Genomic DNA, 72,089 nt, shown 5'->3' on the forward strand with positions numbered 1-72,089 from the left:
TGGTTTGATTACCAAACCCGTTTTCGGGGTGTTACAAGTCTACCCCCCTTAAAGAGGTTTCGTCCCCGATACCTTTCTCACGTAGTTCCTTGGATTTAACCCCATGGACTTTGTTCTGGTAATTACTTGAGGATTGCTCATACTTTAACACTTTGTTGATATTACCAGGAAAGTATGGTAATGTTTTTTTGGTTACAAAACATATGCGTCTTTCATGTGAAATAACGCAACTCAAAATAACGTGATTTCGGTATCTCAACCCGTTTGATATACTTAGCGAAATCCATCGCTTTTATACTATCGAACTCTTCATGAATCGTTAGTTTAACCCGTTTGGATGTTGTAGTATAATTCGTCACTTTTAACAACCAAATTCTTTTGTTTTCGAATTTATTCATTCGGTTCATTCTTATGGAATTCACCGCTTAAGAATAAGCCGAATTTCTTGTTTTTTGTCTTAGTTATTCAACACAATTCAATACGTAATTTTAACAGAATTCTTTAGAGCGTATAGCCACATACCTTATAGCTTTTCTTTCAGTCGTTCCTTTGTTCGATTTGACTTCCCAACACTTCACTTGTGTTGTCTTATGATCCCTTAGTATAGTTGATCATTACTCTCCGTTAGTAAGGCCTCATGGGCCGTCATTTTTGTTTTATACTCATTTACCTTTATTGTTTTACTTGACCGAGTCGCCATTAGGTCACCCGGTCATATGAAGTTATCATCATGCTTATCCCACGCTAATCCTATAATGAAAAGCGCATTGGACAAGAAATTGACCTTATCAGGTCTTGCCGGTTAGACTTACCAGTCACCTGTTACTTTATACCCCACTGCTCAGGTATACTAACATTGCCTTTCCTTGAGGCTTACAAGCATTTATGACCCCTAATCCTGTAGCTCGTGCTACAATGGGGTCATGCTTTATGTTATGTTTAAGTTCACAACAATCTTTTTGTTTTCGAAACTTTCCTTTCGAATTTATCGTCTTACACCTATTGGTGTCAAGACCTGTTTCTTTTAATGTTAATCGTTTTCCAATCCATCTCATACTATGTATGTTTGATAAAACATTGTTTAGACTAAAACTAAATTTTAGTTTAACGTTTTATCTTTAATTTATGTCAAGCAATTTTGACGACTTGGCATTTATTATTTTACAGTTCTTGTTTTACGCGGGGATTCTCAACTGGTTCCCTTGCTTTGTCTAAGTAACCCGTAGGTTCTTTCATTTAGCCTCGTAGGCTATTTCTTTAGGCTTTCACCTCTTTAAGGCGAGGCTTCTGTAGTTCATTTCTTTTTATTCGTGACCTGAGGGTCGTTTTGGTCCCGTAGACCTTTACACTGTTTATAACCCGAAGGCTATGATGATCCCGTAGATCATTCTTTTTACTCATGTCATTCTTAAAAATATATGTTTTGTATCAAGGATCTCTTTTTATGTTTGAAAATCGTTTGTTTTCACGTTTGAAATCCGTTAACTTTGACTGTAGTCCATGACTGCAATCGTTTTCTTTCGGACCATTCTTCCAACTCTATGACTTCTCACGTCATTTACGCGTCGGTTTGTCTCACACTTACCGTTATCCGGTTTACGACTATATTCATATTGTCACACCCCGACCGCGTAATACAACAAACCGCGACGGAAACGTCGGAGAGTGGAGTAACAGAATCATTGTTTCACAACACATGGTATTTAAAGTTTTGTTTTATTAGAATAATTGTTTACAATGTCTTGGAATTTAACTGAAAACATAACGTAAATTAAATTGTCTTGCTTCATTTTAAGTCACTAAGGCCTAAGTCCTCCTAAGTGTAGCACGATCATCATCATACATTAGTTCCTGAAACACATGTGAAAATAGGTACGTCAGCATAAAAATGCCTGTGAGTTACATAGGTTTTGTTAAAGCGGGATTCATGACTTGTAAGTTAAAAGAAGTATTTAACAAAAGGTAGTCATGAATCTTAATAAAATGTTTTCTTTTATAAAGTCATGTGAAAATCGATATGAAAATCAGATAATATAAAAGAATGATGTATGGTTAAATAAATAACCAAGTAAAATCGAGTTTGCGTAAAATATGTTATTTGTAAAACAGTGTCTTCTAAACAACATGTCGTGTCATCGTATAAAATGTATCATGTCTTTGTTTTTGTCAAAGTGGTTTAGATAATGCTACGATATGTAATATCATAAAAGCACTTATATATAGGAAGTACCAGCGGCGTATCCACCATACTTTTATCATATTACACACGCCTCGTTATTTAAATCACTTACCAAATAAACCACCAAAAATGTCTTGTCAAACCAATGTCAAATGTTATGCACAAACAATGTATAATGTCACAATGTTAGGGTTTTAATTATTATAGCCTCCTGGTATTAAGCTTGGGCTCCTAATAAAAACAAAATGCAACACGTGTCAGTGCATCAACCCAAATCATACTTTAATGATACATCACGAGATTAAAACCCCAACGTAGTTAACAAAGTATAGCCTCATTCAGACAGCACTTTGGCATCCGTTGCTGGGTTTCAGATTGATCGGACAGGGTATCAAATCAGTGATTAGGGTTAAAACACTTACAACGGGGCAGAGTTTCGCAGATTTAGGGGTATACTGCAAAGAAAACGGAGAACGAGAGAGAATGTTCGTCAAAATTATGTCAAACTGGTGCATCTGAACATCTCCCAGATTGGCCTTTATATACCCAAAATTGGATTCTCTCGCGCGTCGCGGAAGAATTCCTGACCTCTTCCGCATGTCGCCGGGAGGGTCGGCCTGGCATAGGTCTGCCACGTGTCCAGCATAGGTCTGACACGCGGCGCGACGTTGGACACGTGTCCCTGGCCGCCTTTCTTGTCCAATCGCGCGTTTTTCTCGATTATCGTGCTGATACTTATCGCGTATACTCGGGTCTTGATCCCAATTGGTTCGGTTTTTAATTGTGAGTCTAATAAGGGTACTTTTGTGCGGGTTGGTTCATCAACTGTCAAGTTTTCTTAACCGCTAAGTTGGGTATATAAGTTTCGTCGCGCGCACTTCTGGTTTTTATTACGGGTTATCATCGGGAATCTTTTTTTTGGGTTGTTACAATTTGTTTCTTGTTTATTTGACCTTATTTAGTAAAGTTTTTCGTGTTTGATAACTTTGTTTCTTTGTTTCCTCTTTTAATTTGTTGTTTCGTATAGTGGTTCTTGCGTTATTTCACAGTTATTTGAATTTGTTGGTCAAATAGTATACCTATCTGAAGTGGCTCACTGTTTCGTTGATGGACCAGATGATTGGAGATTGGAATATGTTAAGTGAAATGCAGGGAATTTGTTGGAACGTGTTATGTTATTTGACTGTTAAATTAATCATTTCGGTTAGATTCAATTAGTATAATTTCTTTTGAAACTTCAAAATCCTTGTAAAAATGTACTCTTGTTACTAATGTTGTTACTTTTTCACACAGTTAATACAGGTCTAGTCCTCGGTTATGGTTTTTTCATAATTTTCGGTTTCGGGTCGGTTTGGGTTTAATCCGGGTCAGGTCAAGTTAACTCATATGCTCAGCCCTTCATCAGTCGCTATGTCATGACATATTTTAGGTTAATTAAACTGTTTTATGTTTAAAAGGTATAATGATAAAATTGTTCCTTTCTTTTCTTTTCCTCCTCCCTTGGGTTCCTTTACTTTTTATTAAACTAGGGAACATGAAAAAAAAACACATCTTTTCCTACCTTTTCTCTTTAATTCATTTTCCTTCTTTTCCCCTATTAAATGAGACTCGGGAACATAGTGAAGCTTTTGTAAGGTCTAATGTAGTGGGGCGCCATCACAAGGAAAAAATGGGCATAGCGCCCCTGAACACCATTACAGGGGGTGCTATGGGGTCTCAAATTGTTGGGGGCGGTATGTTGATAACGGCATGATGGAGTTGAGTTTCAAAATTTGACCAATCAAAATTTTGAAAGTGTTTTTTAATTAATTAATAAAAATAAAAATTAATAATTAGGTAATGATGGGTAGGGACTTTATGACTACGCTCTCTAGTGATATAAGGCCCCATAAAGCCCCTGTATGACGTGGCGCGCCACTTGTCGCATAACGCCCCCCAAAGGGATTTTATGACTACACATGGGACTTTATGACTACACATGGCCTAATACTAATCAATTAGCCACAACGCAAACAACTCTAATCTAAATCGAATGGCGATTGATAATCTAACGACACCTTCTCAGAAGCCGCGATGGAGCGAACTGGAAGAAGAGGATGACGGAAGTGATTATGACTTCTTGTTGCCTCCAAAACAGGTGATTAGACCGGATGAGCACGCCTTGAAGAAGGTGATTGAGTATAAGTTTAATGACGAGGGTTAACATTACTACCACTACGCGTGTTCGTTCGTAAGCTTGCCAGTGCTCGCCTCAGTAAGCCCACTGTCGGGAGGCGCTCGTGGGCTAAGTTTGGTGATGCTGTTCATGAGGATGTTGGTGCTCGGTTGACTATGGTCTCTACTAAGGAAATTATCTTTGAGTGACCTAGGGCTCTAGGTAATTATTGTTGTAACTTGGTATGTTTTTGTTTCTATAACTTGTTGCTGTATATATGAAATCCATGTTAGTAATCTCTAAGTGTTGTTCTAGTGTATAAGGAGTATATCGATTATATTAGTTAAATATCGGTGTTGATAATATCGATACTAATATTCTGACCGATATTTGACATCGATATTTTAGTAGACTGATATATCACCGATATTAACTGTGACACCTCGGATCTTTCCGGATAACCTTTCGATGTAACAAACGTGTACGTAATCGACTAACAGTAAAAATGTATGAAAAACTATTTGTTATTATGTGTTATATGCCGATTTACTTATGTGTATGTATATATATATATATATAAGTGTTATATATATGTGAACCAAACCCGAGACCCGACTCGAGACCACGGTCTCGAGTGAACAGTAAAGCACTTGGGCCGGTTAAGGCCTTGTAGCCGAAAACCCAATCCGGAAACCCCTAGCCCAACTCGATACATTATATAAACCCAACCCCACCTCCCTTAATCATTTTACACACTCTCTTCTCACACTCTCCTCTCATCTTCTTCACTAAACCCTAAAACCCTAAATTTCTAGCAACCAAAATCATCTCCCCATTCCTTCATATCTCTCGGATCAAGTGAGCTATCAACAAGGAAGATCGGCCGAACCAAGAGACCACCCGAACACCCCTTTTCTCTCAACCCCGAGTAACCGGTTAGTGTCTTTTATGTTCATGATTGTTGATGATTGCTATGGTTTTATGCTTGTTGATGTGATTAGAGGTTTTAGTATGAATATTAGGCTTGTATGTTCATAAATATGCTAAGGAAGGTGGCTACTTGATGATGTTTGTTGTGAATGTTTATGATGTTTGTTGTTATGATATCCGGTTTGTGGTTTGTTATGGTTTTGGTTAAATGTTTCGGACCATGATAGGAAGTGTTATATTGTTTAAGATGGGTTTTGCTATCCGATGATGTTAAAAGATTTATGCTTGATTGTTAGTTAACGTTCATGATTGTGGCTATTAAAATGCATGTTTGGGTTTAATCTTGTTTATGATTTTGTCCGAAAAATAAGTAGGAGTTTTAAACAGGATTTTGGGTTGTTTATGAATGAAATTTGATTATGGCTGATGAATATATGATGAACAGCTTGAATGTTGCTAAAAAGTTTTGAATCTGCTGATTTTGATCTAAAATGTGCACAAAACCGACCAAGAAACATGTTTAGTGGCATAGTACAACATTTTCATGAAATAGCAATTCCATTGGGTCGTACACTGCAGGTTCTAGAAGGGATTGCCATGCACGTTATCACGGTTGCGAGTCGCAACCTTTGGTTGCTACTCGAAACAACACATGACCAGTCGAAACCTCCCAGTTGCGAGTCGCAATCAGCACGCATCAAACCTGGTTGCGAGTCGCAACCACACCTGCTAAGTCGCAATCTCCGGTTACGAGTCGTAACCAAAACGTGACGGACCGAGACCGCAGTTACAAGTCGCAACCTCGGTTGCGAGTCGCAACCACCTTAGTTTCGACTGGGCTGTTTTATGTTATTGGGCCTTGACTTTTTGTCTTGTTGTTTTGGGCTTCAACTGTTGGGCCTCCTATTGACTGGACTTCATTTTGATCTGCTACTGTATGTATACATGTTAGTTAACTGTTTGTATACGTGTATGCTATACGTGTTTACTTGTACCCGACTTGACCCATACTTGGTAACCATGCTAGGACGTGGTGACCAACATACTTAACCAAGTAACGTATCATACCGAGCAACCCAAGGTGACTTCTGGCTTCGGGAAGTCCATTTCCTTGGCCATGTAGTTAATAAGGACGGAATTCATGTCGACCCAGCTAAGATCGAATCGATAAAGAACTGGCCTACACCTAAGACCCCCACTGAAGTTCGTCAATTCTTGGGTTTGGCGGGCTACTACCGCAGATTCATTCAGGGATTCTCGAAGATTGCACAACCTCTCACAACACTCACTCAGAAAGGCGTCGCCTACAAGTGGAATGCAGCACATGAATCTGCTTTTCAGAGGCTTAAGGATAACCTCTGTAGCGCTCCTATTCTCTCGCTACCTGAAGGCACTGATGACTTTGTGGTTTACTGCGATGCGTCTATTCATGGGCTCGGTTGCGCGCTAATGCAACGCGAGAAAGTTATTGCCTACGCCTCACGACAACTTAAGACGCACGAAAGGAACTACACGACGCATGACTTGGAACTGGGAGCAGTGATCTTTGCTCTTAAGATATGGAGACATTACCTGTACGGTACCAAGTGCACTATTTACACCGATCACAGGAGTCTCGAGCATATCTTTAGGCAAAAGGAATTGAACATGCGACAACGTCGATGGGTCGAACTCTTGAATGACTACGAATGCGCCATCAAGTACCATCCGGGAAAAGCCAATGTCGTGGCAGACGCCCTCAGCCGAAAGGACACTATACCAAAGCGCGTGCGAGCACTACAACTTACCATCCAGTCTAACCTCCCTACCCAGATTCGAAATGCTCAAGTCGAAGCATTGAAGCCGGAAAACATCAGGGCTGAGTCTCTGCGAGGGTCGGGACAGCAACTAGAACAGAAAGAAGATGGTGCTTACTATGTAACAGGGCGCATTTGGGTTCCATTCTATGGAGATTTACGTGAACTCGTGATGGACGAAGCCCACAAGTCCCGCTACTCGGTACATCCTGGTTCGGACAAGATGTACCACGACTTGAAGACTACGTATTGGTGGCCTGGTATGAAGGCCCACATAGCAACATACGTCAGCAAATGCTTGACTTGCGCGAGAGTCAAGACAGAATACCAGAAGCCGGCAGGCCTACTCCAACAACCAGAAATCCCGAAATGGAAATGGGAGCAAATTTCCATGGATTTTGTTACAGGATTACCTAGATCTCAACGCGGAAACAATACTATTTGGGTAATCGTAGATCGACTGACCAAGTCCGCGCACTTTCTGCTATTAAGGAAACAGACAAGTTTTCCACCCTGGCGGAGATTTACTTAAAGGAAATAGTTTCGAGGCACGGAGTGCCAACCTCAATTATTTCCGACCGAGACGCTCGATTTACTTCAGAACTGTGGCAAGCTATGCACAAATGCTTTGGCTCACGTTTGGATATGAGCACTGCTTATCACCCGCAAACGGATGGACAGTCCGAACGTACCATCCAAACTCTAGAAGACATGCTTAGAGCGTGTGCGATCGATTTTGGCAAGAACTGGGAGAAGCATCTACCGTTAGTAGAGTTCTCATACAACAACAGCTACCACACTAGTATTCAGGCAGCACCTTTTGAGGCATTGTACGGTCGTAAATGCCGGTCACCTCTCTGCTGGGCAGAAATCGGTGATAGTCAAATCACGGGCCCAGAGATGGTGGTGGATACAACGGAAAAGATTGCCCAGATCAGACAACGCATGGCGGCAGCTCGTGACCGTCAGAAGAGTTACGCTGATAAGCGTAGGAAGCCATTGGAATTCCAGGTCGGTGACCGGGTCCACTTAAAGTCTCACCCTGGAAGGGTGTGGTTCGCTTTGGTAAACGGGGCAAGCTTAATCCGCGATATATCGGACCATTCGAAATTACCGAGAAGATCGGTAAGGTTGCTTATAGATTGAGTCTGCCTGAAGAACTGAGTGCGGTACACAACGTTTTTCACGTATCCAACCTGAAGAAGTGTTTGTCGGATGAAACACTTGTGATTCCTTTTAAGGAACTAACGATTGACGAACAGCTACACTTTACTGAGGAACCGATTGAGATCACTGATCGAGAGATCAAAATCCTCAAACGTAGCCAGATACCTCTTGTACGAGTTCGTTGGAACTCGTGACGTGGCCCAGAGTATACCTGGGAGCGGGAAGACCAGATGAAGCACAAATATCCCCAGCTGTTCCCTAACGAAAATCCCAGCACTGAAGCTACGAACGAATTTCGGGACGAAATTCCAAACTAACGGGGGGATGATGTGACACCCCGTTGAAACGCTTTCACTTACACTAGCTTGACAGTGGCTGCCTTAACTTTCGGGACGAAAGTTCCTAAAACTTGGGGATAATGTGACACCTCGGATCTTTCCGGATAACCTTTCGATGTAACAAACGTGTACGTAATCGACTAACAGTAAAAATGTATGAAAAACTATTTGTTATTATGTGTTATATGCCGATTTACTTATGTGTATGTATATATATATATATAAGTGTTATATATATGTGAACCAAACCCGAGACCCGACTCGAGACCACGGTCTCGAGTGAACAGTAAAGCACTTGGGCCGGTTAAGGCCTTGTAGCCGAAAACCCAATCCGGAAACCCCTAGCCCAACTCGATACATTATATAAACCCAACCCCACCTCCCTTAATCATTTTACACACTCTCTTCTCACACTCTCCTCTCATCTTCTTCACTAAACCCTAAAACCCTAAATTTCTAGCAACCAAAATCATCTCCCCATTCCTTCATATCTCTCGGATCAAGTGAGCTATCAACAAGGAAGATCGGCCGAACCAAGAGACCACCCGAACACCCCTTTTCTCTCAACCCCGAGTAACCGGTTAGTGTCTTTTATGTTCATGATTGTTGATGATTGCTATGGTTTTATGCTTGTTGATGTGATTAGAGGTTTTAGTATGAATATTAGGCTTGTATGTTCATAAATATGCTAAGGAAGGTGGCTACTTGATGATGTTTGTTGTGAATGTTTATGATGTTTGTTGTTATGATATCCGGTTTGTGGTTTGTTATGGTTTTGGTTAAATGTTTCGGACCATGATAGGAAGTGTTATATTGTTTAAGATGGGTTTTGCTATCCGATGATGTTAAAAGATTTATGCTTGATTGTTAGTTAACGTTCATGATTGTGGCTATTAAAATGCATGTTTGGGTTTAATCTTGTTTATGATTTTGTCCGAAAAATAAGTAGGAGTTTTAAACAGGATTTTGGGTTGTTTATGAATGAAATTTGATTATGGCTGATGAATATATGATGAACAGCTTGAATGTTGCTAAAAAGTTTTGAATCTGCTGATTTTGATCTAAAATGTGCACAAAACCGACCAAGAAACATGTTTAGTGGCATAGTACAACATTTTCATGAAATAGCAATTCCATTGGGTCGTACACTGCAGGTTCTAGAAGGGATTGCCATGCACGTTATCACGGTTGCGAGTCGCAACCTTTGGTTGCTACTCGAAACAACACATGACCAGTCGAAACCTCCCAGTTGCGAGTCGCAATCAGCACGCATCAAACCTGGTTGCGAGTCGCAACCACACCTGCTAAGTCGCAATCTCCGGTTACGAGTCGTAACCAAAACGTGACGGACCGAGACCGCAGTTACAAGTCGCAACCTCGGTTGCGAGTCGCAACCACCTTAGTTTCGACTGGGCTGTTTTATGTTATTGGGCCTTGACTTTTTGTCTTGTTGTTTTGGGCTTCAACTGTTGGGCCTCCTATTGACTGGACTTCATTTTGATCTGCTACTGTATGTATACATGTTAGTTAACTGTTTGTATACGTGTATGCTATACGTGTTTACTTGTACCCGACTTGACCCATACTTGGTAACCATGCTAGGACGTGGTGACCAACATACTTAACCAAGTAACGTATCATACCGAGCAACCCAAGGTGAGTTCACAACTTAAAAGCATGCGTCCCGGTGGTTTGGGACACGAGACTAAAACAACCCTATCCCCTTGTAAAGGGGATACCGTCTACATTCCTTCCCTAGTTATTGGGAACAAACTTACTTTATCTTCCCTTGTATTGGGAAACCTTTTAGTTAATTACTGTTTATACGGAATGCAATCAACGGCACTAAACGCAACTCTATCACTCAAGTCCCTACTACATAATACCGATTAGTCGCCGGTGCCAGGCGAACGGGTTATTAGTTGATAGCGCTATTTAGGTCTTACCAGCCTCACACCGTGCCATGGTATGGGATCGGTCGTGAACTAATGTACTCAGGCATCCGTCAATGATGATAGAACATTGACATCGGGGCATCCTGCGGAAACGCAAACGGTTACCTAGTGTTCGGTATTGGAAAAACAGTTTAGTCGCTAACTTTTGGGGTAGCTCCCCATGGCATGTATAAACGGATAAATTAACTGGTGAAACGAGTTTTTGGTAATTAAAACTGGACAACTAGTGAACTCACTCAGCATTATTGTTGACCCCTTTACTGCATGCTTTGCAGGTGGCCAGTGACTGGAGCAGCTGCTTGGGATGTGTAGTGGTCGTCTGCCCGTGTGTTGGGCATTTATCATGTTTACCTTATGAACAATGTTTAAAACTGTTAATTATGCTTCCGCTACATATTACTCTGAACTTAAGACTTTGGACTCTAAACTTAATACTTGCTAATCGTATGGTTAATAAGTATTGCTTTTGTTATCTATTTAGTTATTCAGTATAATTGGTGGCTGGATCCTGGTCAGTCACGCCCTCGAAGCGGGTGTTATCCGCGGGTGGAAATTTGGGGGTGTGACAGATTGGTATCAGAGCCATTGGTTATAGTGAACTTGGTTTTAAAAAGGGGAAAAATCTTTTTGAGAAAAACCAGACTATAACCCGTGACTCGTGACGACACTACACTCCAAGTACAAGGCTCGACTTATCTGACCTCATAGCTCGGACCCATAGTTACTTGCTTAATTGTCTTATGTTTTCTGCTTTACTATACGTACTAGTTGCCTGATTAGATAGATACATCTTCTCTCTTCTATCTTATTGTCGCTATCACGCACTCATACTATGTTTTCTGGTTATGAAGACAATGAGTGGACGCGGACGAGGAAACGTCAACATGACTCAGGCTCAGTTCACTAACCTGCTCAACACTGTGGCTGCAGCTTTCGCAGCTCACCCTATAGGTAAACTCGTTGTTTTAGGATGTTTAGATCCTACCGCCACATCCTCTTTTCGCCTCTAAACCTATTTCGCTTCACTCCTCACAACAGGTCAGCCTGCACCTGTGCAACCACGTGTTTGTACCTTCAAGACCTTCATGGATTGCAAGCCTCTTCCGTTCAGTGGCACTGAGGGTGCCATAGGACTCCTGCACTGGATCGAGAAGGTCGAAGCTGTCTTCGCTGTCTGCGAATGTCCCCCTGCTAATTGGGTGAAGTTTGCTACTGGTACTCTTGAGGGAAGCGCACTTTCATGGTGGAAGGCGCAAATTCAGATGCTTGGTTTGGAGACTGCAAACGCTACTGCGTGGGAAGATTTCAAGGATATGATCAAGGAAGAGTACTGTCACAGGGATGACATCCACAAGCTGGAAAATGAGTACTATGAACTCAAGATGGTTGGGTCAGAGATTGAGACCTACACCAAGCTGTCCAACGACTATGCTGCTCTTTGTCCAAACATGTCTCGACCTATGTATCGAAGGATCGAACTGTACATCAAGGGTCTGGCTCCAGAGATTCGAAGCCATGTAACTTCAGCTAACCACACTACCATTCAGCCGATCGTTCGACTTGCTCACAAACTCACTGATCAGGCTGTGGAAGAGGGCAGGTTGCCCAAAAGGATCAGTGCTGCGGAAGGAACTTCTAGTGATGGCAAACGAAAGTGGGATGGGAATCAGGGCAAGGATGCTAACCCTACTCAAGCCCCAGCTCAGCAAAGGAAAACTGACAACAACAAAGGCACTCAGCAACAGGGTGGCTACCGGGGAAACTACCCTAAGTGCAACAAGTGTAACAGGCACCACAATGGGGCATGCAACAAGGGTCAGTGTCAGCGATGCCACAAGATGGGGCACGAAGCAAAGGATTGTAGAAGTCAGTTCCCGGCAAGGCAGAATCAGCAACAACCCCAACAGCAGCAGCAGCAGGGAAACAACAGAGCATGTTTTAAATGCGGGGCAACAGGGCACATGCGAAAGGATTGCCCTGAACTGAATCAGAATCGCAACAACAATCAGGGAGCTGGGAACAATGAGCAAAACAACAATGCTGGGAATGGTGCAAGGGGCAGAGCCTTCGTGATTGGAGCTGGCGAAGCAAGGAACGATCCCAACGTCGTGGCGGGTAAGTTCCTACTTGATGATCGTTATGTTTCTGTGTTATTTGATTCCGGTGCCGATGCCAGTTATGTATCCCTTCGCATTAGTAAGAAACTTAAGCACTCGCCTGCATTATTAAGTTCTAAGCATACCGTCGAGATAGCTAATGGTAAGAGTATTGAGGCCTCGCACATAATCCGCGACTGCACATTAGAATTGTCTGGTCACACGTTTAGTATCGATCTTTTCCCTGTTAAACTTGGGAGCTTCGACGTCGTCATTGGTATGGATTGGTTATCCAAACATCGCGCTGAGATCCTCTGTCAAGAGAAAGCAGTTCGTATACCTCGCCGTTCTGGTCAACCCCTCATCGTCAAAGGTAACAAAGGTGGAGAAGTTACAGGCGTTATCTCGCTCCTAAAAGCCCAGAAGTGTTTGCAAAAAGGGCACACCGCTATCCTAGCACTTGTCACCACCACCCACGAGAAGGAAAAGAGGATTGAAGATTTTCCTGTAGTACGCGATTATCCCGAGGTATTTCCTGAGGAACTACCTGGACTCCCTCCTCACCGTCAGGTCGAATTCCAAATCGAGCTAGCTCCCGGAGCAGCACCCATAGCTCGTGCGCCGTACCGCCTAGCCCCTGCAGAACTGAAAGAACTCGCTACGCAACTACAGGAGCTTTTGGATAAAGGATTTATCCGTCCTAGTTCATCACCCTGGGGAGCACCAGTACTCTTTGTCAAGAAGAAGGATGGCACATTCCGAATGTGCATTGACTATCGTGAGTTGAACAAGGTTACCATCAAGAATCGTTACCCTCTCCCGCGCATCGACGATTTGTTTGATCAACTGCAAGGATCGAGCTACTATTCTAAGATTGACCTGCGATCAGGCTACCATCAGTTGAGAGTACGTGACGAAGACATCTCTAAGACTGCGTTCAGGACCCGTTATGGTCACTATGAATTTCTCGTCATGCCTTTTGGAATGACTAACGCGCCGGCAGTGTTCATGGATCTTATGAACCGCGTATGTAAGCCTTACCTCGACAAATTCGTGATTGTGTTTATCGACGACATTCTGATTTATTCGAAAAGTTAAGAAGAGCATGAACAGCACCTACGCCTTATCCTCGAACTCCTTCGCAACGAGCAACTGTACGCCAAATTCTCTAAATGTGACTTCTGGCTTCGGGAAGTCCATTTCCTTGGCCATGTAGTTAATAAGGACGGAATTCATGTCGACCCAGCTAAGATCGAATCGATAAAGAACTGGCCTACACCTAAGACCCCCACTGAAGTTCGTCAATTCTTGGGTTTGGCGGGCTACTACCGCAGATTCATTCAGGGATTCTCGAAGATTGCACAACCTCTCACAACACTCACTCAGAAAGGCGTCGCCTACAAGTGGAATGCAGCACAGGAATCTGCTTTTCAGAGGCTTAAGGATAACCTCTGTAGCGCTCCTATTCTCTCGCTACCTGAAGGCACTGATGACTTTGTGGTTTACTGCGATGCGTCTATTCATGGGCTCGGTTGCGCGCTAATGCAACGCGAGAAAGTTATTGCCTACGCCTCACGACAACTTAAGACGCACGAAAGGAACTACACGACGCATGACTTGGAACTGGGAGCAGTGATCTTTGCTCTTAAGATATGGAGACATTACCTGTACGGTACCAAGTGCACTATTTACACCGATCACAGGAGTCTCGAGCATATCTTTAGGCAAAAGGAATTGAACATGCGACAACGTCGATGGGTCGAACTCTTGAATGACTACGAATGCGCCATCAAGTACCATCCGGGAAAAGCCAATGTCGTGGCAGACGCCCTCAGCCGAAAGGACACTATACCAAAGCGCGTGCGAGCACTACAACTTACCATCCAGTCTAACCTCCCTACCCAGATTCGAAATGCTCAAGTCGAAGCATTGAAGCCGGAAAACATCAGGGCTGAGTCTCTGCGAGGGTCGGGACAGCAACTAGAACAGAAAGAAGATGGTGCTTACTATGTAACAGGGCGCATTTGGGTTCCATTCTATGGAGATTTACGTGAACTCGTGATGGACGAAGCCCACAAGTCCCGCTACTCGGTACATCCTGGTTCGGACAAGATGTACCACGACTTGAAGACTACGTATTGGTGGCCTGGTATGAAGGCCCACATAGCAACATACGTCAGCAAATGCTTGACTTGCGCGAGAGTCAAGACAGAATACCAGAAGCCGGCAGGCCTACTCCAACAACCAGAAATCCCGAAATGGAAATGGGAGCAAATTTCCATGGATTTTGTTACAGGATTACCTAGATCTCAACGCGGAAACAATACTATTTGGGTAATCGTAGATCGACTGACCAAGTCCGCGCACTTTCTGGCTATTAAGGAAACAGACAAGTTTTCCACCCTGGCGGAGATTTACTTAAAGGAAATAGTTTCGAGGCACGGAGTGCCAACCTCAATTATTTCCGACCGAGACGCTCGATTTACTTCAGAACTGTGGCAAGCTATGCACAAATGCTTTGGCTCACGTTTGGATATGAGCACTGCTTATCACCCGCAAACGGATGGACAGTCCGAACGTACCATCCAAACTCTAGAAGACATGCTTAGAGCGTGTGCGATCGATTTTGGCAAGAACTGGGAGAAGCATCTACCGTTAGTAGAGTTCTCATACAACAACAGCTACCACACTAGTATTCAGGCAGCACCTTTTGAGGCATTGTACGGTCGTCAATGCCGGTCACCTCTCTGCTGGGCAGAAATCGGTGATAGTCAAATCACGGGCCCAGAGATGGTGGTGGATACAACGGAAAAGATTGCCCAGATCAGACAACGCATGGCGGCAGCTCGTGACCGTCAGAAGAGTTACGCTGATAAGCGTAGGAAGCCATTGGAATTCCAGGTCGGTGACCGGGTCCACTTAAAGTCTCACCCTGGAAGGGTGTGGTTCGCTTTGGTAAACGGGGCAAGCTTAATCCGCGATATATCGGACCATTCGAAATTACCGAGAAGATCGGTAAGGTTGCTTATAGATTGAGTCTGCCTGAAGAACTGAGTGCGGTACACAACGTTTTTCACGTATCCAACCTGAAGAAGTGTTTGTCGGATGAAACACTTGTGATTCCTTTTAAGGAACTAACGATTGACGAACAGCTACACTTTACTGAGGAACCGATTGAGATCACTGATCGAGAGATCAAAATCCTCAAACGTAGCCAGATACCTCTTGTACGAGTTCGTTGGAACTCGTGACGTGGCCCAGAGTATACCTGGGAGCGGGAAGACCAGATGAAGCACAAATATCCCCAGCTATTCCCTAACGAAAATCCCAGCACTGAAGCTACGAACGAATTTCGGGACGAAATTCCAAACTAACGGGGGGATGATGTGACACCCCGTTGAAACGCTTTCACTTACACTAGCTTGACAGTGGCTGCCTTAACTTTCGGGACGAAAGTTCCTAAAACTTGGGGATAATGTGACACCTCGGATCTTTCCGGATAACCTTTCGATGTAACAAACGTGTACGTAATCGACTAACAGTAAAAATGTATGAAAAACTATTTGTTATTATGTGTTATATGCCGATTTACTTATGTGTATGTATATATATATATAAGTGTTATATATATGTGAACCAAACCCGAGACCCGACTCGAGACCACGGTCTCGAGTGAACAGTAAAGCACTTGGGCCGGTTAAGGCCTTGTAGCCGAAAACCCAATCCGGAAACCCCTAGCCCAACTCGATACATTATATAAACCCAACCCCACCTCCCTTAATCATTTTACACACTCTCTTCTCACACTCTCCTCTCATCTTCTTCACTAAACCCTAAAACCCTAAATTTCTAGCAACCAAAATCATCTCCCCATTCCTTCATATCTCTCGGATCAAGTGAGCTATCAACAAGGAAGATCGGCCGAACCAAGAGACCACCCGAACACCCCTTTTCTCTCAACCCCGAGTAACCGGTTAGTGTCTTTTATGTTCATGATTGTTGATGATTGCTATGGTTTTATGCTTGTTGATGTGATTAGAGGTTTTAGTATGAATATTAGGCTTGTATGTTCATAAATATGCTAAGGAAGGTGGCTACTTGATGATGTTTGTTGTGAATGTTTATGATGTTTGTTGTTATGATATCCGGTTTGTGGTTTGTTATGGTTTTGGTTAAATGTTTCGGACCATGATAGGAAGTGTTATATTGTTTAAGATGGGTTTTGCTATCCGATGATGTTAAAAGATTTATGCTTGATTGTTAGTTAACGTTCATGATTGTGGCTATTAAAATGCATGTTTGGGTTTAATCTTGTTTATGATTTTGTCCGAAAAATAAGTAGGAGTTTTAAACAGGATTTTGGGTTGTTTATGAATGAAATTTGATTATGGCTGATGAATATATGATGAACAGCTTGAATGTTGCTAAAAAGTTTTGAATCTGCTGATTTTGATCTAAAATGTGCACAAAACCGACCAAGAAACATGTTTAGTGGCATAGTACAACATTTTCATGAAATAGCAATTCCATTGGGTCGTACACTGCAGGTTCTAGAAGGGATTGCCATGCACGTTATCACGGTTGCGAGTCGCAACCTTTGGTTGCTACTCGAAACAACACATGACCAGTCGAAACCTCCCAGTTGCGAGTCGCAATCAGCACGCATCAAACCTGGTTGCGAGTCGCAACCACACCTGCTAAGTCGCAATCTCCGGTTACGAGTCGTAACCAAAACGTGACGGACCGAGACCGCAGTTACAAGTCGCAACCTCGGTTGCGAGTCGCAACCACCTTAGTTTCGACTGGGCTGTTTTATGTTATTGGGCCTTGACTTTTTGTCTTGTTGTTTTGGGCTTCAACTGTTGGGCCTCCTATTGACTGGACTTCATTTTGATCTGCTACTGTATGTATACATGTTAGTTAACTGTTTGTATACGTGTATGCTATACGTGTTTACTTGTACCCGACTTGACCCATACTTGGTAACCATGCTAGGACGTGGTGACCAACATACTTAACCAAGTAACGTATCATACCGAGCAACCCAAGGTGAGTTCACAACTTAAAAGCATGCGTCCCGGTGGTTTGGGACACGAGACTAAAACAACCCTATCCCCTTGTAAAGGGGATACCGTCTACATTCCTTCCCTAGTTATTGGGAACAAACTTACTTTATCTTCCCTTGTATTGGGAAACCTTTTAGTTAATTACTGTTTATACGGAATGCAATCAACGGCACTAAACGCAACTCTATCACTCAAGTCCCTACTACATAATACCGATTAGTCGCCGGTGCCAGGCGAACGGGTTATTAGTTGATAGCGCTATTTAGGTCTTACCAGCCTCACACCGTGCCATGGTATAGGATCGGTCGTGAACTAATGTACTCAGGCATCCGTCAATGATGATAGAACATTGACATCGGGGCATCCTGCGGAAACGCAAACGGTTACCTAGTGTTCGGTATTGGAAAAACAGTTTAGTCGCTAACTTTTGGGGTAGCTCCCCATGGCATGTATAAACGGATAAATTAACTGGTGAAACGAGTTTTTGGTAATTAAAACTGGACAACTAGTGAACTCACTCAGCATTATTGTTGACCCCTTTACTGCATGCTTTGCAGGTGGCCAGTGACTGGAGCAGCTGCTTGGGATGTGTAGTGGTCGTCTGCCCGTGTGTTGGGCATTTATCATGTTTACCTTATGAACAATGTTTAAAACTGTTAATTATGCTTCCGCTACATATTACTCTGAACTTAAGACTTTGGACTCTAAACTTAATACTTGCTAATCGTATGGTTAATAAGTATTGCTTTTGTTATCTATTTAGTTATTCAGTATAATTGGTGGCTGGATCCTGGTCAGTCACGCCCTCGAAGCGGGTGTTATCCGCGGGTGGAAATTTGGGGGTGTGACATTAACTGCATAGCTTCGTAGTCATATTATGGGAGTTGGGAAGTACTTCATGATGATAGGGCGTTATAATGAAATTTATAATATTTTAAGGGATGTGTATGATAGTCTTGATGTCTGAGGTGCTGTTTGGCAACTTCTGAATGGTTAAGTGCTGAACCAGTAAGAGGTCTGAACCACTAACACTACAAGAAAACGAAGCATTAGCGGCGACTTTTGTCGTCGCTAAAGGCTCTAGCGGCGACTTGTCGCCGCTAAAAGGTCGCCGCTATAGATCCGTCGCTAAAAGCCCTTGGTCGCCGCTAAAGATGTCGTCGCTAATAATTGTTCACTTTTAGCGGCGACATTTTGAAACCTGAAATACACAGCAACCTAATACACTTGACACCAACCTAACCCAAACTGATTTCATAAGGTTAAGTTTTACAAACCACCAACACGGGTTGAACCCTAACCCGGTTTCATAATCAACCTGGTTTGACTTTTCTAGGCTTCACTCCAAACCAGTTTGAACCCGGTTCGGGTTCAAACCCTAACCCGATTGTGCACCTCTAACTTCAACTACTCTCTAAACCTAATTATCAAAAAAATGCAGCAATTAACCTTTAATTGAAGTCAAGAACAACACAACAACAACACAATAACCTGCTATACTACATTTAACTACAGAAATTTGACATTTTAACTCAAGAAATTTGTGTAGATAACACAAATTAGAGACAATAAAACACAACAAGGATACCTGGTGGTCCGACAACGCCGAAGAGGTTGTTCGGAGAGATGATGCAGCGTCGCAGATGAGGTGGTCTGGCGTGGTGTGGTGTGCGGCATTAGACAGCCTAGGGTTTGGGGGAGGGAGTGGTGTGATTTGGGAGGGATTGAGTGAGGTCTGAGCCCGCCAAAGGTTTTTGATACACTTTTTAGCGGCGAAAAGTTTTAATAAAACATGAACCATCAGATGATGTTGTCATCGAACGGCTGTGGATGGATTTTGAACATTGGACACGGATAAGAACCTTTAGCGATGACTTTTCTGAAGTCGTCGCTAAAAATGTCGCCACTATTGCCAATATTTCTTGTAGTGTAAGTGCTGAATAAGAGGTCTAAACCATTAAGAGCTTGTATAATGCTTAACCGTTCAGAGGCAAATGTCTTGACCAATTTAGATTAGAGGTCTTAACCATTCAGACTCGGTATAATGTCTTGACCAAATGTCTGAACCATTCAGACATCTGCTTGCGAAACAAATAGTCTGAACCATTAATTACTAAACCAGTAAGAGGCCTGAACCATTAAGAGCTAAACAAACAGTCTCTTATTGTCATGTGTGACTGTTAAAATTATAATTTATTCAATTTAAATGTTTTCCATTTTGGTCTTTATTTGTTTCCTATTATAATTTTATAACCGTTGCCTTTTGTCTTTCCTTTGAGGTTTACCCGGTTGGGCTTGGATGTCTTTGATGGGCTGCTTAAGTTTGTGGGCTTGGATGTTCTGTGCTATAAAAGGAGGGCTCTTGTCACACCCCGATTTCCATGTGTATCACCGGTGGGCCCGGTGGGGGGATTATCATGACGTAGTTGGCAACAATATAGTCAAACCACAATATATAAATGCACAGCGGAAGCATAAAGATAAATATTATCCAACCATTTACTGTAATATCAAATGTATCACAAGTAGTTGAATAGTATCCACAGGAGGGATCAAAATAAATAAAAATGTTGTTCATCAGATAAGACATCAAAGCTTGCGAGACTTCTTAAGATGCTAAGGAGCTATTGTCAGCCGATTACGTGTAGTACCTGCACTTAATCTTTTTGGGAAAATACGTCAGTTTTCACTGGTAAATACATTCAACCGACACTTTTGAAAAATGTTTATTAAAATTGATTTGAATGCACGAGGCACAAATTCTTTTATAACTTGGGAGAATTATTTAAAGTTATAATCTTGTGAACGAATTACATGTTCCTTCTTTGCGTTCAGTAGCCCGGATCTAGTCCGTGTTAAAGATCAATAGACACACCACATTGCGTAAAACCGAGGCTGGTAAACCATCGGCTACGTCTTTTAATAATATAGACATAATACCGGGTGTACGCCTACACCCGACTGTCAAGGTCGTGGCCATTTCTTCGAATGATGCCAAGGATATCCGGGACATGGTCATTAACCCCCCAAAGGCTTTTAAGTAACAAGACTGTTTAAATGAGCCGATCAAATTATTCAATTAACCACCTAAGCGATGGAAGATTTGATGCTCAATCAAGCGGTATTTTATATACCGTAACCCAAGCCCGTATAAGGGAAAATAAGTTAAAAGTATTTACCTTTGCAAGTATTGTCCTTAATCGGTTAAATCACAGATATCTTTTACTGGGGCTCCTATTCTGGAACGAAGGTTTTAAAATAACCTATTAGAATCCTAACGGGTCTTTATATTAGCCGTAGCCTAGACCGGTTAGTTTCGAGGGATAGATACGGTTTAATCGCGTGAAAGGCGAAAACCGAGAATGGAATGTGATTCTGACCCAACAAGTTCGGAGACTTGTTTTAAACGGGTTTAATAATCACATTCTGAATCTTGGGGTCAAAATGATATGGTTTGACCCGTATCGGCTAATTTATGTAGACTAGTTACATAAGCCGAACCGTGCGCGCAATAGGCGCAACGGGTATTCGTGGGAGTCCTACACTGATTCCCTAAGTTAATATACTTTAAAGAGGTTGTGGTATCAGTAGGATACCTTCCATAATGCCCGTAACGAGTTTTAGTTTATTATACGCCCCGTAGGGGTTTTCCGGTCATTTTAAAGACTTTAAAAGGGCTTTCTGAGTTCTACAGGAAACCTGAGTTTCCCGATTAGTTTAATAAGTCTAAAATACTTTATTTATTAATTAAAATCAGTAGCAACTGGAATCGGGTCAAAAGACCTTCTAGATCTCAAGTTTTGGCCGAAAAGGGCATATTCGGTATTTACCGAACCGTAGCCATAACCGCAGGTTATGAGCATGTTAAAATTAATTAAAAATCTTTAAAAATCCCAAAATATTATTTTACTACAGTGAGTAAAAGTTTTGGTGACGAAATCTTGGTTTAGGTAGGCGTTATGCTAATTGCGCCGTTTATTACAAAAGTTTCTTATAAATGCGCTATTTAGCATAACTCCCATTCTAGACCTCGGATTGGCGTGAAACTTTAGGGACATGCTTAGAATTTAGTAAGCAAGGTTATGGTCCCTTCACGTGTCCGAAATACTTGTTTTAGTTTAAAAAAGGCGTTACGGTCAACTTTTAAGTAATTAACGGAAATGCGTAAAAGACTCGGACAAACCACGAACCGGTCACAGAGGGTGAAACCATCACGTGACCTGGTCCTAAGAGAGTCCTAAGGCATATCTACATTGCACTAAAACGGGTCAGAATTGAAGTCAAAGCAAAAGTCAAACCTTTGCGACATTCGGCTCCGAACCGGGTCAATATGGCAAATGGCCAAATCAAACGAGTTTAGACAAGTTTATATACTTAATATCATGTTTTATGAGTATTCAAACAGGTTTCATATCATTTATATTACAGCTTATGCAAGAATCGCAAAAATAGCTTTCTGTTGACTTTTTAAGTATACGTTTGACTCGACATTTGAACTAGTTAGAGTGGTGATCAGTGGGAACCCTTTTAGGGGTTTATTACCCACATAAATACCAACACATAGCTACTTTTGATTCGAGCTAGGACTGAGCCATTGAGAACTCATCTCGAAGTTAAACCGTGGTTACGACGGTTTGATTTTTAGCTATTTAACTAAGCAAAACTAAACCATAAATGTTCTAAACAACTTACAGAAGCTTGAGCACGATTTGGAATGCTAGAAGAAGACTTGGGAGCTTCAGAAATGATCAAGAGAATGTGTTTTGAAGTGTGATGAACTTATGCATATCATAAGCCTATTTATAGTGCAAGAATGGCTTTAAGATCTTTACAACTCAGCCTACAAGTGAGTATGGATGATGGGCAGGTGGCCTAAGGTTCTATGGGTTGAGTAGGGGGCACCCATGCTTCATTGATTGTTCCCAATATCGTTTTGAAGCCAAATCATTGAATCTGCCCATACATTCTGCATCTGTGTGTCCCACGCGGCCCGCGTTAAGGTTTCATGTATCTTGGTCGCGGGTCGCCTGAGTTCTAATATCAGGACGCGTATAAACAGATGGCTCGCGGCCGCGTTAACTTAACCATATCTCTTATGCGGCCCGCGTTAGGTTAAATTTTCAAGATTTCTAAATCTTTTATAATCATTGCGAAATCTTTGCAATTAATAATGAAATCTTTGGTAATTAATAACCTGACCTTTCGGGTTTGAAGGGGTAACTTTGCGATTTGGCCCTTGATTATTTACAACTAAGGGCCTCTGTTATTTACCCGCATTACGAATTTGATCATATCTTTCTCGTTTTAAAACGGAACTTCGCGGAATTTATATAGTACATTCTAGTGAGCGTATTTTACTGTTACAAAGCCTCGGGTACGTCAAAGGGTCACTCAGAGGTATAATTAAACATGTTGACACAGTTAACCCCCGCAGCTTGAAATCTCTCACTTTCTTCCGCGTTTCGCTTCCGTACGATCCATGATTTATTCGTTTGAAGGTACAAGCATCGTTTAGGGTTACTATACAGTATACTTACCCTTGTTTGACATTTATAACCCTCGAATTTACATACTTTCAAGGTTTGTCAATTTTAGTCCTTTATTTAATATTAATTGCCACGTGTCAACTCAAGACACGTGTCAATACATTATTGGACACAAAATTTCGAGGTGTTACATCCTCACCCCCTTAAAATAAATCTCGACGCAAGATTTACTCAAACAAATAGGGATATTTCTCCTTCATCGTGGATTCAACTTCCCACGTGAATTCGGGACCTCTCCGGGCATCCCATTTAACCTTAACTATCGGCACATGTTTTCTTCGGAGCTTTTTCACCTGTCGGTCTTCAATCGACAAAGGCTTCTCCACAAACTTCAAGCTCTCATCTATATGCACATCTGTGTGTGGGATCACTAATGATTCATCAGCGAAGCACTTCTTTAGATTGAAGATGTGGAACACATTATGAATTCCATTGAGCTCTTCTAGTAAGTTCAACTTATAGGCAATTGACCCGACACGTTCGATAACCTCAAAAGGTCCTATGTATCGCGGGCTCAGTTTACCCTTCTTACCGAAGCGCATCACCCCCTTCCAGGGTGATACTTTTAGTAACACTGTTTCACCTACCTCGAAGTGAAAATCCTTACGCTTTGGATCAGCGTAGCTTTTCTGCCTATCACGGGCAGCTTTGAGACGTTCCCGAATCTGGACAATCTTGTCCGTTGTCTCGAAAACTATCTCTGGTCCTGATAATTGGACCTCTCCCACTTCCGCCCAACAAACAGGCGATCTACACTTCCTACCGTATAATGCCTCGAAAGGCGCAGCCTTTATGCTGGTATGGTAGCTATTGTTGTAGGAGAATTCGATTAGGGGTAGGTTCTTATCCCAACTACCACCTAAATCGATAGCACATGCTCGCAGCATGTCTTCTAACGTTTTAATAGTACGCTCACTCTGGCCGTCTGTCTGAGGATGGTAAGCCGTACTAAAGTTCAAACGTGTGCCCAAAGATTGTTGGAAACTCTTCCAGAAATGAGACGTGTATCTAGTATCTCGATCAGAGATAATAGACACAGGTATACCATGTAAGGCTACAATCTTATCAACATATAACTGGGCCAATGTATCGGAGCTATAAGTCTCCTTGATGGGTAAGAAATGGGCTGACTTAGTCAGTCGATCGACTATAACCCATATTGTGTCGTTTCCTTTGCTTGTTTTTGGTAACTTGGTGATAAAATCCATAGTTACACACTCCCATTTCCATTCAGGAAGTTCAGGCTGTTGTAGCAAGCCAGATGGCTTTTGATGCTCAGCCTTGACTTGCGCACAAGTCAAGCATTTGGCTACATAAGCGGCTACAGACTTTTTCAAGCCTATCCACCAATAGTTTGCCTTTAAATCCTCATACATTTTGTCTGCTCCAGGATGGACAGAATATTTGGAACTATGGGCTTCCTGGAGGATAACATCTCGTAATCCTCCATAGATTGGAACGCATATTCGTCCATTTAATCGCAAGATTCCATCCTTGCTAAGAGTTAACTGCTCCTCAATTACTCCTAACCTTTCCTTAGGATAATTAGCTTCCAACACAGCCTCTCGCTGTGCAGCTAATATCTTTTCAATCAAGTTATTCTTGACTTCAATGCTCTTGGCATTGATGCGGATGGGTTTCATCCTTTCTTTCCGGCTCAGGGCATCAGCGACTACATTCGCCTTGCCGGGATGGTACTTGATCTCACAATCATAATCGTTCAAGGTCTCCATCCAACGGCGTTGCCTCATGTTTAGCTCCTTCTGATTAAACAAATGTTGAAGGCTTTTGTGATCTGAATAGATCACAAACTTGATTCCGTATAGATAATGCCTCCACAGTTTTAGCGCGAATACAACGGCATCCAGCTCCAAGTCATGGGTGGTGTAATTCTTTTCGTGCACCTTTAACTGTCTTGAAGCATAGGCAATCACTTTGCCTTTCTGCATGAGCACACACCCCATGCCAGTGTGTGACGCGTCGCAGTAAACTACGAACTCTTCAGTACCTTCCGGTAGCGTCAACACAGGAGCGTTGCTCAGCCTTTGTTTCAAAATATCAAAGGATTCTTGCTGCTTAGGGCCCCAAATAAACTTTTCCTTCTTCTTGGTTAGAGAAGTTAAGGGCGCAGCAATCCTTGAGAAATTCTCAATGAATCTCCTGTAGTATCCTGCCAATCCCAGGAAACTACGGATCTCTGTGGGCGTCTTTGGCTCTTGCCAATTCATGACCGCCTCTACCTTAGCGGGATCCACCTGGATACCACGCTCGCTTACGACATGTCCAAGAAATTGGACTTCTCGTAGCCAGAATTCGCATTTAGAGAATTTGGCATAGAGTTGCTCGCGATGCAGCAATTTGAGAATACATCGTAGGTGTTTCTCATGGTCAGCTTTATTCTTTGAATAGATAAGAATGTCGTCGATGAATACGATGACGAATTTGTCCAAGTACGGCTTACAGACGCGATTCATGAGATCCATGAACGCAGCCGGTGCATTTGTGAGCCCAAAAGGCATCACTAGGAACTCGTAGTGACCGTAGCGAGTCCTAAATGCTGTTTTATGCACGTCTTCATCTCTGACCTTCAGCTGATGGTAGCCCGACCACAAGTCAATCTTTGAGAAATAGCTAGCCCCTTGCAATTGATCAAACAAATCGTCGATCCTTGGCAATGGGTATCTATTCTTTATCGTGACCTTATTAAGTTCATGATAATCGTTGCACAGACGCATCGATCCGTCCTTCTTTTTAACAAACAGGACAGGTGCTCCCCAAGGAGATGAACTCGGTTTAATGAAACCTTTTGCTAACAGTTCATCTAGCTGGGTCCTCAGTTCCTTCATTTCAGTCGGTGCTAGCCGGTAGGGTGCTCTAGTAATAGGAGCTGCTCCAGGGATGATATCTATTCTGAATTCCACTTGCCTATCTGGTGGCAACCCAGGTAGATCTTCGGGGAAAACTTCTGGATACTCCGAAATGACAGGAATGTCCTCTATCCTTGGTTTGGGCTCTTCGATAATCACTTGTGCCATGTAGATGACACAGCCTCTTTTTAAGCATCTTGAAGCTTTGAGCATAGTTACGTTCTCGGGCAATCCATACTGTGTATCCCCTCGAATGGTGAGCGATTCACCATTCGGGGTCTTTAGCACAATTTGTTTTCTATTGCAAACGATCTGGGCCTGGTTGTGGGACAACCAGTCCATACCCAGAACGATGTCAAAACCAGCTAGATTAAAAGGAAGTAGAGATAGAGGAAAAGAATGGTTCTTAATGGATATCATACATCCCTCTAATATAGTGGAGACGGTTTCTACAGTGCCGTCTGCTAGCTCTACCTCGTATTTCACATTTAGGGCTTTGATAGGCATGTTCAGCAATTTGCAAAATTTTTGGTCTACAAAGGATTTATCAGCGCCTGAATCGAAAAGTACTCCTGCAAATATATTATTCACGAGGAAAGTACCTGTGATTACGTTGTCGTCCTGCAACGCTTCCTTCACATCCATTTTGAAGACTCTAGCGTTATTCTTTTTGGTTTCCTCGGTCTTCTTGGCGAGCTTGGGGCAGTTGCTCCTGATGTGCCCCTTCTCACTACAGTTGTAGCAGGTCGCGTCTTTAATCTTCTTACAGTCCACAGTCTTGTGGTCTTTGGACTTGCACAGTCCACAAGCATGCGTCTTTGACTGGGACTGTGAGTTCGGCCCAAACCTGCATTTCCCAAAGTGGAATTTTTGGCAGTTTTTGCACTTGGGCTTCTCTCCGGGTTGTTGCCCATCTTTTCTCGACTCTGTTCCTCTCTTGCCATCACCGTTCCCACGGTGCTTCTTTCCCGACCTTCGCGAGGTATCATCCTCACGCTTCCTCTTTTCGGCCTCTTTGTTCCTCTACGATCTCAGTCGGACCGCGTCCATCGTGAGGGACAAAGAGAGGTCAGTCACAGACCTGAAGGTCGTTGGCCGAGAGGCCTTCACACTAGCCTTTATCGCGGGTTCTAACCCCCCGATAAAACGAGCAATCCTCCTTGGTTCCGGGGTGACTAGATATGGAACCAATCGAGACATCGTGTTGAAGCTCGTTAAGTAGGCCTGGCAGTCCAGATTTGTCATCACCAATGACACAAAATCGGACTCTATCTTCTCCACCTCATGCTGAGGGCAGTAATTTTCTTTGATGAGAGAAACGAATTCCTCCCACGTCATGCTGTAAAGCACAGCTTTTCCCGAGGCCTGAACCAGCGCCCTCCACCAAGCTAGGGCCTCGCCCTGAAACGACTGCGACACAAACTTCACTACATCCCTTTCCGCACAGCCACTGATGTCCACCACAGTGTCCATCTCATCCAGCCATGTCATACATTCGACGGCACCCTTCTCCCCTGTGAAGTCTCGGGGTTTACAAGACACGAAGTACTTGTAGGTGCAGCCCCTGGCACCGGACGCATCAGTGTATTCCCTTTCCCGACGAACACTGTTTTCATTTGACGAGTGATGGTCGTCGTCCTTTTTGGGCTCGGACGAGTGGTTATCGTCGTCCTTCTTGGGTTTGGATAGTGGTTTGCTGTGGGTTTTTGAGTGTGTCTTTGGCTTTGATGGTGGTTTGGAAACTGTTCTGCTTCGAGATTCTGTATATTGTCGATCTAGAGCTGCTTGCACAGCGTTGTCGACAAGAGCCTTGAGTTGTGCGCCCGTTAAATTTACTTGGGCATTATCATACTCATCTTCACTTGTGTGACTATTTTCTCCATTTGGATTCGCCATAGCAGCTTGTATCTGCTGCAGAAGATAATGAAAAATTTTTATTTAGGGGTTTGTTATTGAATTGTCTTTTATGGCAATTCCTTAACCATGGTAATGAAGACCATATTCGGTTAATTTGTTACTCACTTTTTATTTAGGATTTGAGCATACTTATCCTAATCACAATTAATATTGCTAGTGGCATAAAAGCCTAGTCTCTAGGACGTTATTATCATATTAGCCGAGATTACAGAGAATCAAGGTATGAAGGTTTGAACCGTAGTTCTTTTACCCTCTTCTGACAGGGAGTCATAAACCACCACTGTCTTTTGTCTTGTTATGACAGCAATTATGGCCCGTAGGCACTACATCACTAACGGATGTTTGATAGTTCGGCCCTTAGGCACTACATCGCTTGACGGATGTTTAACAAGTGATCATCTTTATTGATGATTTAACCCATGATTTATCATGTCATTAATTTGGGCTTTGGAATCCTTTAAAGGATTCTTGTGTAAGAATGGCGTGTGTAATTTTAACGAATCACATCTGCCATGATTGTTAACATGCTTACAGAGGTTAACAGGGGATCTGAATCTTTTAATTAGGTCTTACCATCTTGGCCGGATCTTAAAAGACACCTGGCTAGGTTTCACTCTGAAGATTCTTTATTTAGGCAGATCAAACTAAAAGGAATGATTTTGATTTATTTCATATATAGTAATAACAACATGAAATTCATAATATAACATTCCAAAATTTTAATACGATTACACACCGCCCTAAACGGGACTTTTAAATAGTACATACCTACATAGAGGTTTAAAATAAGTGACAAGTCCACGCAGGGACTAATACAAGATAAGTGTCCACGCAGGGACTAAAAGATAAGTCCACGTAGGGACTGAAATACGATAAACGTCCACGCAGGGACTTATTTAAAATAAACATTACATTAGAACATACATAAGGACTAATGGTCACGTTTCTTCTTCTTGCCCTTCAGTAGGTTTGCTAAGCCCTTGAGGAATCCTCGGTGGCTCTTACGTTCTTCCTCGAAGTCTCTTTCCACACGGCTCAAACGGTGGAGTATTTCTTCTTGTTCGAGAGGAGAGAAACGTGGTTGTGGCGCCTGTTGCGGAACTGGAGGTCTGGGAGGTGCTGGATACCCATGAGCTGAGTAGTCCGGTACTCCCATGTTTCCAAGAGCTCCGTCGGGATAGCGGGCATTATACCTAGCCGCTACCACATATGGGTCACGCTCATAGTTGTAGTTGTAATGTGCTTGTGATGACGGTTCGAACGGGTTGTAAGCCGATGGACCCATGTATGCAGGTATTGGGTGGTCATACCCAAATGGTGGCGAAGTTGGTGCAGCTGGTGCGGAGTTCGCCTCCTGTACAGGACTTGAAGGTCCTTCTTCTTGTAGTGGTGGATAGTGGCTACTACTAGAGTGTCGAGGGGTGCTGAAGTGAAATTCCCCTCCTCGGGTGGACATACGAGCATTTTTCCTCCTACGCCTTGGCGGGTCAGGCATTACTGGCTGTACCGGTGGCGGAGGTGGTGGCGTAACTGCCACGAAACGGGGATCCTCGGAGGGATCTTGCGGATGTTGCGGCTGTTGTGATGTCTGTGGCGTGTGGTACCACTCGTGTTGATTAAACAACGCCATGAAGCTATCTGGTCCCTGATAGGGTGTACCATGAAAGGATGACCCATCAGAGATTTCTATTGGATGCGTGGGCGTACCACGAGCAGGTTCTGTCGGATCAGTATCCTCGTCCATATGATCTTCGGAGAAGTGATCTTGTGGTCCTAACGGAACAAAGCCTGAAGGTTCCTGGATGTAGTCAGCTGGATTAAACTGACCTCTGAAGTATGGAGTAGGGTCGTCAAAATTTCGGTGTGATACCGAACGCTGTAGAGGTATGTAGGAGGGTTGCGGGTTGTTGGGATCATTTTCGGAATTTGGCCCGAATGAGTGCCGGTACGATGGCGTCGAGCTATGCGAGGTGGAATGCCTCGCAGGTTCATAAAGGTCTCTTCGCCTTTGCGGTTCTTCACTCCTTGTGGTCGAAGGAGCTTGCGTATTTGAAGGTCCAGCTTCGTGATCGTGGTGAGTAATGATCTTTCCTCTGCCTCTTCTTCCCCTTCCTCTTCCTCGGAAAATCACTGGCGGCATATTTCCTACTTTCAAAACTTTAAATAACAATAATAAAAGAAAAAGACAAACTTGGAATAACAATTCGAATTTGTCCTATGTTCTTGTCTAGACTCAAGTTTGTGCAATTGTGTCACTGAGATTAAACACATTAGGATAGTGTTTAATTCACTCAATGTTGGCTCTGATACCAACCTGTCACACCCCGATTTCCACGTGTATCACCGGTGGGCCCGGTAGGGGATTATCGTGACGTAGTTGGCAACAATATAGTCAAACCACAATATATAAATGCACAGCGGAAGCATAAAGATAAATGTTATCCAACCATTTACTGTAATATCAAATGTATCACAAGTAGTTGAATAGTTTCCACAGGAGGGATCAAAATAAATAAAAATGTTGTTCATCAGATAAGACATCAAAGCTTGCGACACTTCTTAAGATGCTAAGGAGCTATTGGCAGCCGATTACGTGTAGTACCTGCACTTAATCTTTTTGGGAAAATACGTCAGTTTACACTGGTAAATACAATCAACCGACACTTTTGAAAAATGTTTATTAAAATTGATTTGAATGCACGAGGCACAAATTCTTTTATAACTTGGGAGAATTATTTAAAGTTATAATCTTGTGAACGAATTACATGTTCCTTCTTTGCGTTCAGTAGCCCGGATCTAGTCCGGGTTAAAGATCAATAGACACACCACATTGCGTAAAACCGAGGTGGGTAAACCATCGGCTACGTCTTTTAATAATATAGACATAATACCGGGTGTACGCCTACACCCGACTGTCAAGGTCGTGGCCATTTCTTCGAATGATGCCAAGGATATCCGGGACATGGTCATTAACCCCCCAAAGGCTTTTAAGTAACAAGACTGTTTAAATGAGCCGATCAAATTATTCAATTAACCACCTAAGGGTTGGAAGATTTGATGCTCAATCAAGCGGTATTTTATATATCGTAACCCAAGCCCGTATAAGGGAAAATAAGTTAAAAGTATTTACCTTTGCAAGTATTGTCCTTAATCGGTTAAATCACAGATATCTTTTACTGGGGCTCCTATTCTGGAACGAAGGTTTTAAAATAACCTATTAGAATCCTAACGGGTCTTTATATTAGCCGTAGCCTAGACCGGTTAGTTTCGAGGGATAGATACGGTTTAATCGCGTGAAAGGCGAAAACCGAGAATGGAATGTGATTCTGACCCAACAAGTTCGGAGACTTGTTTTAAACGGGTTTAATAATCACATTCTGAATCTTGGGGTCAAAATGATATGGTTTGACCCGTATCGGCTAATTTATGTAGACTAGTTACATAAGCCGAACCGTGCGCGCAATAGGCGCAACGGGTATTCGTGGGAGTCCTACACTGATTCCCTAAGTTAATATACTTTAAAGAGGTTGTGGTATCAGTAGGATACCTTCCATAATGCCCGTAACGAGTTTTAGTTTATTATACGCCCCGTAGGGGTTTTCCGGTCATTTTAAAGACTTTAAAAGGGCTTTCTGAGTTCTACAGGAAACCTGAGTTTCCCGATCAGTTTAATAAGTCTAAAATACTTTGTTTATTAATTAAAATCAGTAGCAACTGGAATCGGGTCAAAAGACCTTGTAGATCTCAAGTTTTGGCCGAAAAGGGCATATTCGGTATTTACCGAACCGTAGCCATAACCGCAGGTTATGAGCAGGTTAAAATTAATTAAAAATCCCAAAATATTATTTTACTACAGTGAGTAAAAGTTTTGGTGACGAAATCTTGGTTTAGGTAGGCGTTATGCTAATTGCGCCGTTTATTACAAAAGTTTCTTATAAATGCGCTATTTAGCATAACTCCCATTCTAGACCTCGGATTGGCGTGAAACTTTAGGGACATGCTTAGAATTTAGTAAGCAAGGTTATGGTCCCTTCACGTGTCCGAAATACTCGTTTTATTTTAAAAAGGGCGTTACGGTCAACTTTTAAGTAATTAACGGAAATGCGTAAAAGACTCGGACAAACCACGAACCGGTCACAGAGGGTGAAACTATCACGTGACCTGGTCCTAAGAGAGTCCTAAGGCATATCTACATTGCACTAAAGCGGGTCAGAATTGAAGTCAAAGCAAAAGTCAAACCTTTGCGACATTCGGCTCCGAACCGGGTCAATATGGCAAATGGCCGAATCAAACGAGTTTAGACAAGTTTATATACTTAATATCATGTTTTATGAGTATTCAAACAGGTTTCATATCATTTATATTACAGCTTATGCAAGAATCGCAAAAATAGCTTTCTGTTGACTTTTTAAGTATACGTTTGACTCGACATTTGAACTAGTTAGAGTGGTGATCAGTGGGAACCCTTTTAGGGGTTTATTACCCACATAAATACCAACACATAGCTACTTTTGATTCGAGCTAGGACTGAGCCATTGAGAACTCATCTCGAAGTCAAACCGTGGTTACGACGGTTTGATTTTTAGCTATTTAACTAAGCAAAACTAAACCATAAATGTTCTAAACAACTTACAGAAGCTTGAGCACGATTTGGAATGCTAGAAGAAGACTTGGGAGCTTCAGAAATGATCAAGAGAATGTGTTTTGAAGTGTGATGAACTTATGCATATCATAGGCCTATTTATAGTGCAAGAATGGCTTTAAGATCTTTACAACTCAGCCTACAAGTGAGTATGGATGATGGGCAGGTGGCCTAAGGTTCTATGGGTCGAGTAGGGGGCACCCATGCTTCATTGATTGTTCACAATATCGTTTGAAGCCAAATCATTGAATCTGCCCATACATTCTGCATCTGTGTGTCCCACGCGGCCCGCGTTAAGGTTTCATGTATCTTGGTCGCGGGTCGCCTGAGTTCTAATATCAGGACGCGTATAAACAGATGGCTCGCGGCCCGCGTTAACTTAACCATATCTCTTACGCGGCCCGCGTTAGGTTAAATTTTCAAGATTTCTAAATCTTATATAATCATTGCGAAATCTTTGCAATTAATAATGAAATCTTTGGTAATTAATAACCTGACCTTTCGGGTTTGAAGGGGTAACTTTGCGATTTGGCCCTTGATTATTTACAACTAAGGGCCTCGTGTTATTTACCCGCATTGTTAAGTCCCCGGTTATCTTGTTAATTATTCGGAAAGCCTTGACTTTCATTGTTGACGCTTTTAACCCTTCTCGTACGAATTTGATCATATCTTTCTCGTTTTAAAACGGAACTTCGCGGAATTTATATAGTACATTCTAGTGAGCGTATTTTACTGTTACAAAGCCTCGGGTACGTCAAAGGGTCACTCAGAGGTATAATTAAACATGTTGACACAGTTAACCCCCGCAGCTTGAAATCTCTCACTTTCTTCCGCGTTTCGCTTCCGTACGATCCATGATTTATTCGTTTGAAGGTACAAGCATCGTTTAGGGTTACTATACAGTATACTTACCCTTGTTTGACATTTATAACCCTCGAATTTACATACTTTCAAGGTTTGTCAATTTTAGTCCTTTATTTAATATTAATTGCCACGTGTCAACTCAAGACACGTGTCAATACATTATTGGACACAAAATTTCGAGGTGTTACAGCTCTGCCTCGGGATCATGTGCACCGCCTCTCATTGCTTTCTCCTTCTCAAAACCCTAAACATCTACTTATCCTTCACACGTACATTCGTGAGGAATACTTTGTTCTTGTTTTAATCATTTGATTCATCTGTAAAGCCTGTTAATCTGTGATGACTGGCTAGTGTTCTTGTATTGATCATTCGGAGAAGTTCATTAATAAAGTTGCATTTTATCTTGTACTGTGGTTGAATCTTTGAAGTTCTGACATGGTATCAGAGCCCCAAGGTTAATTTGGTGCTCTGGTGATCTTCCGCTGCACTCTCCGTTTCCATGATCCTTTTTTGATCGTGGTTGCTGCGCTGCTGTTGGATATACGAAACCCTAATTTTTAGGGTTTTCTCATCGGATTGCTTGAAGAATTTCTTGTTGGTCCCTTTTAGGGCAAACCAACAGACCTGGTCTTCTGTCTTCTGATCAAGCTCTTATAACCCTAAGTGAAGGTTACAAGTCTTGATTCTCTGGACTTCACACGCACCCACTATGAGATCTTTCCTTTTTTGTTCTTTTTTTCTTTGCCTGCATCATTCTTACTGTTTGTGTCTAGGAATATTGATACCGGGTTTTTAGGTGAGACCGGTTTGATTTGGGATACAGAGAGGGTCCACTCTGTTGCATTTGTCCACGTCTTTAAGCTCCCTGAATACTGTCTACGGAGGCACCTTTTGAGTGATGAACCTCTGATCGGACCTCTGTTCAGGCTTCGCTTCGTCTCTGACCTTTTTTGTCTCTTGCCTCTGTTTGTTTCTTTTTTGCTGTGCTGCTACTGATTCAGTGTTTATTTATTTTCTGATTGTGACTGGTTCATTTGCTGTTACTGCTCTTGTGTTTATTTGCCTTATTGTGGTTGTGTGCTATCATGCCTGATACAGAAAAACAAGGTGAATCATCTGTCACCTTGGTTAGTATATTGGATGCTAGTGATCCGTTATATCTTCATGCTAGTGACTCTAGTAGCCTTTCTATTGTCAATATTAAACTTAAAGGAACTGAGAATTATGTGGTTTGGTCAAATGCTATGAAACTTGCTTTAACTGCTAAAAACAAGCTTGGGTTTATAAATGGCACTTGCACCAAGTCCACTAAAGATGATGTGTTAGCAAGTCAATGGGATAGGTGTAATTCTGTTGTCTTAACTTGGATTCTCAATTCTGTCTCTGAGGAATTATATGTTGGTCAAGTTTACTCTAGCCTTGCTAGTGAAGTCTGGAGTGACCTAAAAGACACCTATGATAGGGTTGATGGGTCGGTTGTGTTTGGGTTATACCAAAAGATTAATTGTGTTAGCCAAAATAGCATTAGTGTCTCTGAATATTATCATAGACTCAACACTATGTGGAAACAATTTGATGCCATGGTTCAATTGCCTTCCTGTACTTGTGATGCTTCATCTAAATACAATGAGTTCAGTCAATTGATCAAACTTATGCAGTTTCTAATGGGATTAGATAACATTTATCAACCTGTTAGAACAAACCTGTTAACTGGGGATCCTTTACCAACTGTTAAAACTGCTTTTTATGTCATCTCTAGAGAAGAATCTCACAGAGATTCAAATAAATCCTCAAAAACACCAAATGTTGGTTTTGTGGCCAAGGCAACACAATATAATGACAACAAAAAACATTTTAACAAAGGACCTAATCCCAACTTGAAATGCACTCACTGTAACAAGGTTGGTCATGTGATTAAAAAGTGTTTTGAACTTCATGGCTATCCATCAAATTATAGAAACAAATCAAATCAAAGCAACTCTCAATGGCCGAAAACCAACTTGTCTGCTAATAACTCTGTTGCCAATGCTATGAATGATCAACCTGTTAATTCCTCCTTGAATGCTTTAACTGCTGATCAGTTTTCTAAGTTGCTAGGCCTTCTAAATGAAAATAAGTTGGAAGACCCTCACAAATCTAATATGAGTGGTAAGTGCTATAATGCTTTCACTTCTCTAGGGTCATATAAAAACACCTATTGTTTTAACTCGAGTTTTTTCCATCTAAATAAGCTAAAATGGATCGTTAATTCGGGGGCTAATCAACACATGGTTGAAAAATGACAACATGTTTAATCTTGTTGATGTGTCTGAGTATGATATTACTATTAAACACCCAAATGGAACCAATGCTAAAGTTAAACAAATAGGATGTTTTAAACTGTCTGAAGATGTGATTTTGAAAGATGTCTTCGTTGTTCCTGAATATTGTGTGAATCTTATCTCTGTTCACAAACTTGCTAAAGATAACAAACTTAAAGTTGTTTTTGACGAACATAATTGTTATATTCAGGATGTATCCTTAAAGAAAAACCTGGTGATTGGTAGGCAAACTGATGGGCTCTATTTCTGTGGTAACTCTAGTATACCTGTTATTGCTTGTTTTAATAAGAGTGAAACAATAAAGCTTTGGCATTCCAGACTTGGTCATCCCTCAGACCAAGTCCTTCAGGTTCTAAATCTTAAAAATGAATCAGGTCAAATTGAACCATGTGACACTTGTCATAAGGCCAAACAGCATAGAATTCCTTTTCCTTTAAGTGACCATAAATCTAAAAGGGTAGGTGACCTTGTTCATCTTGATGTTTGGGGTCCATACAAATGACCTAGTCTTGATGGGTATAAATTTTTCCTAACTATTGTAGACGACTACTCCAGATCAGTCTGGGTCTACCTAATGAAATCCAAAACTGAAGTATTTGAAAATATTAAAAGTTTCTATGATCTGATTTTAACTGAGTTTGAAACAAAAGTCAAAGTTTTTAGAAGTGACAATGGGTCTGAATTTATTAACTCTCAAATGGAAAAGTTTGTTAAAATTCATGGGATTATCCATCAAACATCGTGTACTTACACTCCCCAACAAAATGGGATTGCTGAAAGAAAACATAGGCACCTTCTGAATGTTACAAGGGCTTTATTGATTCAATCTAGTATTCCTTTAAGGTTCTAGTCTGAATGTGTCCTCACTGCTGCTTATTTGATTAACAGGACTCCCTCCTCTGTCTTAGGTGGTAAAACCCCTTATGAATTACTTTATGGGTTTAAACCTTCTCTTGATCACTTGAAAGTCTTTGGATGTCTATGTTATTTTACTATTTTAACTAATATTGATAAACTTGAAGAGAGAGCTGAACGATGTGTCTTTATGGGTTACTCAAATCTAAAAAAGGGATACAAACTCTGGAGTTTGGATCAAAGGACATTCTCCTTCTCACGAGATGTCAGCTTTTATGAAACTGTTTTTCCTTTCAAAACCAAACTATTTTCTGAAGTTGACCTAGACAAAACAATTTTTTTGAATCATTCGAATTTTTGTTGACATCTATGAGTCCTCAAGTGATACAAATCCCAATGATGAAGAGAAGGAGTTGTCTGATTCTGTACCTAAGATACAACAACACAGTAGCTCAAATGAGTTAGTTGATGTTGCTGACGCTCAGCAGTCATTCACCTCTGATGACATGGCTAATGTTCAGCACCATAGTGAGTCTCAAAGTGAGTCTGTGAGGGTTGAGTCCAGTGGTACGCATGACGAATCAGTCCTTCCTAAGGGTAACCAATCTAACCTTAGAAAGTCCACTAGACATGTGTCTGCCCCTAAGAGGTTCAATGATTTCATTGTTGGAAATGCTAAATATAGTTATAATAAGGTTGTTAACTATGCAAATCTATCTAGTGAAAATATGTGCTTTGCGGCCAACTTAAATAAGACCTCGGAACCCATTAACTATAAATAAGCATGTAAAGATAAAAGGTGGATAGATGCAATGAATGATGAACTCTCTGCTTTATATAGTAATGATACTTGGGAAATTGTTGATCTTCCAAATGGGAAGAAACCCATTGGGAGTAAATGGGTTTACAAAGTCAAATACAAATCAAACGGTGAAATAGATAGGTTTAAAGCCAGGCTGGTGGCCAAAGGCTTTAGTCAAATTGAAGGCATAGACTTTGAGGAGACTTTTTCTCCTGTTGTCAAAATGGTCACAATTAGATGTATTATTAGTCTCTCTGTGCAAAATGATTGGCCCATTTATCAACTTGATGTCAACAATGCCTTCCTTTATGGTAACCTAAAGGAAGATTTCTATATGACCCCTCCCCTGATGGTTTAAACTTAAATAACAAAAATAAGGTCAGCAAATTAAAACGGTCCCTATATGGCCTAAAACAGGCTCCTCGCATGTGGAACGAAAAACTTGTTCAAGTTCTTGTTAAAATTGGCTTTATTCAGTCTAAGTGTAATCATTCTATGTTTGTTAAGTCTGATAACTCTGTGTTTACTGTTTTATTAGTCTATGTGGACGATATTTTGCTAACGGGAAACAACTCTGACGAAATTAACAAAGTCAAATCTTTCTTAAAAAAGGAATTTCAAATCAAAGATCTTGGTTTTTTGAAATAATTTCTTGGTATTGAAGTCATTAACAACAAAGATGGTATTTGTCTTACAAAAAGAAAATATTGTATGGATCTTTTAAATGAATATGGGATGAGCGGATGTAAACCGGTCAACTGTCCCATAGAACAAAATCATATTTTAACTAAAATGAGTAAAAATGAAGAGTTAAAGGAATTAAGTATCACTGAATATCAAAAACTTGTTGGGAAACTCATTTATCTTTCCCACACGCGTCCTGACATTGCCTATGCTGTTCACTATCTGTCCCAATACATGCATAAGCCAACCGAAGCTCACTCTCAGATTGCCTTTAGGCTGCTGAGATACCTAAAAAGTACACCTGGTTGTGGAATCATGTTTAAACAAAGTGATTCGTTTAGTTTATCTGCCTATGCTGATTCAGACTGGGCTAAGTGCATTGACAGTAGAAGATCTGTCACAGGGTTCTGTATTTTTCTTGGGAACTCTTTAATCTCTTGGAAGAGCAAAAAACAAAGTGTTGTCTCTCGTTCCTCGGCGGAAGCTGAGTACAGGTCTATGTGCAGTGCTTCATGTGAAATTCTGTGGCTATTAAATATCTTAAGGGAATTAAAGATCAAAGTTGACCTTCCGGTAACTCTCACGTGTGACAACACTGCAGCTTTATCTATAGCTGCTAATCCTGTATTTCATGATAAGACGAAACATTTCGAGATTGACCTATTTTTCCTAAGAGAAAAAATAGCTGCTGGTATTATCAAGACAACTGGTATAAAAACAGAGTTTCAACTTGCAGATATGTTTACAAAAGGTTTGCTGCCAAGCCATCATAACGAAATGTGTAAGTCCTTAGGGCTTACAAATCTGTTTTAAACATTTAAACTGAGGGGGGATGTTAAAATTATAATTTATTCAGTTTAAATGTTTTCCATTTTGGTCTTTATTTGTTTCCTATTATAATTTTATAACCGTTGCCTTTTGTCTTTCCTTTGAGGTTTACCCGGTTGGGTTTGGATGTCTTTGATGGGCTGCTTAAGTTTGTGGGCTTGGATGTTCTGTGCTATAAAAGGAGGGCTCTGCCTCGGGATCATTTGCACCGCCTCTCATTGCTTTCTCCTTCTCAAAACCCTAAACATCTACTTATCCCTCACACGTACATTCGTGAGGAATACTTTGTTCTTGTTTTAATCATTTGATTCATCTGTAAAGCCTGTTAATCTGTGATGACTGGCTAGTGTTCTTGTATTGATCATTCGGAGAAGTTCATTAATAAAGTTGCATTTTATCTTGTACTGTGGTTTAATCTTTGAAGTTCTGACAGTGACATCATCTTATTCTGTGAGTTTGCCAATCTTTTAGAATGTATGAATAGCTCTTGGTTACATTTTTAAGCACTAAAGTAGATGACTACGGAAGTAACAATGCAACTCATGTATAGTTTTTGAATATTATAATGTTAAACTTTATTATTTCAAGAGTTATATGCTACTTCTCTCTTTTGTATGTGCAAGTTTGAACCCAGTATAGTATAAGGCACTCTGACAACTGGTTTCAAAGCTTGGTTCATTCCCATTATTCATCGTTATTATCTTTAAAAGTATAACCAAGTTCATCAAGTATGGTTTATTTTGGTGATTTCTTTTCATTTCAAAGTGATATCATAGCATGCTTCAAGTCTTTGGAAAATAAAGTTTTGGTTTTGGTTCCACTCATGCATTTTCAGAAGTGATGGATTTTGCGATTTTGTAACGTTTGCTTAGATTATGACAACAGTTTTGTGTTTAAAGTCATCAAAGTGGAACATACAAGTTTGTGTAATGGGTCGTTCAAGTCACTATAGTTTGAAACTGATCATATGGGTCACTATACTGTAATGAATTAACAAGTGTAACAGACTTTATAAAAATGGTAATAACTTGCTTCAAGCTCAGAATGATCACCAAACTACATCTGGTCTTTCTTGTTTGCCAAAATAAATCTATATGAGTACATACTCAAGCTCAGAATGATCACCAAACTACATTTGGTCTTTCTTGTTTGCCAAAATAAATCTATATGAGTACATACATATTTACATACTTTTATCATTTTGGTAAACAAAAGAGGATTGGAACCAAGACTGTTGAATCATTTTCGTAAACAAAAGGATTTTGACAGTGTTCATAATAAGCGAGACAAGTTTCTGCCATTGTGGAAATGGCAACGTAATTATGTGTTGTATACTCTTGTTTTGTTGATAGTATATTGTTTAAAGGTTTTCTAAATTTGTTAGTATATTGGCCTGTATTGCATTGAAAAAAATACGATAGAGTCTAAGTTCTTGGAAACCGTCTTTAAAGTTTTTGGTTGAATGATATTGACTATTTGCGTACGGAAACTATGTGTCGCCTTTAATTAACAGGTTCAAAAGCTAAAGAGTCGAACGCATCTGGAGACCCACTGGCGCAAATGTCAAAAGGAGGTGCGGTTCTTATGGTATGTAGAACATGTGGCAAGAAATGGGACCATTGGACCTCTAAGTGCCCATACAAGGATCTGGCCTAGCCCAGCGAAACCTTCGTTGAGAACCCGAACCCTATAAGGTGGGGGTCATGATTCACACCATATAAGGTGGTGGATTAGGTTGATGGATGAGGGTGAGGTGACATGGTGCTGACGTGGAGGGCAGTGTTGATCATTTGGGTTATAACCACACCACATAGCTTTATAGTACAAATTGAATATGTTTAGACAAAATACACAATGGATATGTTTGGACAAATTATACAATATTAAAGAGGGATAATATTTGGTAGTTAATGGTCTTCTTGTCAGTTGTCGCAAAATTTTGTATTAATAAGCATGTACACATATAATGTTTGTGAGTGATTAAATATAGAGAATCTTTACATAGACACAAGGTTACTAAGCGCATGTGAATGATAATTTGTAATTGTGATGATAATTATACATTATACTATATAATTATACAACTATATAATTTGCAACAACTTTGAGCATCAGGTGTTTGTACCTACTGCTTAATTGATGTTTTATGCTTATGGGAGTAGTACTCATGTTGTACCATGTGTTTGCCTAACCAAGGCCACCATCGCTCATCCTAGCACAACCACCCCAAACCCTACAAAAATTTAAAAGGCCATGTACTAATTTCCTCTATGGAAGTGATGGTGGTTTGGATTCGATCTGATACGTCATCCAGCAGATTAGTGGCGTCTAGAGACGGTCAATGGCGGCGACTCAGTGGTCTCTGATGAAGAAAGACAGGTTCCAGCAAAATCTGACCGGTTCCAACAAGTAGGTGATGGTTTTGCTCAGAATCAGGTCACTATAGAACTCAGAACCGTCGGGTAAGGTAAATCTGACCGTTTCAAGCTTTGTTCTTTTAAGTTGTGTAATTAGTATCAACAACTAATGTTCAATTTTGTTGATGATTATGATCCATAAGGGTTGTATAAATGAAATTGGACAAGAGGTGAACATCGATGGTTAAGATGGGTTATGTTGGTGACCACCGGTTACGAATAAGTCGCCGGAACCGAAGCAGATGAGGTGAAGATAGACGGTGATGATTGGGTTTAGAAATAAAAAGGATGGGAGGGCTTTCGATTTGTTTCAAGTAACAGTCCATGGATGTCAACTGTTCCTAGCCCTTTTTCTATGATCTTATTGTTATTTTTTATTTTTAGAAAACCCTCCATATAATTTACACATCATTCTTACAGTTCTGTCAGCACAATTGACTCTGTTTCAGGTGATTCTTCAACTGACTCTGGTATCTCCAGCATATAAATAAGTCAATTAACACTTTCTTATGAAAAAAAACCATAAACCTATACATTTTTTGTTTGCAAACAAGAATAGCAAGCGTATATGTATGGATTTCAGTTTGTAATACAAACTAATGTTTCCCTTAAGATACAACTGGCCTGTCTTCTAAAAACACCCAACTCAAGTTTCGATTACAAGCTATATGGAACAACAAGCTCAATTAAGTGACGATAAGATTTTTAAAACTTTATTTGATTCTTAGTTTTTACCAATTGGATTTACCAAAATCATCTAAATATTTTATATTTACAACTCTAAACGAGGTAGTAAAGCAAGAACTAGAAAGACTGAGAACGGCGACCGGAGAAATAGCAAGTAGTTCAGATGGTTACAATTTGTAAAGATAGAAAGCTGATGCGCTTTATCTATCTATCCTAGGTTCATATTGCCAAAATATGTATTATTTGGAAAATATAGATATCATCTTTACGTGATTACACTTATGAATATCATATTTTCTTGTAGATGGTATATATTGGCTGACGTTTATGATAGCTACACTAGTTAATTTGTAATTTTCAACATAATATTCACAACTAAATTTAATAAATGAGATTATATATGATTTTCGCTCTTTTAAAAATGATTTTATCTCTTGCTTGAAACTTAAGGCAAGGATCAATGATCATATTGCCATCATGAATCAAAGGTAAATTACATCAGCCTGCAATTAATATACAAAGTTATGGTTATTTCATCATTTTATGTACACTTGAATGTTTCATAAATTGTTCCATGAAATATGCATGAAATGTGAATTATGATTTAATTTTCACTATAGGCTAATTGGAGTCTAATAACAATTATGCACCATGAGTAGTGGAGGTAGAAAGTGCGGTTCTAGGTCACCCGACATCAATCTTTTTCATGTATCATATAGAACGTCTAATAAGAAACTTTTGAACTACCCTAATGTTTTTCTATGATTAACCTCTGTAGGATCGTGTTCTGACCCGATTGAGTCATTCAGAGGTGTTCAACTTCGTTTCAGGTGCGGAATAACAAGAAACGGAGGTAGAAATAGCTGATTCTTCACTAAATATGCTGATTGTATTGATTTGACAATGTTTACAGCTCGATCTTCACACCGGCAGCACTTCGGTATGGAGTACAAGGCAACCCTCAATGATTTCGCTTAAGAGACCCCTATTTATAGTGTTGGTGATTTCGCTCATATGTACCTGTCCACGTAAGCGAAACCCTATCACTACCATATAAGCGAAACCCCCTGTCCCTATGAGCGAAATCAGCTCCTAAAATACATAAGTTCTTCTATTTTCTCGTAAAACGCGCCCTAATCTATACAATACAATGTAAGACTCGATACAAGACGAAGTCGACAGATGTAGTGCACCAACAGACTCCCCCTCAGATGTTGACGAGTCGACTATCGAGTCACGACAATGTTGTGTCTTCACATCTTCAGTCTTGATAAGTCTCTGGGCTTTTCTCTCTCTCTATCTTCATCGACAGACTCCCCTTTGACATTATCTGCTTGAATATCTTCAGACTTCCCCTCTCGATTTGCTGGCATTCCTTTGTTCTTCAGCAATATCTGCTTCAGGATCATTGTCTGGCTATACATGTTCCAGAATCGATACCTGTCTCAAGCTCTAACTGCAGAGTCTTTAATTTTCAGGATCGAAACTTGGCTTTCCTCAATCAAAGTTGTTGGACCCAGTATGGCCTTAACAACTTCTTTTTTTCGTAATATGGCAAGTGATTTCAGTATATGTGAAAAAGATGTGCGGCAAATGGAAATCAGACTTTCAAGAAACAAGACCTACAGAATTATCAAGTTTATATCACTTTGAAACAAATTAGTTTAACAAGGTGATTGTAAGATTATTATCTAATACAAATGAATCTTGATTTCTGTGGGTGAGAAGAGCAGTTGGAGTTTGAGTGTTTGTATGTGAATGCTAAGCTTCAAACTCAAGTATCTTCTGCCTCTCACAGAGAACTTTATCACAATTTTGACCATGATTTAGCAGAATGTACCTTAAGCCTTTATAGGCTACTTTCTTCAATGGTCAAATGTTCCTTTCATTTTCAAAAATTTACCATTTTACCCAGCTTTGAGACAAAGTTGCTGAGTAAGCTCCTATCTCCAGTCATATGCTTGGAGCTTCCTGAGTCGCAGTACCAGTTCTGTTGCACATGATGATTCTGAAATGAAATGATTAGAGGGTTTTAGGTACCCAGGCATGCTTGGGTACACTTTCTGATGATATTCTGGTTCTATTAATTCTTCTAGATGACCTTTCATCAGAATTTTTGTTGGATGCTGAGCCATTAACAGAATTTTTGTTTTTCTTTTGGAGATGGTGTTGAACAAGCTTCAGTATTTCAACACACATACAGGAATCATCAGAAATTTCTGATTTTCCTTCTTGTGATGGAATGTAGGGATAGTTTTGAAAAGATGAGTGAACTGCTTCTGGAGTTTTTACAAACTCTTGACTGCATTCACTTCTTTTTGGTTCAAAATTTGGCTTTTTAAAGGAGTATTCAGAACATGTTGATTTGCAAGTTTCAGAATCAGATTCTGATAAGTATTTATCAGAAGTCTGTTGAGTAGCTTTTACAAAGACAGTGGGTTTGTTATTGTTTGTTCTTACATAACCCAACCCTTCTCCTTTGTTCTTTGGAGTGGACTCTATGAAACTTATGAATTCTTTTGCTTCTTGAAAACCTCTTACATTAATTTCTTTATCATTGATTTTCTTGTAAAGATCTCTTCTTTCATTTTCATAGAACTCAATTTTAGCTCTTTGATCTAAACTTTGTTCTATCAGCAATTGGTTTTCAAGAATGATTTTATTCAAAGTCCTCTGCAACTCATTAGATTTTTTACCATCTGATTGATGTTTAACTTGCAAGTTTAAAAAATCTGACATGAGCTCATTTAGCTTGTGTTCAAGATCAAGATTGTCTAAACTTACCTGTTGTCCTGAAGTCTCTGGTATGTCATCAGAAAGTGCCATGAGACAGAAGTTGGCCATTTCTTCTTCTTCTTCTTCATCAGAAGAGTCATCAGATAGCCATGTATCTGTTCCAGCAATTAAGCTGACTTGCTGTTGTTGCTTCTTAGCTTCCTCAAGCTTCTTTTCATAGTAAGCAACATCTTTCGGCTTCTTGGTCTTACACTCAGATGCATAATGACCTTTTTGCTTGCACTTGTAACACACCATCTCAGCCTTTCCTTTATCCTTAGATCTAACATCATCTTTAGATCTATCATCCATCCTCTTTCTATCACTCCTCTGGTACCTCTGGCCTCCTCCCCTCAACCTTTGCTCAAATGTTTTGGTGAGCAGTGCTATTGCATCAGCAAAGGCTGAAAAATCTGATGATGAATCAGAAGTTTCAAAGGCCTGGCTGTTTGATGGTTGTGGATCATTGGAAGTTGTTTGTCTTTGTGAGTTAGAGATAAGAGCTAAAGATCCCCCTCTTTGAATGGTTTCTTCAAATATTTCTTCCTCTCTGGGGATCAAGATGCTATATAAGTCGTGAAGACTCATGTTTCCTAGTTCTAAGGTTGAGGACAAAGTCATTGTGAGACTTATCCATTCTCTAGGCAAAGCATCAAGAAATTTAATGTTTCTTTCATCATTTGATTTAGTTATTCCAAAATTCTTTAGCTCGTTTAAAAGTTTTGTGAACCTTTGATATGTATCATTTAACTTTTCATTAGGTAAACTTTTAAACCTTTCATAGGATGAGACGTTGTTTGTTCTCTTGTTTCTTTTCATCCTTTCTCCTCCTTCACAAAGATTTTCCACCATATTTCCTTGGCTGATGCACAAGCATCAACTTGTGAAAATATGTCATTAGGGATGGCCATTATTAAGAGTGATTTTGCTCTTTCATCCTTAACCACCAGATCCTTGTCTTCCGAGCTCCAGTTTATTTCACTTTTTGGAGCACGAGAGGCAGGGATTCCTGGTGTTTGGTCAGTTGCTGGAATTGCTGGTATTTCAGTCATTGGTATATGTGGACCCCTTTCAATGGATTGAAACAGAGCTCGGTCATGACCATTAAGGAAATTGACCATCCTGATTTTCCATCGGGGGTATTCCTCTCTGACCAGAGTCGGAGGTTTGGACATAGAACCAATGTTAAAAGCATTATTCCAGGTTTGAAAGCTGGCCATATTTAGAAAAAAGAAGAAGAGCGATTGATCGTTTGAAAATAATTTATTCAATCTGCTCTGATACCAATTGTTGGACCCAGTATGGCCTTAACAACTTCTTTTTTCGTAATATGGCAAGTGATTTCAGTATATGTGAAAAAGATGTGCGGAAATGGAAATCAGACTTTCAAGAAACAAGACCTACAGAATTATCAAGTTTATATCACTTTGAAACAAATTAGTTTAACAAGGTGATTGTAAGATTATTATCTAACACAAATGAATCTTGATTTCTGTGGGTGAGAAGAGCAGTTGGAGTTTGAGTGTTTGTATGTGAATGCTAAGCTTCAAACTCAAGTATCTTCTGCCTCTCGAGCCTTCTATTTATAGACAGTTGTGGGCATGAATAAACAATTGTTTATTCATGCAATAAGTCATGCATAAAGTAGCAATTTGACATATTCATTGAATCCATCGTTCAAGTTGTATTTGTAATCATGAAAACCAATAATGTCATGCTTCGGTCATGGGTGGCAGGATAGAGTTGTAATTTTAGACAAGTGGGTCTGTTATCAGAATTTCTGATAAGCCACTTCATCAGAAATTCTGGTGAACAAATCATCAGAAAGTTTGATGATCAGAATTTGTCAGAAACTGATGATATTTCATCAGAAATATCATCAGATCCATCAGAAACGACCTTCTCTGATAATCCAAATCAACTCTTTATCAACTTGAGATTCTTTGTAGTAGATACTTTGCTTTTCAGTTGTCCCAACTATTTTTCTTCATCTTGATGTGTTCTTCAGGACTGTTATCTTCTTCAGAGATCCAGTTGATTGAGATTTTCTTCAATACTTACAAATAAAGTTTCCTAACTGTTTCCCCCTAAGTATTGTAAGAAAATGAACTATCTCAGGAATATAAAATTTCCAAACAGTGGAAACTAAATACTTGCAAAATTTAAACCAGTTACTAAAGTTTTTGAAAAACAAATTACATAAAAGATAAAAATAAACAATTTCTAATTCAGCTTCACTCTCTTATGCATATCTCCTTTCTTTATCTTCTTTTTGTAGGAGATGTATTTGTTGCAGCTGTCATACATGTCTTTATACCATTCTCTTGCTTGAATCCATTCTTCAATCATTTGCTCAATTTCTTTCCTGCTTCCTTCCAAGTTCTTTTCTATCTTCTGAAGATGTTCCTGTCTTCTGTTCATGGTTCTTAAGATATACCTCAGGGTTTGATTTGAGTACTTACAGATGTCAACACTTCTGAACAGAGCTTTGTTATTTTCTTGATCTCTGAAGATTACACCATATTCTTGTTCTCCATCTTTGCTTGTCTGCATTATGATGTCTCCAGATCTTGCATCATCTAGTATTTCTGAGGGAACTTTTGTCTTAGGTGATCTAAAGTACACCTTTTTGTTGTGCACATGCTCATAATTGATGCATAGATCAAAGTATGAAAAAGCCATTCTTTTAAATAGCAATATTCCAGCTTTTGATATGCCATTTAATGCCCTTCTGACCTCTTGGTTATTTTTCTTTTCCTTTTCATAGTTATCCTTCATGAACAGAATGTCCACAGGATGCAACTGGTCAGCTAGTTCTTCATCAGTCACTTTCTGTTCATCCCCCTTTTCTCTTTGAAGTGTGTATCTGTTTTGTACAAACATTCCCCCTATATCATCAGTTGCTACTTTCACTTCTTCTACCTTTAGAATTCTCTTTACCGGACTTTCGTTGTGCTTATGAATGCTGTATGGCCCTCTTTTCATTCTTTCTTCTCTTAAGCCCAGTCTGGTAGGAGATAGTGATCTTGGTATTTCATCTTCTTTTGTCAAGTAGTAGCTTACCAGATTGTATTCAGGAAATATCATTACATCTCTGGCAATTTCTTTGACCATGATAGACTTGGATTCTGAGATTTTTCTCTTAACAAACTTTGACTTTGCTTCTGACTCTCCTTCTTCTTCCCATTCCTTCATTGTTTGTATATTCATATATTTGCTTATTGCTGAGTCATCATATATTGTTGGATTTGGAACAGCAGCCAGCATCTTCAAATTTGTAATGACATGAGGTTTTGCAGCTGCTAATCTTTTCAGCATTTCTTCTTTTGGAATATTTGGAGGTGGTCCCATCACTGTGGTATCAGCTTTGGTGATTGGTGTGGTTGTTGATTGTTGAGGAGTTGAACTTGGAGTCTTCTGATGTGAGCTTGAATCAGGAATTTGCTTCATGAGTTTTTGAGGATCCACTTTGGCTAAACTTGCAACATTGAATTGCATTCTCTCCATTAGTTGTTGTGTTTCTCTCACCAGTTTTGAGTTGTTGGTCATGTTCTTCTGAGCTTGGTTGAATTCATCTTGAGCTTTCTTCTGATTTTCAGCCCATTCCTTTGACAGCTTCTCAAGGGCATTTGTGATACTGTTGTTACTTGCCCTTAGAATGGCAATTTCTTCTTCCAAAACTTTATTTCTATTGCTTGACTGTCTTGACTCCATCACATTCACAACTTGTGTTTTGATCTTTTCTATTTCTGTGAGAATCGTTTGAATTTCTGATGCAGAAATGTTTAGTTCTGGTGCTTTTTCTTTCATCTTCTGAAGGGACTTTAATGCTTCAGTGTTATCATCAGTTTGTTTCTTTATTGCTTCCACTGATTCTGATAATATCTTCATTTCAGCCCTTTGACCTTGTATTTCTGACAGCAACATATCAAGTTTTTCTTCCACTGGGTTTCTTTTGCAGATTTTGTAAGCTTTTTCCAACATTGTTTCCAGATTTTCTTGATTCATGGGTTTTTCAGGGATATTGGGAACAAAAGATGTTCCTGCTAACATACCAGCTGCAAACACATTTGCTGCTGTTTTGGAAATGATAGGATCACTTTTTGCTTTATCAGAATTTGGTGCAGCTTTAAGTTTACCAGTATCATCTCCACCAGTGGTGAGTGACATACTCTCATCCTGGATTTCCTTATGTCCTTGAATCACATCAAGCTGTGATTCTCCATAAGTTTTTAAGGTAAACATATCACCTTTTTCCAGATTTCCTTGTTCAGTTTCCTGATCTCTATCTGTTGAGACCTCATACTCCTCCTCATTTTCTGATTCAGAGTTGAGATTATAAGCACTAGTAACCTCTTTATCAATTTCAGTTTCTTTATGTTCTTTATGTTCTAAGTTGTAAGAAACATTTACTGAACTTTCTGAATTAGTTTGTTTTGAGTAAGTGTCAACTAAAACAGTTCTTGAGAAAGATGTACCCGCGATATGAGATTCCTCATGATGTGTTACTTCCGTTGTTTCAATTTCAGTGCCACCAAATTGAACTTCTTCATGAATTCTTCCAGCAATTTGTGATTCTGCATGATGTTCTTGTGCTGTCTCTTGTAGTAAATCAAAATCTGGATGAATTCTTCCTTCATGAATTTGATCATTTTCAGCATCATTTGATGTGTTGGTAATCATCAGAATTCTCTCTCCTTCTGCTTCTTTTGATGATTTTGACTTTTGTTCTTCATCTCCTTCCAGTGATGAAGAGCATTTGAAAACTTCTCTGCTGGCTCTTTCTGATGTGGAGTCTGACTTGTTTAGAAGAGTCTCATGCTGTATTCTGAATTGTGAATCTTGTGAAATGAAACACAGCATGCTTTCTGGTAATATAGGAATATCTTTGTCAGATTCCCATCCATGATTAGAACTCCAGGCCTTCATTGTGTTTGATCTCCACGGATTTTCCAGAATTGGAATTTCCATTTCTCTTGCAGCAAATGTTTCAGAAATAAAAATAGAAATTAATCTCGGATATGGCAAATGTGAGATTTATTTTTCCATTTTTGGTGATGATTGACCTTTTGATCAGGTTAAAAATTTCTAATCCATAATCAATTTTGAACCCAGTTATGAGTCCATACATGATTGTTAGAATAGCTTGATTAATCTGATCAGTTCCTCCAATTTTTGAAGTGAGACGTTTGCTTAATACTTCCATCATCACTTGCCATATTGCTGGTAGTTCATTCCTTCTGATTGAACCAATTTTGTTGACTTTCTTGTTCTTGTAACCAAGCTCAATAATAAAGCTTAATAGTTCTTTCCTGCTTGGTGCTTCAACATAGTTATCAAGAATGGGTAGTTCAAGCCATTCTCTTACCCTTGCAGGAGTCAAGGTTATGGAAACATTTTCCCATACATGAGCAGAGAGTTGGTTTTCTTCGACTTCATCAAAGGTGTGAACAAATTGTTGCAGCAGTTTTTCTGGTACTTCTTTCTCTTTTGTTAGAGCTCCTGTAATTGGACAGTTCATGAGATATTCTATCAGAAGTTGGCATCTCACATTATATTCTGAGTGCTCTGTATTCATCAGCAAATTGTTTTCCTTCATTGGCAGAAATTCATCATCGTCAATGAAAGGTACATCATGTTGAACAATTGGGATGTTGAGGTTTACTTAGGCCATTTTGAATTAGGGTTTGAAATTTAGGGATTTTTGAGTGAGGAACAAAGTTTTGCTTTGGTTTGAAACTTGTGAGATAGGTATGATTCTTTTGAATTTTCTGCTAAGGGTTATATAGTGAAGATATTTAGCAGAGTGTTGTGGGTTTATGGAGTTGAGAGTATATGGATCGTGTCATTTAGTGGTGTTTAAAGGATCATTAATTGTCTTTTATACCGTTTGATCATGGTATGTCGGTTTTTGATTCATGATATAACCGTTAGATCATGGGTATCAAAACTTTAATGATGATTAATCGTGTAATCGTGGTTGTGCCCTTTCAACCTGTTCTTTTTGTAGTTTCATTGAAGTGCTTCATCTGAATTTGGAAAAAAACATTATCGGTTGTATGACACCTTTCCTTCTTTGTGGACCCTACTCTTTTGAGGAGGTCCAATTAGCTTTCTTCATCTTCATTTTCTTTTTAAGTCGAAATTCCATTTCTTTGATCGTCTTCCTCTCTTTCGATCAAATAAAGTCAACAGAAGTCAACAAAATTTGATGTATTTTCCCCCTCAATTTGTCACCCTTTTTTTTCAAACAATTTTCTGATGATTTGTATCAAAAATTTTCAGTTCTATCTGGTGAACTTGAATCAAATTCTGATAATTTGAGGAAGTTTCTGATAAATTTTATCAGATTCTGATGATTTATTAAATCCTGTCAGATTTTATTTGATTCTTACCAGATTTTCCTTAAAAAAATTTCTTATGTAGCAAGATTTAAAGCGAAACATGTAGCATTTTTTGATACCATATAAACATATCTACTACATACCATCTACACACATAAGACCTACTTATGAAGGGTTTTAATCAATATCTATTCCATCTCCATATTCAATCTCAAGTAGTACCCATTGCTCGGTTACTAAACCAAAATTTTTATTTGTTGGTCTAAGTAAAGCTATGCTTGTATTTTGCTGAAAGCTCTGCTCTTTGATAACCGGCAGGAATTCCACCAAAGTCCAGCTGACTTGTGATTATCTTCATTAGAAAGCGTGGATACATCAAAAATGGCCTGCTTGACCACATGTTCCTTGCAAAGTCTCTCATTAGATAATAAGAGAAGTTGTAAGGAACTTTCAATGTGACAGCTCGGCAAATTTCTAACAACTTGTTAGATGCTTCATGATGATTTATGGTTTTCCTTGAGAAGCATGCACCCAGTTGAGTGATTAGAAACTGCCATGGTTTGATGAAGCCATTTTTGTTGATTGCTCTGGGATCATTTTCAGGATTGTACCCCATGTGCTCCAAAGTTTCTTCAATCTCATCTTCTGAGAACATCAGAACATTGTTGTCATCATTGAGTTGAAGAGCTGTTCTGATGGTCTTTTTAGTTATTCTGATCGTTTGATTGAGAACTTTACTTTCAACATATATCCACCCTCTATCTTGACTTTCTGACAATTTTGCGTTTTGCCAGAATGTTTGAAGAATTTCAGGGAATATTGTTATGTTGGCAGTTAGAGCATTTCCTAAGTTACTTGCCATAAGCATGTTTACCACAGCTTGGCATCCATCCCAGAGAGGACCCTCAAAACTGGTTCTGAGTCTGAGGTTGTGGTATGGATGTAAAAGAAGTGGGAAACGATCAGCTTGTATGGTAAGCATTTTTTTTAAGTGAAGATTTTTATCTGTGAAGAAGGAAATGAAGAGATTTTTCTGAATGAAGGTGATTGTCTTTGCTTAATGTGGTAGACATATATAGTAAATTTTAAGAACTGTCATTAATGTTATCTACCCACTGAATCTTGTCTACCAGAATCTTAGTTATTTTATTGTTTTATCAGGTGATCTTAAAAATAACCCAGATTGAACCCTTCTTCATTAAATGATTTAGGCGGCTATTCTTCAGTTTTCTATCATGATTGCCTACTGTTGTCACTTTAGTGTATTTAATGAAGAAAGAAAGAGAAAAAAAATCTCTACACCTATTGATAATATTCAGAAAATCTTCTGTCATGTGACGTTTGCCAAAGAGAATAAAATAAAACAAAACAAACAACAAAAAAATAACAGAAAAAAAATTATGAATTTGCCAATTTTGAGTTATGACTAAAGGTGATGAAATGTATGAACTTGTTCAAATAATCATTCGACAGTTTTTTAAGAAGCTTTTTGATTTGTTACCAGAAATTCTGATAATTTGTTAGATTTTTCTGATGATGCATTAGATTCTTTTAAATTTTATCAGATTTTCTGATATTTTATCAGAAATGTAAAAAAAAAAATTGATTCTTTTTATTCAAACAGGTTACAAATCACAGAGAACTTTATCACAATTTTGACCATGATTTAGCAGAATGTACCTTAAGCCTTTATAGGCTACTTTCTTCAATGGTCAAATGTTCCTTTCATTTTCAAAAATTTACCATTTTACCCAGCTTTGAGACAAAGTTGCTGAGTAAGCTCCTATCTCCAGTCATATGCTTGGAGCTTCCTGAGTCGCAGTACCAGTTCTGCTGCACATGATGATTCTGAAATGAAATGATTAGAGGGTTTTAGGTACCCAGGCATGCTTGGGTACACTTTCTGATGATATTCTGGTTCTATTAATTCTTCTAGATGACCTTTCATCAGAATTTTTGTTGGATGCTGAGCCATTAACAGAATTTTTGTTTTTCTTTTGGAGATGGTGTTGAACAAGCTTCAGTATTTCAACACACGTATAGGAATCATCAGAAATTTCTGATTTTCCTTCTTGTGATGGAATGTAGGGATAGTTTTGAAAAGATGAGTGAACTGCTTCTGGAGTTTTTACAAACTCTTGACTGCATTCACTTCTTTTTGGTTCAAAATTTGGCTTTTTAAAGGAGTATTCAGAACATGTTGATTTGCAAGTTTCAGAATCAGATTCTGATAAGTATTTATCAGAAGTCTGTTAAGTAGCTTTTACAAAGACAGTGGGTTTGTTATTGTTTGTTCTTACATAACCCAACCCTTTTCCTTTGTTCTTTGGAGTGGACTCTATGAAACTTATGAATTCTTTTGCTTCTTGAAAACCTCTTACATTAATTTCTTTATCATTGATTTTCTTGTAAAGATCTCTTCTTTCATTTTCATAGAACTCAATTTTAGCTCTTTGATCTAAACTTTGTTCTATCAGTAATTGGTTTTCAAGAATGATTTTATTCAAAGTCCTCTGCAACTCATCAGATTTTTTACCATCTGATTGATGTTTAACTTGCAAGTTTAAAAAATCTGACATGAGCTCATTTAGCTTGTGTTCAAGATCAAGATTGTCTAAACTTACCTGTTGTCCTGAAGTCTCTGGTATGTCATCAGAAAGTGCCATGAGACAGAAGTTGGCCATTTCTTCTTCTTCTTCTTCATCAGAAGAGTCATCAGATAGCCATGTATCTGTTCCAGCAATTAAGCTGACTTGCTGTTGTTGCTTCTTAGCTTCCTCAAGCTTCTTTTCATAGTAAGCAACATCTTTCGGCTTCTTGGTCTTACACTCAGATGCATAATGACCTTTTTGCTTGCACTTGTAACACACCATCTCAGCCTTTCCTTTATCCTTAGATCTAACATCATCTTTAGATCTATCATCCATCCTCTTTCTATCACTCCTCTGGTACCTCTGGCCTCCTCCCCTCAACCTTTGCTCAAATGTTTTGGTGAGCAGTGCTATTGCATCAGCAAAGGCTGAAAAATCTGATGATGAATCAGAAGTTTCAAAGGCCTGGCTGTTTGATGGTTGTGGATCATTGGAAGATGTTTGTCTTTGTGAGTTAGAGATAAGAGCTAAAGATCCCCCTCTTTGAATGGTTTGTTCAGATATTTCTTCCTCTCTGGGGATCAAGATGCTATATAAGTCGTGAAGACTCATGTTTCCTAGTTCTAAGGTTGAGCACAAAGTCATTGTGAGACTTCTCCATTCTCTAGGCAAAGCATCAAGAAATTTAATGTTTCTTTCATCATTTGATTTAGTTATTCCAAAATTCTTTAGCTCGTTTAAAAGTTTTGTGAACCTTTGATATGTATCATTTAACTTTTCATTAGGTAAACTTTTAAACCTTTCATAGGATGAGACGTTGTTTGTTCTCTTGTTTCTTTTCATCCTTTCTCCTCCTTCACAAAGATTTTCCACCATATTTCCTTGGCTGATGCACAAGCATCAACTTGTGAAAATATGTCATTAGGGATGGCCATTATTAAGAGTGATTTTGCTCTTTCATCCTTAACCACCAGATCCTTGTCTTCCGAGCTCCAGTTTATTTCACTTTTTGGAGCACGAGAGGCAGGGATTCCTGGTGTTTGGTCAGTTGCTGGAATTGCTGGTATTTCAGTCATTGGTATATGTGGACCCCTTTCAATGGATTGAAACAGAGCTCGGTCATGACCATTAAGGAAATTGACCATCCTGATTTTCCATCGGGGGTATTCCTCTCTGACCAGAGTCGGAGGTTTGGACATAGAACCAATGTTAAAAGCATTATTCCAGGTTTGAAAGCTGGCCATATTTAGAAAAAAGAAGAAGAGCGATTGATCGTTTGAAAATAATTTATTCAATCTTCTCTGATACCAATTGTTGGACCCAGTATGGCCTTAACAACTTCTTTTTTTCGTAATATGGCAAGTGATTTCAGTATATGTGAAAAAGATGTGCGGAAATGGAAATCAGACTTTCAAGAAACAAGACCTACAGAATTATCAAGTTTATATCACTTTGAAACAAATTAGTTTAACAAGGTGATTGTAAGATTATTATCTAATATAAATGAATCTTGATTTCTGTGGGTGAGAAGAGCAGTTGGAGTTTGAGTGTTTGTATGTGAATGCTAAGCTTCAAACTCAAGTATCTTCTGCCTCTCGAGCCTTCTATTTATAGACAGTTGTGGGCATGAATAAACAATTGTTTATTCATGCAATAAGTCATGCATAAATTAGCAATTTGACATATTCATTGAATCCATCTTTCAAGTTGTATTTGTAATCATGAAAACCAATAATGTCATGCTTTGGTCATGGGTGGCAGGATAGAGTTATAATTTTAGACAAGTGGGTCTGTTATCAGAATTTTTGATAAGCCACTTCATCAAAAATTCTGGTGAACAAATCATCAGAAAGTTTGATGATCAGAATTTGTCAGAAACTGATGATATTTCATCAGAAATATCATCAGATCCATCAGAAACGACCTTCTCTGATAATCCAAATCAACTCTTTATCAACTTGAGATTCTTTGTAGTAGATACTTTGCTTTTCAGTTGTCCCAACTATTTTTCTTCATCTTGATGTGTTCTTCAGGACTGTTATCTTCTTCAGAGATCCAGTTGATTGAGATTTTCTTCAATACTTACAAATAAAGTTTCCTAACAAAAGCCCTCAGGTATTGTAACTTGGCTCTTTGTCTTTATATCCAAGATCGAAACCTGGCTAAACCTGCGCATTCTTAACCCAGAAATAAGATTTTAACACTTTAAGTATAAACATATGCACCAACACTGACTTTCTCAAATGTATAGGCACCAACAATCACTCTCCCTCAGCTCATACACATATGATGAACCACTTGTTGATTTAAAGACATATTTTGACAATTAAGACACACTCCCCCTCACAACAGTGTCATCATGTTTAGCACTCGGAATTTTGAAAATCAGCTTTCCAACATCAGTTGTCGAAAATCTTTTTGACTTTTTCAAAAGTTTATGCTAAAACACATACAAAATCTTTTTGGTTTTTCTGAAAGAAAGTAACTAATACCAATTGAAGAAACAAACCAACACCAATTGTAAAATCAACAAGATGCAGAAATGAAAATATTTACAAACAATATTTTTGTGAGTTTGTGTAAGAGGATCATATCAGTTTATGAGACATGTCACCAACACCGTTAAGCTGCATTACATTTTAAGTTCTAAACAATTCACCTAGATTGTCAGTATATTGGTCCACTTAAAATTTCACACAAATTTCAACTGATCCGAGATACTATATTAATGTCTTAAGCTCTTGAACTTATTCGTGTGTCCTACTACTTGAATATACTCCCATATCCAGATCCCAATATTCAGTCTTACAGGTGAGTATACCACAGATGATATCTGTCAGGGGTTAGATGCGAGGGTCGTGAGAGCTTAGGTCGATACTTCCGTATACGCAGAGAGATGACGGCTTCGACTTTTCGGTGTGTCCCCTTTAGAGGATCTTTTTGATTTCAACAGCAGCGACTATCAATTTTATTGTTTCATCAGCATGCTGAGGGCGAAGCTATTTTTCAAGCTTTTGAGGAAAGCATTATCAGGGGACTAGGTCAGTACTTCCATACAGCAGAAGTCCCGGGATAATACCCCAGATATCACTGAGCATAAAGACCTAGTATCTCAGAATAAGGGACCTTTCAAACAAGATTTCAGGGGTTACCTATATATCCAAGAAGTTGTTAATCCACAGAACAAGCAAGTTTGAATTTTATGTTTATATCTCGTCACAATTTAATAAATGTATAAAAATCTACTGACACATCCGCAGTGAGATTGTTTATCACATTTTATCTTTACATTTCTTTAGCATGTTGTGACAGTCCACTGATGTACTATCATTTCCTCTTTTCACAACAAAACTCATTTTTTATTTTATCATGTTTTTGGCTTTTTTTTCAAATTTTCTAATGTTTTTGGATTTTCTGAAAATTTCTACTCCCCCTAAAATGCAAACACATTTCAAAGGAAATTTTAAAACTACTAGAATCTTGACCCAATTGAAAAACATAAAAAATAAAACAAACTATACACAACTTGACAACTGACATCAAATCGCATCAAATCTCCATTCACTTGGCATAAACAATCAGAACTCCCCCTTTCAACAAACCATTTTCTCATTTAGATTTCAAAACACTTAAGTTTGTTTTAATCAAAATGATTTTTCCGGAAAATGAGTTTGTTTTTACCAGTTGTAGGATTATCATAAGATTCGGGGTTATGGTTCATCATCTTGTTTATCAATCAGATATGTAGTAAATCAAGTATAACTTAATGTCCCTGATTTATCATTTGCATTTAAGCAACCTCTGTATCACTTGTAAGAATAAACACTTGAACAATCACAAACAATACCACTTGTAGGTATGACTAACCAATACCAACTGTAGGAATGTTACGTCTACATGCATCATTTTACCAATCAGGATGCCGATTTCTGCTTCTCACTTACCAACCTGGAAGCTCCGGCGTAGTCCTTCACCTGTAAAATTTAAACACTTTTCAAACAAACTTTTCAAACACTATAATGATGCCGATTCCTGATCCACGAAATAAACTTGGGATCTCCGGCGTAGTCCTTTCACCTGTAAAATTTTAACAACTTTCAAAATCTTTCAAGCAAACTTTTCAAACACTAGAATGATGCCGATTCCTGATCCACGATATAAACTTGGGATCTCCGGCGTAGTCCTAAGACTTCAAGGGAGACAAACTTCCATCCAAGTCTTTTCAGACTTGATGGTTTTCAACTCTTGCGCAGTAGTGTTGTATGTTGCCTTTTTAGTAGCATAAAAGTCTTTAACCCCCTTTGCTTTCCCATTCAACATTTTTTCAAAAATTTTCTTAACACTCCCATTGAATGTTTTCTCGACATCAAACTTATTTTTTTCTGTGTAAAACTGATTCGAGATATTAACCTTACCAACTTTCTGTTTAATCTCTTCAAATTTCAGTGATGGAAATCCATCATCATTCACTGAAATTTTCACCTCACCTTGTGGCTCTTCTGGCTTTGTGGAACCAGATTCATCGCCGACATACACATCAACTTTCTTAACAACCCACACTTGGTTGTCTTTTTCTTTCTTTTTATAAAAATTCTTCTTCGAACACTCACCAACCTCATAAGTTGAGTTTTCAAAAATCTTAAATTTTTCGGTTGGTGGCTCATTAGCAACAATCTTTTCTTTCAGTTTCTTAGAAACTCCCTGTTTTGTTTTAGCATTTTTCTAACAGTTCCATGCAATGTGACCAGCTTCATTGCATCTGTAACAGGTTCGAGTTTCTTTTGAATGAGACACTTCAGATCCATTCTTCCTCTTCTCAGCAAGAAACTCCTGATTTGACTGTCTCCAGAATGGTTTCTTCTGTTCTTCTTCTGCACTTCCACCTGACACAAATTCTGTTTTGGTTTTAGAATTTTTCATATTTTTATGATTTTCTGGGGGAACAAATCCTAAACCTTTCTTTTTGTAGCTACGAGCTTGGTTAGGTTTCTTTTGAAAACCAGAACCAGAATTGTAACCCTTTTTCTTGTTTAGCCGTTGTTGAACTCTTGAAGTGTATTTCTTAGGTTTTCCACTAAGATTTAAATCTTTTATTTCAGAAATATTAATTTCTGTCATTTTGAAAACCTTTTTAATCATGTCAAAATGAACACTACTTATTGGAAACTCTTTGTCAGAGTATAATTTGTCCGAATCATTTAAAGTGTATGCTACTTCAAATGTTTCATCATCCAAATTTGCCTTTGATAATAAAAATTCTTTACTATAAGACCGTTTAACCGACAAATTTTGATTGATGACTGACGAATTTGACCCTCCAGACTGAGACTTTGACTCGGACTCCTCATCAGTATCCAACACCTGATCAACCACATTTTTTATTAACTCAGACTCATGATCAGTGTCAGACGAGGTAAACGTGACGTCAATCTTTTCTGGTAATTCATCAGTTGTGTCGGTTTTTAGCTTTATATTGACTGCTTTTTCAAGTTGCTCCTCGTTTTGTTTTCTAGGAGAATACCCTTCCCAAATTGGAGGCGGACACTTGTTATAGCTAACAGTCGGTTTCTTACCACTATCTTTCTTTTTCTTTGGCTTCTCATCTTGAAAAGCTTCCATACCTGCAACAGTTGGGTAAATACGATCAATGAGATAATCAGAACTAGAATAACTTTGTAACAAACGTCTAATTCTCTCATTCTCAATTTTCTCTGTCTCCAACTCTTGTTTCCATTTAGCACTCTCTTCGATATAGAAATTTATAGCTTTCTGCTTTGTCATCATGACTGCATTCATCATCGTTAGTACTTGTTCTCTTTCTGAGTTTGTCTATTGAAGACCAGTTACTGTTTTGTTCAAAACATCATAAGACTCTTTCACATAGTTAAGGTTGAACAGCAACTGCTCCTTCTTCTTCTCATATTCAGCAATTATATCATCTTTGGCTGCACATTCCTTGCATGCTTCAAGACACTTTGTGCAAGGCTTGACAACTTCAACAATCTTTTCAACTTCAATTGTTTTCACCACTTCAACCACTTTTTCTTCTTCTTTCACCTTTTCTTCTACCTTTGCTTGCTCAGTATCAACCATCTTCTCAGCAACACTTTCAACGTTCTCATTCTTAACAACATCTTCAGTTTTCATTTGTTGTTGTTCTTTAGCAGCTCGTTTCGCCTTTAATTTCTCCATTCGATCTGCAAAATAGAAATGAAAACTTTCAGGAGAAAGATGAGTTTTAGCAACATTGATATGTTTTTCCTCCTCATCATCACTACCGCTATCATCTGGAGGCGACTGATCAAGCTGTGCAGATTTTTCAGAACTAGCATCTGATAAACAAGAATCAGACGGAGTTTGATCAAAAACAACTTCTTTTTCTGAAGTAACATCATTTTGTACACTTTCATCTGAACTCTGTAAGCCTTCATCAGCATTTTCAGAACTTTCAACAGAAACAACAGAATCTTCATCCACACTCTTCACAGTTTCACCAATAGACTTCATCCATGTGGCAAACATATCTGGTTCTCTGACAATCTTAGCGATGAAAGCTTTGAAATCTCCCTTTTCATCAACAAACATATCCCAGCTGAAACCTTCAGGTAGTTGTTCATCATCTTGATCAACTAAACAGGCTTTGCTATCAGGAGATATGTAGTTGCTCCAGTTGAAATCTACCAAACACGCTCTCTTAGAATCCTCAATCTTCCTACCATGAGCCGTCTGTGAATCTTGTGATTGACCAACCTGCTGATAAATGGCTTTCCGGTAGTAGTCGTCTTTTCCAAACGGATTCTGAGCGCCACTAGCTTCCCTGTTCTTGCATTCCCGTTTGAAATGGCCTTTCTCCCTGCATCGAAAACAAGTAACTTCAGATTTATCAAAACCTAAAGTAGATACATGAGCATCAAGAAAGTCATTTCTCCCGGTAATTGTTTTGAACTTTTCAGCACGTCTAAGAACACTAGCAAGACACCATTTGATATCCATCAGTTCCATCTCTTCGGCGTCTATTTGATCGTAATCCTCCTTTGTGAGCATAGGATTTCCGTTCCGACCAGCAACAAGACCCTCATAAGATAACAACACGGAACCAAGTAGAGCCATGTGGTCTTTCGCAGTTTCCTCAGAAAAACTTTGATCTTCTGGAAGATTTAGAGCAATGTTACACTGAATCACGTAACCATTTCCTGTCTTTGTGCTCTGAGACTGAAAACTCATGTTTGACTCTTTAGGATTGACACTAGGAAATGATGAGAATCCACTGCTGCTTTTGTTTGATCCCTGATCAACTTTTTCTGATGAATCCCCAGCACTGAATGCAGTTTGAATTTTCGGACTTCTCTCAGATTCTGGAACTGGAATACTACCCTTGTAATACATCTTTACATCCTGTTGACCACTCGGACTGTTCATCCTAGCGATCTTCTGTTGTTCCAGATCCTGACTCTCGATCTTTTCTATAAACTGAGATATAGTCAACCCATCATAAACACCCGTGTTTTTCAGAATCATCAAATACGTTCCCCACTCTTTCTATGGTAACGCATCAGCAAGCTTGTCTACCCACTCTTCACGATCTTTAGTAATACTCAACATCGACATTGATCGCACTAGGTGACAGTAACGTTCGATCAGCTTCTTCGTATCCTCACCCGGTAGACTGCTAAACAAATCAAACTCTTTCTTAAGCAGCGCTTTCTTGCTCTTTATCATGTTCTCACTACCCTCAAATTTAACTTTAAGTGCATCCCAGATTGACTTTGCAGTTTTGTCATGCTGTAGTAGAATGAATATGTCTTCTTTGATAGCTTGTTGCAACAGACTGATCATCATTTTCTCAGCTTTGTACATAACCCGTTCCTGATCGGTGAACTCTGACAACTCTTTAAGAACCTGTAAATCTGTTCGAGGCAGCACATATTTCTTCAGTATGCATTCCCAAGACCTGAGATGATTTACCTGAACCCAGTTCTCGAATCGATCTTTCCACCCGTAATATTCTTCGATACTCATCAATTTCGGGGGCTTTTGGGTGGTTCCCGTCTCATTTTCCAAATTCATAGCTTGAGCAATAGCAGCTGGACCAGACGGTGTTGCAAACGCGTTATAAAACTCAGTATCCATGATGACTTAGCACGTTTTTTCAAAAACAGTGACAAATAAGCGAAATCAAATGTTTCTGCACTAAGAGCGAAATCCCAGATGTCTTATAAGTGAAATCTAATGATCCTTAAGAGCGAAATAGGATGTTGTTGACACAAGAGCGAAACCCTGATGACCTTTGGAGCGAAACCTCAAATAATGTGCCTCAAGAGCGAAACCTAATGACCTTTGGAGCGAAATCAGGGTTTTGGTTGTTCCAATAAGCGAAATTAGGTGTACAAATCAGTGAAACCCCTTCCTAATGTCTGTATGAGCGAAACCTAGTCCGAAGGTAATTTGGTCCATTTTTAGTCCGAATTTAAGTGTCAAACTTTCCAGGGTTTGTTATTGTCCAATTGTCTATGATCTGTGAAATTTTGAACGAATTTCGACCGGTAAAACTTTCTGAAATGATAAAAGAAGATGTAGAAGTAAAAAAATCGATAAATTCCAGCTAATCTCTATAGAACTCCTCCTCCTGAGCTCTGATACCAAATGTAGGATTGTGTTCTGACCCGATTGAGTCGTTCAGAGGTGTTCAACTTCGTTTCAGGTGCGGAATAACAAGAAACGGAGGTAGAAATAGCTGATTCTTCACTAAATATGCTGATTGTATTGATTTGACAACGTTTACAGCTCGATCTTCACACCGGCAGCACTTCGGTATGGAATATAAGGCAACCCTCAATGATTTCGTTCAAGAGACCCCTATTTATAGTGTTGGTGATTTCGCTCATATGTACCTGTCCACATAAGCGAAACCCTATCACTACCATATAAGCGAAACCCCCTGTCCCTATGAGCGAAATCAGCTCCTAAAATACATATGTTCTTCTATTTTCTCGTAAAACGCGCCCTAATCTATACAATACAATGTAAGACTCGATACAAGACGAAGTCGACAGATGTAGTGCACCAACAACCTCGTTGATTTTTATGAAAACAAAAGATCTACCTTGTTGGGGGTTTGGGTTATGAAAAAACTATATATGTTTTCCCTAAATAAGAAAAATATATAATCATTTTACCCATGGTTTAGTAATTAAGCTCATTTTCTTAATTCTAATTAATATAGAGTCCATTTTAACCAATTAAAAGCTCAATATTTTTATTATTTACCCGATAACAATTTATTTACCCCCCCCCCCACATGGTCAACCTAAATAAAAAAAGGTTACCCATTCTTATCAGTATGTCTAAGTGTAGGATCGTTGTTCGACCTAAACGAGTTGATCAGAAGAGTTCTAATCCAAACCAAAGGCGGAATTCAATGATTCAGACTTGATTGCAGCTTGATTCACACAAGGATTCACTTTAATTGTCTTGTATATTGATTTGAAAGCTTTACAGACCACTTGACACTTCGGCAGCACCTCTGCTCCGAAATCAGCAACGTTACAAATGAAATGAAATGACAAGCTCAGCTATATATAGAGTTCCCAGTTCGCATGAACCAGACACTACCAGTTCGTGCGAACTAGCACTTCGTACGAACTGGATCTGCCAGTTTGTGTGAACTGGTCCAACAACCCTAAAAATCCTATTTTCTAGGCTACCGAACTCCATTCTATCCAATCTAGACACACGACTCGATACAAGACGAAGTCGACAGACATATGCACCAACAGACTCCCCCTTGGATGTTGGCGAAGTCTTCGATGTCGAGTCTTCAGTATGACAAGTCTTCAGTCTTGATCAGTTTTCTCGCTCTCTCCAAAGTGTCTGACACTGTAAGCATCTTTCAATCTCTATCTTTCTTTTATCTCTCTCTTACTCTCCTCATCATTAGCAGCTGGCTTGTACGGCAGGATTTGAAACTGGATCTACTATCTTCAGACTCCCCTTTGCTAGCAGACTCCCCTTAAATTGTTCCGGGATCGTATTCTGACATAGCTCTTGTTTTAGAATCATAACCTGGCTTAAACTCTGCTCAGGCATAGACACGGGGATCTGCACAAATCTCTACCCAAAAGTAAGATTTAACAAATTTAAAATCCACTTGTAGATATCGATCAATCATCAAAAATAGTTACATCAAGTTCAAGTTAATGACCTTGATTAACCACTTGTAGGACTATTGATATAACAAATCAATACAAACATTTTTCATTTCACTCACACTCATCCAACCAACTGTTGTTCATCATGTTTAGCACTCGGAATTTTGAAAATCAGCTTTCCAACATCAGTTGTCAAAAATAAAATGAAATAAAATGTTGGTGCATACGTCTGTCGACTTCGTCTTGTATCGAGTCTTGTATTGTATTAGATAGATCAGGGCACGTTAAACGAGAAATATGTGTTGTAGGGGTATTTCGTACGAAATTACATATGTGTAATTCTGCACGAAATTGCATGGCAATTTCGCACGAAATAAGATTTCGTGTGAACCTAATTTCGCTTGAATGATTTCGTGCGAAATTAGATTCCGCATGAACAGTTTCATGCGAAATTACCTTCCCTATAAATACCTGATGTGCCAATTCATTTGTAACGATTCTGATTCTGGTAGCGAAGCTCTGCCGAAGTGTCTACAGCATTGTAATCGATCTAATATCAATCAAAAGACAGTTTAAAGTGATTTCTCGTGCAATACAGCTGAAATAACACCGATACATCTGTTTCCGCCTTTTTTATTGGTGAAGATCTCTTCTGATCGACTCGTTTGGGTCCCAAAACGATCCTACATAAAATCTTTTTGTATTTTCAAAATTTTATGCTAAAACACACTAATGGAAAGCAGTAAAGAAATATTTACAAGCAATATTTTTGTGAGTTTGTGTAAGAGGATCATATCAGATTTTGAGACAAATCACTAACACCGTTAAGCTTTAAACATTTTAAGTTTTAAACGATTCACGTAGATTGTCAGTATACTGATCCACTTAAATTTTCACACAAAGTTCAACTGTTTCGAGATACGAGAATTAGTGTTTTAATGGACTTAACTTATTCGCGTGTACCACCTCAGAATATACTCCCATATCCAGACTCCTATATTCAGTCTTACAGGTGAATGTACACTAATGATATCTGTAAACGGGTAATGCGAGGCCATGAGAGCTCAGGTTAGAACTTCCGTTCAGACAAAGAGATGATGGCTCATCTTTAGATGTGTCCCGTTTGGGGATCTTTTCTTCAACAGCACATGATTAGCATTTTTCAATGTTTCATCATTTTTTATGCTGAGGGTGGGCTTTATGATTAAAGCAGTGCAGAATATTATACGGGGACTAGGCTATTGCTTCCGAAAAATAAGAAGTCCCAGTATAATATCCCAGATATCATCACGCACAAAGACCTAGTATGTTAGAAATAGAAAGCCCTTCAAACAAGATTTCAGGGGTTACCTATATATCCGAGAGATGTTCCCCACGAACTAAGTAAGTAATCGATTTTTAGGTTTATATCATGAAAACAATCTACTGAATGTATAAAAACCTATTGGCATATCATCAGTGAGATCGTTTATCACATTTTGACTTTCCAATTCCTTAGCGTGTTGTGATAGTCTACTGATGTACTATCATTTCCTCTTTTTCACAACAAAACTCGTTTTTTATTTTTCGATGTTTTTGGATTTTAGATTTTATCATGTTTTTGGATTTTCAAAATTTCAAAGTTTCTAATTTTTTACTCCCCCTAAAATCAAAAAATATATTTCAATTTTTGATTTTCTTGGAAAATTTGAAAATGAACGCAACAAACTGAACAAATAAGGTGACAAATTGATTTGAATTACTTCAATTCGCCATCCACTTGGCTTAACAATCAGAACTCCCCTTGACAACAAACTATTTTCCCATTATGATTTCAAAACACTTAAGTTTGTTTTAATCAAAATGGTTTTCCCGGAAAATTAGTTTTGTTTGTCATTTCACAAACTTGGGGTTTCATCACATTGTTTTCAAAATTACCACTTGTAAGATCACATTTCCTTTTCTTTCACCACTTGAAAAATTTAACACTTTAAGACTTTTCACAGAAATAATTTTCAAGAATGAATCCGATTCCTGCTCCACGATTACCAACTTGGGAGCTCCGGCAAGTCAGGATTTTCAGTTAAAGAGATTCAGCCAAGCCTGGCGGTCCTTGGGTGATTCCAAGTCATCATCACTCGGTTTCTGAACATTCCTTTTTGAATTATAAAACTCTTTAACTCCTTTTACCTTTCCATCGACCATCTTCCCAAAAATATGTAATGTTGTTCCGTTAAAAGCTTTTCCAGCATCAAATTCTTTCTCATCAGAGAAGAATTGATCTGAAATCTCAACCTTACCACTTTTTGACTTCAAGTTTTCGTTTGACAATGGTGGAAAGTTTTCATCATCCATTGTTGGAACGGAATTCTCATCTTTTTTCACAACATGTGGCTCCTCTAACTTTGACGAGTCAGATTCATCACCAGAACTATCATCTGAACTTTTAACAACCCATTTTTGTTTGTTTAAATTTGCTCTTCTTTTGTAAAAATGTTTCGAACTTTCACCAACTTCGAAAGTCGAATTTTTGAACACTTTAAATTTTTCTGTTGGTTGTTCCTTTTGATCAACAAATTTTTCTTTCAATTTCAAGTTAGAAGAAACTTACTGTTTTGTGTTGGTTGGCTTTGGGCAATTCCAAGCGATATGTCCAACTTCTTGACATTTGAAACATGTTCTTCTTTCAACTCTCTGTTCAGATTTCATCATCATATTCTTTTTCCTTTCAGCGAGAAACTCTTTGTTTGACTGTCTCCAGAATGGTTTCTCATTCTCTTCTTCCGAACTTCCTCCTGAAACAAATTTAGTTTTTGGTTTATAATTTTTCTCATTTTTATGATTTTCGGGTGGAATAAAACCTAAACCTTTCTTTTTGAAATTACTGTTATGGTTTGGTTTCTTTTGAAAACCAGAACCTGAACTGTAACCCTTTTTCTTGTTCAATCTTTGTTGAACTCTTGAAGTGTATTTTTTAGGTTTTTTAGTAAGATTTACATCTTTTATTTCAGAAATATTAATTTCTGTTAATTTGAAAACCTTGTTAATCATTTCAGTTTTAACACTTCTTATTGGAAATTCTTCATCAGAAAATAATTTGTAAGAATCATTCAAAGTATATGCTATTTTGAATGTTTCGTCATTCAAATTATTTTTCGACATCAGAAAATCTTTATTGTAAACCCTTTTGATTGGTGAACTTGAACTTCTGTCTGATGAACTTGACTTTTCAGAATTAGACTCTGACTTTGACTCTTCATCTTTATCCAACACCTAATCGACCACTTTCTTAATTAACTCGGACTCATGACCAGTGTCAGACGATGTGAATGTAACGTCATTGTTGTCTGGTAACTCATCAGTTGTTTCAGACTTTAACTTTATATTGACTGCCTTTTTGACTTCATCCGAAATAGACTTTCTGGGAGAATAGGCGGACACCTTTTATAATTTGTACTTTGTTTCTTACCAGTATCCGTATCTTCCGACTTTTTATCTTGAAAGGCTTCAAAACCTGCTACAGTCGGATAAACTCTATCAATCAAGTAATCAGAACTTGAGTAACTCTGCAACAATCTTCTGATTCTTTCATTCTCAATCTTTTCAGTCTCCAGTTCCTGCTTCAACTTTGCACACTCATCAGTATAGTGATTGATAGCCTTCTGCTTTGTCATCATCGTTGAATTTATCATTGTCAAAGCATCTTCTATTTCTAAGTTTGTCTTTTCCAATTGGTTAACTGTTCTGTTCAGCACATCATAAGATTCTTTTACGTACTTAACATCAAACACCAATTTTTTTTTTCATCTTGTCTAGCTCAATATACTTCTTATCTTTCTCTTCACAATGTTTGCATGATTCCAAACATTTTAGACAAGATTTTTCAACCTCTACAATCTTTTCAACTTCAACTATTTTCTCCACTTCAATTATTTTTTCAACTTCGACTATTTTTTCCATTTCAATTATTTTTTCAACTTCGACTATTTTCTCCACTTCAACTATTTTTTCAACTTCGAATATTTTCTCCACTTCAATTATTTTTTCCACCACCTTCTCAATCATAATCGATTCTTTATCATCTTCTGTCTTCACTTCATTCTCTACAACCTCGACCTTCTGTGTCGATTTTTCTTCAACTTTTGCCTTATCAGCTTCCATCTGAACTTTATTCTGTTCTTCAGCTACCCTTCTTGCTTCAATTTTTGCCTTTTCTTCAGCAATCCTTCTTGCTTCCAATTCTTCTTCAACAATCCTTCTTGCTTCCAATTCTCTCTTCAGTCTAGCAGCCTTTTTCTCTTTCAAAATCTCGATTTTATCTGCAAAAAACAAATTAAAACTGTAAGAATCCAAATTTTTTCTAGCTTTATTAATATACTCTTCCTCATCATCAGTATCTTCATCACTTCCTGAAGACTTAAAGATCGGTATTCTTCTAGGACGATTCTTAGATTTGACTGATTCTTCTCCTGAGGTTGAATCTTCAAGGATTCGAGCAACAAATGTTGTTTTTTCCCAAGTTCTGTTAGGATCATACTTATCCCAACTGAATCCTTCTGGAAGCCTTTCATCTTCTTGGTCTATCCAACCATGACAAGCTTTACCCTTTGATTCTTCAATAGTACGTGAATGTGAAGATTGTTGTTGATGTGGTAGTTGAGCAACCTGATGATAAATTGCTTTTCGGTGATAATCGTTGTTTCTGAATGGATCTTGTCTTTCGGTTGCTTCTCTATTTGTACACTCCCGTTTAAAATGTTTTTTTTTCTCGGCAACGAAAACAAGTAACCTTCGATTTGTCAAAACCTAGCTGAGATGTAGCAGCATCACGAAGATCATCTCTACCGGTGATTTGTGTGAATTTTTCTGCTCTTCTCAAAACACTAGCTAAACACCACTTGATGTCCATCAACTCAAGTTCCTCAGAATCAATCTGATCATAATCCTCTTTAGTGAGCATCGGATTTCCAATTCTTCCAGTAACTAAGCTTTCATACGACTCTAACACAGTAACAAGTGATGCCATGTGTTGCTTAGCAATATCTGGAAAGAAATTTTGACCATTTTGAATATTTAATGTAACATTACATTGAAAATTTGTTGAACTCCGTTGTTGAGAACTTGGTGTTGAGAAATTTGGATCAAAACTTGAATACGGCGAAGAATATCCGTCACTCTGAGTTGTAGTGCTAACATTTGTTCCGGAAGTACCATCAGCACTGAAAGCAGTCTGAATCTTCAGACTCGATGTAGTCTCAACACTGCTTCCTCTATAGTATACACTAACATCTTGTTGCGCACCCGGATTCTTCATGATAGCGGTTTTCTGAACATCAAATTCATGTTCTTCAAGCTTCTGAATGAACTTACACAAATTCATATCTTCAGATTTTTGCATATGTTTTAAAATCAACAGATATGTTCCCCATTTATTCTATGGTAATGCATCGGCTAGCTTATCAACCCATTCATCATCTTCTTTCTTGATGTCCAATCTTTTCATCTCCTGGACAAGATGACAATATCTCTCAGTAGTCTTCCTAGTCGTCTCATCTTCAAAAGCTGTAAACATATCAAATGATTTCTTTAGTAATGCACGTTTATTTTTCATCATGTCAGCACTTCCCTTAAACTTTTGAATCAACGGTAACCAAATTGATCTAGCAGTTCCCTCATGTTGAAGCAAAACGAAAATATCTTCTTTTACTGCTTGTTGGAGAAGACTAATCATCATCTTTTCACTGGTGTATCTTAATTTTTCATTCGGTGTAAATTCACTTAATGTTTTTCATTTTCAAGATTATCTTTCGGTCTAACATATTCTTTCTCTATCGAAACTCATGCATCAAACTTATTTCCTTGTACCCAGTTTTCAAAATGATTTTGCCATCCTTTAAAATCCTCAATGTACATAAGCTTTGGAGGTTTTTGGAAAGTTCCCGTTTCATTTTCGATTTCAACAGTTTCGGCAACTGTAATTGGAGCAGTAGCAAACGCGTTGTAAAACTCGTTTTCCATGTTCCGGTATAGAAGGTTTCACAAAATCACTATTTTCAAACAAACTGATCAAAGTTTCAAATGACCTTGTAGCTTATAGTTCACCCCACACGATCTGGATCACAATTTCAAACAGCCTAATATGCTTTCAAACGATCTGAATCAGATTCAAACTTTCTGATTACAACTCAAACGAATTGGAAGAAACTTTTCAAACGACCTGGGTTACTCTCACGCGATATGGTTCAAACTTGTTCAATCCGTGCGAACTCGTTCAGATTTGTTTTATCCATACGAACTGGTTCAGACTTGTTCAATCCGTACGAAATGAATACTAGTTCAAACAACTTGCTCAGCTTTGGTGCGAACTGGACTAACTAATATAACCTAATCAGTTTCACGCGATCTGAGGTTCAATCCCTATGACCTGGATGATGTCTCACACGATCTGAACCCTCTCAAACGAAATGAACACCTATAAACGACCTGATCACTTTTGAATCACACCGTGCGAACTGAGGTTTCTTTCAAACGAACTGACTACTTTTCGAGCGATCTGGAGCAACTTTCAAGCGAACTGGAGCAACTTTCAAGTGAACTGGATGTTTAATCACTTCGTACGAGCTGGAATACTCAAATCATACGACCTGGATCAACTTTCAAGTGAATTAATGAACCTTTCCAGCGAACTGGGGGTTTTTCACGCGATTTTGGACCAAAAATCCATGGTTTTATCAAGTTTTAGGTTGAATTAGGGTCTAATATGTTCACGGATTGATTAAAACAGTATTTTGCTTGCTATATGTAAAAATCAGGCCATTTTAACCGTAACTCAGTTAATTTTGAAAAAATGTGAAGAAGAATGAGTAGAAGTCGGAAATTTTGGTGAAAACAAGCTGAAATGGTAAGAACTCTTCCTCCTGAGCTCTGATACCACTTGTAGGATCGTTCTTCGACCTAAACGAGTCGATCAGAAGAGATCTAGATCAATACGAGAGGCGGAATCAAACGTATTGATGGTGAATCAGCTTGATTCACACAAGGATTCACTTTACTTGTCTTGTGTATTGATTTGAAAGCTTTACAGACCACTTGACACTTCGGCCGCACTTCTGCTCCGGAATCAGCAACGTTACAAATGAAATGACAAGCTCAGCTATATATAGAGTTCCCAGTTCGCATGAACCAGATACTACCAGTTCGTGCGAACTGGCACTTCGTACGAACTGGATCTGCCAGTTCGTGTGAACTGGTCCAACAACCCTAAAATCCTATTTTCTAGGCTACCGAACTCCATTCTATCCAATCTAGACACACGACTCGATACAAGACGAAGTCGACAGACATATGCACCAATACTAAGGCTAAAACAAGAATTAATCAAATAGCATGAATTACAATGTCAAAAAGTTGGTTAATTACTTTCAAGTTAAGAATCCTAAAAATCCTTAAATTAGTATGAACTCTCTAATGTGATTCTTCAAATTGAGAATCAATTGCTCCTTATCAACATAAATTAATAAAATAAATAAGATTAGGCTCAAGAATTACCTAAAACGGATTAAAATTGAGGTTAATTTCGTTGAAGGAAGTTCCAAGCCATAGAATGGAGAATATTAATTTCATAGAGTTTTGATGAAATTGGTTGTGAATATGGGAGCAAAGGTTGTAGAGATTGATGACATGATGATGATGATTGTACCTCAATTTCAAGTGTAAAGGCTCCAATTGATTAAGTCAATGATGGGTGTTTATGGTCTTGAAGGAGAGATTTGAATTGGGGGTTATGGGGTTGAATTGATAATGGGAATAAGGTTGGAATATGGTCTAGATATATTAGGATTGAAAACATAACCGAAATGGGATTCAAAATCGAAGAATTGAAGAAGTTATGGTGAGCTGTGAGACTAGCCTGACGTTGACAGACACTGTCCAGCGTGACGCAACACAGTGAGTTTGGTCCATCGCGACTCACGACAGGCTACATATGACTGGTCAAACATGGGTCACCCTCGTGTCGTACAACGCTAGGAGGTCCCATGCGCATAGCGTGGACGGCCAAGAAAATCATAAAGCTTAGTTTAATGCCAGGTTTAGTCCCTTGTAGGACCGGTTTTGATACCGTTCGATTGCGTAACGAACG

The 72,089-nt window shown here is 39.1% G+C and overlaps 1 pseudogene; it reads left to right on the forward strand.

Annotated features, from left to right (window-relative positions):
- The first annotated feature begins 4,211 nt into the window (after positions 1-4,211).
- On the forward strand, positions 4,212-40,715 carry LOC110933600 (annotated as a pseudogene).
- Positions 40,716-72,089: the final 31,374 nt, after the last annotated feature.

The sequence above is a fragment of the Helianthus annuus genome, chromosome 4 (assembly GCF_002127325.2).
Source record: "Helianthus annuus cultivar XRQ/B chromosome 4, HanXRQr2.0-SUNRISE, whole genome shotgun sequence".
In the NCBI taxonomy this organism is placed as follows: Eukaryota; Viridiplantae; Streptophyta; class Magnoliopsida; order Asterales; family Asteraceae; genus Helianthus; species Helianthus annuus.